General features: G+C 39.6%; 1 protein-coding gene across 1 annotated transcript; it reads right to left on the reverse strand.

The window, feature by feature from the left end:
- Nucleotides 1–20,940: 20,940 nt before the first annotated feature.
- Nucleotides 20,941–32,891, reverse strand: LOC311087457 (uncharacterized protein). Its single transcript, XM_084120779.1, has 8 exons — nucleotides 32,735–32,891; nucleotides 32,040–32,354; nucleotides 31,592–31,942; nucleotides 31,199–31,285; nucleotides 21,691–21,738; nucleotides 21,465–21,545; nucleotides 21,292–21,354; nucleotides 20,941–21,206 (listed from the first exon to the last, which is right to left on the reverse strand). The coding sequence occupies exons 1-7, from the start codon at nucleotides 32,793–32,795 to the stop codon at nucleotides 21,299–21,301; spliced, it is 999 nt and encodes a 332-aa protein (XP_083976905.1). The 5' UTR covers nucleotides 32,796–32,891; the 3' UTR covers nucleotides 20,941–21,206; nucleotides 21,292–21,298.
- Nucleotides 32,892–55,933: the final 23,042 nt, after the last annotated feature.

A 55,933-nucleotide genomic window follows, 5' to 3' on the forward strand; every position in this document is an offset into this window, starting at 1 on the left:
ATATAGGGCACTATATGTCACTTTGAGTGATTTATTGCCCTTAAGCCCCGCCCCCTTTTTGACCGTGGGAATATTCCCACGCTCGCCGCGCCCCCTTCTACCACCCACCCACCCACCTCCGGGCAGACCACGTGACCGTGAGAATTTTCCCACGCTTGCTCCTCCCACTTCTGGACATGTCATGTGACCGTAGGAAAATCGGACTTACGCCACACCTCCTTTTGGGTTGAACATCTGAAGCGTTGGGAAAATTCCCACGCTCAGTAGTTCTAAACAGTGTATATTAAAACTTTTTTTAAAGAAATGTACAATAAACAGTCAGAGATGAGATCAGTGTTTTTATTAAAGAAGACAGATGTAATTTCATTATTACTGTCCATAGTGTCCATCACTTTTAAAACATTAATGAAATAAGTTAAAATTAATTTTTTCTATAAAAAGAGTTATTAAAAAATTAGTTAGTGTCATTTCAAGATGTTAAAACATTATCTTAAAGCTATCAAAATGTGTCAGTATCAAAACATCTAAAACAACATTTTAAAATGTTAAAACATTGAAAAATCAATGTTCAGTCATTTACAGTTAAGAGAGTTTTTTCATTACAAAAAGATCATTTTTAAAAAATGTTGACCCGTAAGCATTTATCTTTTACGCATTATTTGTAAAATTTTACATTTTACATAAAATATCTTTAAAAAAGTGTCTCAAACACATCATAATATTAAAAACAAGTATTAAAAGCCGAAAGCTGTACTTTCACAATAACATTGTGTTTAAAGATGTATAAACGTTGTATAAAGTTAAAATACACGTCTTTAGTGTTCATACATTGTAAAATGTTAAAACATTATCTCAAACCTATCAAAATCTATTAGTATTAAAACATCTAAAACAACATTTTATTTTAAAACATAAACCGTGGGAAATTTTCCCACGATCCACATTAAAACATCTAAAACAACATGTATTAAAATTATACCGAGCAAATAGATCTATTTTCTAATACATTTGAAGAAAAGTTGTACATTCACAATTACATAGTGTTTAAAGTTGTATGAAACATTGTTTAAAGTTTAAATTATATTTTCTTAAAGATATAAAAAATGTGTTAGCATTAAAACATCTAAAACAACATTTTATGTTAAAACATAAATGTTAAAACATTGAAAATCAATGTTCAGTCATTTACAGAAGAGTATAACGAGTTTTTCATTACAAAAAGATAATTTTTAAAACAAGTTTTTTTTCATTACAAAAAGATAATTTTTTAAAAATGTAGATCCATAATCATTTAACTTTCACACATTATTTATAAAATGTTACATTTTACATAAAATACCTTTAAAAGTGTGTATTTTCTTAAAGATATAAAAAATGTGTTAGCATTAAAACATCTAAAACAACATTTTATGTTAAAACATAAATGTTAAAACATTGAAAATCAATGTTCAGTCATTTACAGAAAAATATAACAAGTTAAGAGAGTTTTTCATTACAAAAAGATCATTTTTTTAAAAATGTTGATCCATAATCATTTAACTTTCACACATTATTTATAAAACGTTACATTTTACATAAAGTATCTTTAAAAGTGTATATTTTTGTCCATCACTTTTAAAACATTAATGAAATAAGTTAAAATTGCATTTTTCTCTAAAAGAGTTATTAAAAATGAGTTAGCTATTTTAAGATGTTAAAATCAATAATTTACAGAAAAGTAAATGTATCCATCCACACATTATGTGTAAAATGCTACATTTAATATAAAATATCTTTAAAAGTGTCTCAAACACATATTAAAACCACACCATGTTAAAAATCACAGTATCTAAAAAATAGCCTTACGTTTTTGTAAATCCGTTTGTTGAAAGAGAGCCAAAATGTATATCCAAAGGTATATTCCACATCAAATGTATATCCACTGTGTATCCAAAAGGTATATCCAAAGCACGAAAGATTTATCCAACAAGGATATATCCAAGACCAGAGGTATATCCAGAACGCTTATCCATATCCATAGGTTTAGAGATTTTATTTCCAAAAGTCACAAAGTCTCGTGAGGAGCTCAATGAAACACGTCCACACGGTTACATCCCAAAAGTTAGACTGACCTCTGTGACATCTGCCCAGTAGCCACAGGTAGACCACTCCCACAGACCGTGGGAATATTCCTGCGCTTGTCACGCCCCTTTCTACCCCCTCCCTCCCACCTCCGGACAGGTCATGTGACCGCGGGAATTTTTCCCACGATCCATAATAAAATAACTTTAACTGTAATAAAATGATACAGTCCTTTAAAATACAAAAGCTAGTATTTAAAACGCTAGGCCTATCAGAAAAATGTGAACAAGCTAGAATGTCTTTTTACGAATACAGATTTTAAAACAAGTTCCATTTGATACATCACTCATCGTATAGGTAGACGCATAGATCATGTGTAAACACGTGTCTCAGTCCACCTAACACTAAATAATATTTATAAAAAATAATAGTTGTTTAAAGTTTAAGTTAATTCATGTTTTAGTTAAGTTATATTCACTAACTTACTGATTTATTCACTCTTTGATAAGATAATCCACCTATCCCGGTGGAGTAAAAATAAATAATGATTCTGTTCAAAACTATGTGCTTTTAACTTTAAAACGTAAACGGTAGGCAAACATTTTCCACACATTTAAACAATGTTTCAAACGTGAGCATTTAACATATCGAACAACATCAGTTAAAAAATACGTAAAACGAATAGTTTTTAAGCAAACTTTTTAACAATACGACTTCCTACTAAGTTTTGTTTAGTTTTTAGCTAAAATATATCCTTCACTGTCCACAAAACACCCATGCGCACGGAAAGCATAACATGAATGTGAAATCCGATCTGTGAAGCCAAGTCTACGTTAGTAAAAAATCCAATAATCAAAACAATGTTTTAAATTGTGTGCGTTTTATTTAATTTAGTTATTAATCCAGTATTAGATCTTTCTAGCCTAATATTGTTTGATGTGTTAAGCCTAGATAACAAGACATATTACATACATGACGTGCTCGTGAAAAGTAATATTTATGTAATCTTTGTGAGATCATATCCACGAACACAGAACTCGGTGCTTGGTGATACACTTTACTAAAAGAAAATATTATGGAAGTATACCCTTTTAACTAACATTTCAACATCCTGCACAAATTAAAGAAACATATGAACTAAGATAAACAGATAATGGAATGTTCACAATCTACAGTATATTAGTTATACTTCTACTTAGCGTGTGTGTAAATAGTCGTGCTTAAATCTTTGGATGTATTTTTTACACATCAACATATTTGTCACACCGTAAGTACCATGGTTTTGTAAAGCTATACGGGAATCACACACGTCCATACATCTGTGCAAGATTCAAAAGACCAAATCACTAGAAAAGAGGGCTGAAAAGCATAGTTTACGATAAATACACAAAGCTTGCAAATGGTTACGCTGTTCCACATTTTGTATTCTGAATGTACAGAACTTAAGCAATATAATTTTGTATTGTTTAATATTATTAATTGGAATTGTTATAGAGTTACGGTTAGGATTTGACTTATGGTTAGTTACTTGTAACGTAATTTACTGTTATTACTATAGTAAGTAAATGTAGTAACGTATAAATATGTCACCTTAAAATAAACCGTTACCACTGATTCTTAAAAGAATCAACTTTTCTTTTTGTTATAACTGACAAACCGGAGAATGACCATTCAAAAGACCAAATCATTAGGGGTAACAACAAACAGATCCCATTGTGATAAGTGACCCTTCAGTTCAGCGTCTGAGTCGAAATGACATATACATTAGAAGTCCAAGATGGGGTCCAGACTCCTCCCACTAACACACCTCTCAAAGCTGAGAGGTCAATCTCGATTTAAGGATGTCCTAAAATGACATCACTCATCCGGGATTACCCCTCCCTCAGTGTGACAAAGTTTAAAAGGGAATACAAGCATGTCGAGAGTCTAAAGATACTTCTGATTTTGCAAACCAGACAACCTGCAATGGCTACTGCGGCACCGAAAACACCTGAGAGAAGGATTACTGATGCTCTGGGGGATTTGACTTTAGCTCCACGAAAAAAACGGGAAACCCATGGACCTTGTTTAACGCGATTTCTTCACGAGCCGGCAGATTCTGTGAAATATACTTTTCACTTGTCTGAAGGACGTGCGTGTACATATGATTATGACAAAATCAACAGAGAAGTTCGATTTTTTAACGTGGATAATGACGAACGATTCACCACAAATTCCACGGATGATCCGGCATTAAAATTCACTGAAAGAGATTGGATTTTATTCTATTCAAAAGTATGGCCGGACTTACAGGAAGGCAAGGACACGCCTCTTTTTATCGGCGAGTGGGCTGGATTAATCATGGGTACGAGATACCGAATTTTAGCGGATCAGATAAATAAGCATTCTGACGATTATATCTATATACTTTGCAGCGATTTTGGGAGCTATCCAGAATTCACGTGGCCGATATCTGAAAAAGATCATTTAAAATTATATGATCTGAAATTCATGTTCCAATGGAAGGATCTATCTGTGATGGCTGAGATTTTTTCCAAGATCAATCAGTTTTTCCAGTGGACCAGTGCGTATGAACGTTATACGAGCATTAAAGTGAAGCTCTTCCATCCCGAGTGGGAGGTCCCATGTAGGAGGGGCTCCCAAATAACTCCACCCACGATCTACAAACATTAAGAAACTACTCTCCGGACTATCTGACTCAGGATACTGGTTCTCCTTCTTCAACGTCTCAACCGTTGGGAACTACTGACGGATACGTACCAACTGGATTACTGACTGCAGCAATGGATTACCGGATGCAGCAAATGGATATCTGCAGAAAAACATCGAATGGTTAAATAAATTCTGCAGCTACTGAACTTGGATGTCATAATTTGGCATTCCCCAAAACTATGGAGTTGCAACACCTGGCAACATTTTTTTGTTTTGTTTGTGTGATATAATTCACATTATACATGTTTTTAACTTTCTACTTACATTCTAATAAAAGAAAAAATCATTTTTGTTGTTTGGAAATGTTTTGTAACTTTTATGTAGTGAAAAAAAAAATTTCTTGGTGACTTTTATATTGTGAAATAAAAAATGTTTTGTGACTTTTATATTCTGAAATAAAAAAAATTTGGTGACTTTTATATTCTGAAATAAAAATAATGTACAACTTTGTAACATAATTCTTATTGATTGAAATCTGACTGTATTGACATGTCTGAACTAATAAAGATATTTGACTATCCTTCGAATTCTTGTGTTTTGTGGATGTAAAGATAGATTAAAACAGATAGTGTTACAGGATTATATGACGTAAGATTATCAGATCTGTCTGTATACATGCATTCTCTAAAGAGAATGTCAATATTAAATATATTCAAACTATTATTGATATTTTCTTGAAATGTGGATGGACGAGGTGTTACGAAATAAATCCTTGTCTGAAGTAACTAAGACCTTTTTAATATAACCTACCTGTAAAGTTACAAACAGATAGGGTGCAGAGTTTTTAATAAACGCATATATCCCTAGTGGGCAATACATGTATCTTTTTCAAACATAATTAATGTATTTTCATTGTGTGAATCAGATTTAAGAAGGCACAACGACTACACTTGTATGGTTCTATTTTACCATAGCAAATCGTCACCCTATAAATCCTATAACATTTTGAACAGAATTTTACATTTTACTTTTGTCGGGTGCTTGTGATTTTTTATGTGAATTGTAACAGAAAACATTTATCTGGGACAATCAGAGCATTTTGTTTTGTTCAATGTAAAATAATAATAATAAAAACATATTCAGAGTAGTGATCATCGTCATTTATTAAAGAAGATACTTGTAATTTCATTGCGTTAAAATACATCAGTCTTATAGCATTTCATTCATTATGTAAAATGTTAAAACACCAATGAAATAAGTTAACACTAGAACTGCCGGAATTCCATAACAATTAGAACGACCATAGACCTATTTTTAGTCTGCATCACAGAGACGCCGCGTGACTGTGACGTATGCCAACAAAGTACCGCGAGAGCTGCACTGCTACGGTTTCAGGGATGAACGTCATGTTTCCCGGAAACGGTGTGCACCGGTGATCAGTGCGAGATGCATGGCTGTTAGAAATGGGTCCGAGTGCGGTCAGCCTTGCTCTGATGTCATGCTGACGTATGTCAAAAATCACCCACGAGCGCAAGGCTCACCTGGCGGATTCTGAAGCCGAGCGCAGTTGCTCTCCACCGACTGCGCTGATCAAAAGCATGATGGGAAATCACTTACTGACGACACATCTTGATGTTCATTGGTTTAAACAACCGTGATGTATTGTTCTCTTTTAAAATGTTTGATTTTAATAAAACTCTGATATCATGTTTTATGTGTATACGTTATGCGGTAATATTCCCAAACTATCTCAGTGCGATCTCTATGGTTATGCAATGTAATTTTTATTAAAAAAAAAAAAAAAAAAAAATGTCTGTATTAAAGAAAAAGACTGATAAACATGTTTTTGGAATGGAATTAAATAAGTAGGCTACTTTCGGTGTCTTGCTCATTATATTTATTTTCATATAAAAGCAACAGAACTTAAATACCACCCAATTTATTAGCAACACTGGGGATATTTTGTAGTATATTTATACCGACTTCACCAGTCTCTGAAAATTCTTCATAAGGAAAAGAAAGAATGGTCTTCTCAGTTGCCATAGTTGCAACTCTTGCGTCACCAGAACAGTGTGTTCAACGCATAATTGTGTACATTTTAAGGTTAAATGCATCAATCTGGTGCAGTTTGAGATGACAGATTAAGAGCTTCAACTGGCTTCAATCCATGAACTGTGCACATTGAACAAGGAAAAAGCATCGACTTTTACTTGGACATTGAGGGACCCTGCACATTAAGATGAAATCGTTTTTTCTCCAGTCATTATTAAAAACAAGCCAACAAAGAATGATTGATCCTGATAGGTGCCGGCTCTATCTGTGGGACCGTTTTGCATCAAAATAATATTATTTTCACCACAACCACCACGTAAATAGACAGACATAAAAGTTAGGAAACTTCAAAAGCTTCATGCCGTTTAGGACAGTCCTGTTAGTCTACAATTGAATACGTTGTAAACCTTTCACAACATGCATCACTATACAGTAGACACACACACACACACACACACACACGTCCACTTGGCGACAGAATGTCTACAAAGGTGTTATCGCATCACTAACACACACACACACACACACACATATGCACGCACACATACGCTAACAAAAGATAAGAGGTTGATGATAGATTAAAGGTAGATAGCTAATCGAAAAGTGTGTAAAATAAGATGTACGCTACCAACATTCTTATTTATTTGTACTACTTCAGTTCATTTTACACTATTTCAAATTATATCTGTATCATTTAGATTAGGCCTTTTTAATATGTGCACGGTTGACAACCTAACGCTGATGTTAGTTGTAACACGTTTGTTTTAAATACTTCAGCACATGTTTGGATGACAAAATTTGTGTACTAGTTGCCATATCAACATCATATAGAAAAATACCAGCGTTTTTTTTTTTCGGAAGATGTCCATAGACACTTTATTAAACCATAGCAAAGGTAAATTTCTTACTTAACCTAATTTTCATTTCTATTTTTGTGTTTTATTTAAAATAAGACAAATCTGAACATGTTTTATTCTCCTAGATGTTATTTAACAGTTGAGATAGTTATTTAATGCTTCGGTAACTACCTGAAGACACTAGCAGAGTTTAAAACCCAGTTGCGCAGTCGTTTTTATTAATTTTATTGAGAAAACGTGAGAAGAGGTGAATAAAGACTGAAAGTCAATGTTCAGGAATTAATAAATATTTATTTGTTTTGAACTATGATATATAGATGTGTTTTCAAGTGTTTGTAGTCAAAACTCAAAATGAGTTTATATTTAATTATTAAAAATGTTTTTTAATTGTATTTTATTTAGAAAATATTTAGTTTGTTTTGTATATTTTTTATTAGATCCGATAAGATTTTAGAAAAGAAAGAGAAAAAGTATATACTGTATTAATAAAACAAAACCATATAATCGTACTAGACATGTGGTAAATTAATGTGGGAAAAATAAATACTCTGAGCCGTTTTACACAAACTGGGAAACCCTCCAGCTCATCCCCACAATTATAAATGTTTTAATACCAGTTGTTTTTATTTCTGATTATTTGTGCACCCTTTTTTTATGTAGAGTATCGACTACCCATATGAAATCTACCAAATAAACTTATGTTATGTGATGGCGTCATATTTAAAAGTTTAGAGAAATGAGTTTTTAAGGATTTTTAAACACACACACACACACACACACATGCGCGCAATTGGCGACAATGCGTCTACGTTGGTGTTATTTTCCCTTGTGTTAGCATTCACATATCTTATTTTTTCTCTTTTGCCAGATTTGTGTGAATTAGATTATTACAGATCTTATTAAATGAGATGAGATCAGCTCCGTCATATGTTTTTTTCTAGTTATACAATCAGCTTTCAGAATCTCTACCACCTACAGAGATAGACTCCCTTTGAAAATGTGGCGGGAAAAAAGGTGTTTTAAAATGGTTGTACAGCCTTTAAATGAGGTTGTCTAAATCATTTACGGAACTCTACACTGTAAAAAAGAATACATTGATTTTATTAATATCTAATTAATAAAAATGAGGCAACAGATTACAAGCAATATTATTAATTAAATTTAACAAATTAGAATTGAGTAATAATTAATCAAATGAATTCCTTAAAAGTTAACCATTTAAAATGAGTAAAATTTACAAAATATCTTTTATTGCCAACACTGAAGACACCTGGTGTTAACAAGCAGAATCACTGAAGGAGAAAACCATAATTAAAGTCACCATTGTGGAGATCAGTGTGTGTTTTAGTTGGGCTCTTGACCTTAAATTATTAACTTTAAGTTTTGTTTGGCTGCTGTACCTGAGTTATAACAGCCAGATGAACAAAGAGAAAAGGTGATCTGATGGTGTTGGTTGTGTTTTAACATAATCATTATTTCACAATCATTAGACCTGAATCACTGAATAGAGTCCAATTTATGAGTTAAGTTAACTTTATTAATTACAGCAGTATAATATTTTTAGCCTTTTCAATGAAATCCAAATGATCAAATCAATAATAAAAAATAATTATTTTTTTTTTTTTTTTTTTTTTAGGCACAAACACACATCAAGATTTTGTGTATGAATCTCAGCAATGGTGACGAACAGATCACCTCTGAACATAAGCTCATTATTTATTAATGCAGCAATGCATGATGGGAGCCATGAATGAGTTTTGATTGGTGGAACCCAGAATGCACTGCAACATGCTTTATAAATGTCACCATTGTTGAGAATCACAGGCTGATTATTGATGTCTGTGTGTCTCCTTTTTATGTAAGATAAACTTTTTAGAAATTATTTGCCTTACATTGTAAAAGTTAAAAAAATATTATGCCGTACAAGGCCAGTGCTGCTATAATTAATAAAGTAAACCTAATTCATAAATTGGACTCTATATGAGGTTCAGTGATTCAGGTCAAATGATTGTGAAATAATGATTATGTTAAAACACAACCAACACCATCAGATCACCTTTTCTCTTTGTTCATCTGGCTGTTATAACTCATGTACAGCAGCCAAACAAAACTTAAAGTTAATAATTTAAGGTCAAGAGCCCAACTAAAACACACACTGATCTCCACAATGGTGACTTTAATTATGGTTTTCTCCTTCAGTGATTCTGCTTGTTAACACCAGGTGTCTTCAATGTTGGCAATAAAAGATATTTTGTAAATTTTACTCATTTTAAATGGTTCACTTTTAAGGAATTCATTTGATTAAATATTACTCAATTCTAATTTGTTAAATTTAATTAATAATATTGCTTGTAATCTGTTGCCTCATTTTTATTAATTAGATATCAATAAAATCAATGTATTCTTTTTTACAGTGTATGCGAGGGAAACAGTCGTCGAATCGTAAGTTAGCCTACATCATGTCTGGAAATCAGTGCAATGGAGAAGCTTCACCGGATCAGTCCTTTGATGAAGATTTATCACAAATTCTGGACGAGATTTGTAAGTATTTTCAACAAAAGGTTTATTATTTTTTTATGGAATGAATTTGTCAGTAACCTAGGCCTAATATATCTTTGTTCGGTGATCAGATGACAGTTCATTCCCCGACGGTGTTTTACCCAGCGAATTTTTTCAAGGTGAGGGTTTATTTTTTAGTATCATTTTTCTTAACTTTTTTAAAAAAGAAAAAAACTTACACTCTTTACAATAATTCGACAGATATCTCAGAGGACATAGCTGCTCACAACACTATCAGTGCTACGCTGCCATTGGCTGATGCTCCCGATGTGTTATTAGTGGATTATGGATACGAGGACATCTCACCATGTTCTAGTCCCACACAATATGTCTGTGGACAATCAGATCATTCTCCGCCGGCTGAATGCAGCCCTGATAGGTTATACGAACCTGATCAGGTACCCTCAAGCAGCTACGGACCAATAACTTCTAGCGACGGCACAAATTTCCGTGTACCCGGAAGAGGTGTGAAACGCCTCCGCGATGTCTATGGGGAATACGATGCGAATAATGATAACCAATTACACTATCCTGACGAAGGTACATTATATTTATGGTATTTATTTTTGTCTTATCATAATATTTTATTCATTGAATTTTAAAATAATAAATGTTATCTTCCAGAACAAAACATTCCTGTAGACCAACTGTGCACATCTGATTACCACGAGGCGTTTGGAGATGCTTATAGAAAACGGATCGTGGGTTCACATGTGTTCCAGTCCCAGTGTAAACTCATCGGAATATACCGGTAAGTCACTATACATTTTATTGTATTTTATCTATTAAACATTTCATATAATAAATTATCTTTATGTTTGATCCTAGAACAAAATTACGCCGAAAGAGAATTGGAAATATTCTTGGACTCCCAGGCGGCCGTGTTGTGTCAAGTCGACGATTCTGTGTCGGAATCGCCAAACTCCGATGAGGATAACTCTGTACGGAACGATACCCCGTTATTCGGCGAACGAGATCTTCACAGACAGAGTTATGATACATTACGTAGTATTAATAGAAATGTTTTGGGTATTTTAGGTCACGTAACACAACCATTAACCTACGAGCAGATGGAGGAGATTACATCAGAGTCCCAAAGAGACATCGTAACGATTCTTCATAGAATGTTAGATCGACAAAATCAGCACACAAATGAGTTAAGGAACAGTGTTGAATTTTTTGGGGTCTGCCATGGGCAATTATTGGACGAAAACAGACAAGCACACAATGAATTATTAACCGTTCGTCAGGAGATTGAACAGGTGAGAAGCGATCAACAAGTGTTAACAATTGCATTGTCATTAATTTCTGAACGACTAAACGTTGTTCAACGAGTGTTGAGAGAATTATACAATCCTTTTATGGGAAGATAAAATTTGATTGTTATTTTTAAAACAAACCCAATTTATTGATGTTATTTCCTTATGAATTTTGTACGTTACGTATATACGTGACTGTATTTCTACTACATTTTACTGTGTGTAGACATTATTGGTAGTCTAATATTAGACTACTTGTGACGATGTACATTTTAAATAAAACAACCCGAACATGTATTCTAAAAGACTATACCCATTTAGTGGATAAAGTATCATTAAAATGTTATTTAGGCTACATTCGTTACCATCTGTTCAGTTATATTCAGTTCTAGGATTTTGTTGAGTTTTACGTGTTCCTAATTGTCACCACTTATCTGTCATCATGGGAACATACACCGTCATTACACTACAGCAATGTGTTTAAGACCCAGCATATGTTATGTTTATTGATCGGTATATCATGTGTGCTTAACTGTGTATGTTACATACCGTTTGTCCTTCTGCCAGATTATTGTTAATAAACCTTGTGTTGAAATATATTTGTCTACCATCCAGTTTGTCAGTTATAACAAAAAGAAAATTTGATTCTTTTAAGAATCAGTGGTAACGGTTTATTTTAAGGTGACATATTTATACGTTACTACATTTACTTACTATAGTAATAACAGTAAAATACGTTACAAGTAACTAACCATAAGTCAAATCCTAACCGTAACTCTATAACAATTCCAATTAATATTAAACAATACAAAATTATATTGCTTAAGTTCTGTACATTCAGAATACAAAATGTGGAACAACGTAACCATTTGCAAGCTTTGTGTATTTATCGTAAACTATATATGCTTTTCAGCCCTCTTTTCTAGTGATTTGGTCTTTTGAATCTTACACAAATGTATGGACGTGTGTGATTCCCGTATAGCTTTACAAAACCATGGTACTTATGGTGTGACAAATATGTTGATGTGTAAAAAATACATCCAAAGATTTAAGCACAACTATTTACACACACGCTAAGTAGAAGTATAACTAATATACTGTAGATTGTGAACATTCCATTATCTGTTTATCTTAGTTCATATGTTTCTTTAATTTGTGCAGGATGTTGAAATGTTAGTTAAAAGGGTATACTTCCATAATATTTTCTTTTAGTAAAGTGTATCACCAAGCACCGAGTTCTGTGTTCGTGGATATGATCTCACAAAGATTACATAAATATTACTTTTCACGAGCACGTCATGTATGTAATATGTCTTGTTATCTAGGCTTAACACATCAAACAATATTAGGCTAGAAAGATCTAATACTGGATTAATAACTAAATTAAATAAAACGCACACAATTTAAAACATTGTTTTGATTATTGGATTTTTTACTAACGTAGACTTGGCTTCACAGATCGGATTTCACATTCACGTTATGCTTTCCGTGCGCATGGGTGTTTTGTGGACAGTGAAGGATATATTTTAGCTAAAAACTAAACAAAACTTAGTAGGAAGTCGTATTGTTAAAAAGTTTGCTTAAAAACTATTCGTTTTACGTATTTTTTAACTGATGTTGTTCGATATGTTAAATGCTCACGTTTGAAACATTGTTTAAATGTGTGGAAAATGTTTGCCTACCGTTTACGTTTTAAAGTTAAAAGCACATAGTTTTGAACAGAATCATTTTTTTTTTACTCCACCGGGATAGGTGGATTATCTTATCAAAGAGTGAATAAATCAGTAAGTTAGTGAATATAACTTAACTAAAACATGAATTAACTTAAACTTTAAACAACTATTATTTTTTATAAATATTATTTAGTGTTAGATGGACTGAGACACGTGTTTACACATGATCTATACCCGTTCATGCGTCTACCTATACGATGAGTGATATCAAATGGAACTTGTTTTAAAATATGTATTCGTAAAAAAGACATTCTAGCTTGTTCACATTTTTCTGATAGGCCTAGCGTTTTAAATACTAGCTTTTGTATTTTAAAGGACTGTATCATTTTATTACAGTTAAAGTTATTTTATTATGGATCGTGGGAAAAATTTCCGTGGTCACATGACCTGTCCGGAGGTGGGAGGTAGGGGGGGGGGGGGGGGGGGGGGGGGGGGGGGGGGTAGAAGGGGCGTGACAAGCGCAGGAATATTCCCACGGTCTGTGGGAGTGGTCTACCTGTGGCTACTGGGCAGATGTCACAGAGGTCAGTCTAACTTTTGGGATGTAACCGTGTGGACGTGCTTCATTGAGCTCCTCACGAGACTTTGTGACTTTTGGAAATAAAATCTCTAAACCTATGGATATGGATAAGCGTTCTGGATATACCTCTGGTCTTGGATATATCCTTGTTGGATAAATCTTTCGTGCTTTGGATATACCTTTTGGATACACAGTGGATATACATTTGATGTGGAATATACCTTTGGATATACATTTTGGCTCTCTTTCAACAAACGGATTTACAAAAACGTAAGGCTATTTTTTAGATACTGTGATTTTTAACATGGTGTGGTTTTAATATGTGTTTGAGACACTTTTAAAGATATTTTATATTAAATGTAGCATTTTACACATAATGTGTGGATGGATACATTTACTTTTCTGTAAATTATTGATTTTAACATCTTAAAATAGCTAACTCATTTTTAATAACTCTTTTAGAGAAAAATGCAATTTTAACTTATTTCATTAATGTTTTAAAAGTGATGGACAAAAATATACACTTTTAAAGATACTTTATGTAAAATGTAACGTTTTATAAATAATGTGTGAAAGTTAAATGATTATGGATCAACATTTTTAAAAAAATGATCTTTTTGTAATGAAAAACTCTCTTAACTTGTTATATTTTTCTGTAAATGACTGAACATTGATTTTCAATGTTTTAACATTTATGTTTTAACATAAAATGTTGTTTTAGATGTTTTAATGCTAACACATTTTTTATATCTTTAAGAAAATACACACTTTTAAAGGTATTTTATGTAAAATGTAACATTTTATAAATAATGTGTGAAAGTTAAATGATTATGGATCTACATTTTTAAAAAATTATCTTTTTGTAATGAAAAAAAACTTGTTTTAAAAATTATCTTTTTGTAATGAAAAACTCGTTATACTCTTCTGTAAATGACTGAACATTGATTTTCAATGTTTTAACATTTATGTTTTAACATAAAATGTTGTTTTAGATGTTTTAATGCTAACACATTTTTTATATCTTTAAGAAAATATAATTTAAACTTTAAACAATGTTTCATACAACTTTAAACACTATGTAATTGTGAATGTACAACTTTTCTTCAAATGTATTAGAAAATAGATCTATTTGCTCGGTATAATTTTAATACATGTTGTTTTAGATGTTTTAATGTGGATCGTGGGAAAATTTCCCACGGTTTATGTTTTAAAATAAAATGTTGTTTTAGATGTTTTAATACTAATAGATTTTGATAGGTTTGAGATAATGTTTTAACATTTTACAATGTATGAACACTAAAGACGTGTATTTTAACTTTATACAACGTTTATACATCTTTAAACACAATGTTATTGTGAAAGTACAGCTTTCGGCTTTTAATACTTGTTTTTAATATTATGATGTGTTTGAGACACTTTTTTAAAGATATTTTATGTAAAATGTAAAATTTTACAAATAATGCGTAAAAGATAAATGCTTACGGGTCAACATTTTTTAAAAATGATCTTTTTGTAATGAAAAAACTCTCTTAACTGTAAATGACTGAACATTGATTTTTCAATGTTTTAACATTTTAAAATGTTGTTTTAGATGTTTTGATACTGACACATTTTGATAGCTTTAAGATAATGTTTTAACATCTTGAAATGACACTAACTAATTTTTTAATAACTCTTTTTATAGAAAAAATTAATTTTAACTTATTTCATTAATGTTTTAAAAGTGATGGACACTATGGACAGTAATAATGAAATTACATCTGTCTTCTTTAATAAAAACACTGATCTCATCTCTGACTGTTTATTGTACATTTCTTTAAAAAAAGTTTTAATATACACTGTTTAGAACTACTGAGCGTGGGAATTTTCCCACGCTTCAGATGTTCAACCCATAAGGAGGTGTGGCGTAAGTCCGATTTTCCTACGGTCACATGACATGTCCAGAAGTGGGAGGAGCAAACGTGGGAAAATTCTCACGGTCACGTGACTTGTCCGGAGGTGGGTGGGTGGGTGGTAGAAGGGGGCGGGGCAAGCGTGGGAATATTCCCACGGTCAAAAAGGGGGCGTGGCTTAAGGGCAATAAATCACTCAAAGTGACATATAGTGCCCTATATTCTCTCTCTTCCACTCCACTGGTTCCTGAAACACAATATATCTCAGTGATCATTATGATAATGAAACATAAAACATACCAGCATAAAAAGCAGAAATATTCAATCATAGTATTTTTCCTCACTTAAAGCAAACAACACACTCTCCAGAATAAACTATTAGTCTTTATCAGAGAGCTGTTCAAATCACTGACACACTCTTAATATGAAGATAATTCTTCATCATCAGATGTTTGAGTGACACTATGTCCAGTATCAGGAATAATACAGTATGATCTGTGTGTATCAATACACAACTCTGAGATCACAACGTGAATGTGTGCAAGAATAAACTGAGCATGTTCAAATTAACTCTTTCCAGACTAATTCCACTAAATGTCTTTAGAGAAAATACAGATTTCTTTACCTGTGAGAAGTGAAGAGAGAATGATCAGTCCCAGCAGACACAGATCACACTTATCAGACATTTTGTGTTTCTGTCAGTCTTTCTCTTCATTATATACAGTTACAGCTCTTTCTCTTCATTATATATAGTTACAGCTCTTCCTTTAAACATCATCATCTCCTCCTCCTGTGGTTTTTATCTTCCTCTGATCTGATCAAATGAGTGTTTAAATTCTGCTAGAGTTGCTGTTTAGTGACACAACGCCACAGTGAAGTGTTGCTTTAAGTGCGTGTGAAACGTGTGAGAAGTGCATATACTGTGAACACACTGTCTCACACATCTGCTCTGAACAGTTTATTGGCTACTTTTGCACACGAGAGAATTACTGTTAGTCTCACTTCTTTCTTTTAGCAGTTTCCCACATGCTTTAAATATAAAATCTAGAAATAAAATCATGACATTATTAGTAATAAAATTAGTTTGCTACTGAAAAGGTTTCCACTATCCATGACTAACTTGTAGAAAATGTTACCAGTTTTTAAGGTATTTTGAAATGATTAACATCAGCTCCAGTTTGGTGAAACAGAAAGTATTTGCACACACTTCATGAGCGTCTGTAAAGCAGATATTAAATGTCTTCAGGAAGAGTTTCTACACATGGATTATAATGTTCTGCTTCACTCTTATGACTCGTCTTTCACAGGATTCAAACCCAAGGTCTTCCAGCTGAGCTACTGAGCAAGCTTAATAAGTTATTATTAATGTGTGTGAAAACGATTAAAAGTGCTTGCTGTTTTACTGCCTCTAGTCTTCATTTCGTTTAGAAACTGCAGTAATACATATTGGTACGTATTTTGCGTTTTGCGACGTTTTTTCCAACGAGTCATTGTTGGCTATATTTTATGAATACATTGGTGTGTCATTAGTCAGTACGTGTCATCGGCACCATGCTCTGAAGATAATCAAGATATTTATTCCTTGTAAAAATATAATGAAATTTAAAAAATAAATGATAATCTTTTATTTTTTCCTTTTGTAATGAAACGGGTCTTGACAGATTTCTTGAGTCACACCGAGAACAATGACACCAATCATGCCGTAGTCGGACTGAACTTGCTGTCCACGGTAATGGTTGTCTTTTGTGTCGGTCACAGTCAGGTTTGTTTGGACTCATTGTGTTTCATCATCGTCTGCCTTAATCACTCTTTTGATGTCATGGACACTAATGATTTTCAGCTTTACACTCATCAATCACCATCATCATCACCTGTATTTGTGTTCAGTTCTGGTTCATCAGTGTCTGTGTCGTCTTTAGTGGGTGTGTTGCATGTTACTCTGTTCATGTTTGGATTACCTGTTGGTTTAACTTCGTGTGTGTTTCTACACCTGCGTGACAGTCTATTTGTGTTGTGGCTTTGAGCTCTAGTGTTTTCAGAAGCATGTCTCCGCTGGCGTTGAGAGCTCAGTTAGTTTGGCCACACTGGTTTAACCCACACACAACTGTGATCATCTCTGAACCCAGTTTAGGCGGACCGGTGTGAATTCTCACACATTCAGAAAACAGTTCCTCTTCTTTCTTAAAGAAAAGAGAAACACAAGAACTACAACTGACTTCAGACACAGCCATAGATGAAATCAACAAGAAGACACTCTCAGTTCCCGCCAAAGATGAAGCCCACCAGTTGGAGGATTGCCTGGATGAAGATCCTAAGATATTTAGGCAAAGAAAATAGATTATTTTATTGAAAAATACAGACATTGACATGGGTGTAATAATCTTTAACCGTTAGGCCGTTGCCTAGAGTGTTGTAAGTAATGCCAAGTAAGCTGTGAAAAACTGGCACATTAGGCCGTGGTGAGGAGAACACAGCTTGAGTTAGTGAGTTATTAGTGAGTTAGCCTCGATAGGCCGAATGGAGAAAGCTGGGTTGGCTAGGAAATAAATAAAAAAGGGAAACTGCCACCACAACCAGAAGTTTGTATAGATAGTATGCTTACCTCAGGAGATTTAATATGCAAGGATATGCTGTAGCTTTCCTGATGCTTGTTAGTAACAAAACTTTGTTACTTTAGTGTTAGCAAAAAAGGATGTGAGTAATGTGTAATGTGGTTAGTAAAGTTTTGGCTATTGAATTGAATCCCCTCAAACTCCATGTTTCTCAGTGACAGCCCAGAAACCTGACTGATCTAGAGAAGATCTGTGTGGAGGAGTGGGCCAAAATCCCTCCTGCAGTGTGTGCAAACCTGGTGAAAAACTACAGGAAACGTTTGACCTCTGTAATTGCAAACAAAGGCTACTGTACCAAATATTAACATTGATTTTCTCAGGTGTTCAAATACTTATTTGCAGCTGTATCACACAAATAAATAGTTAAAAAATCATACATTGTGATTTCTGGATTTTTTTTTTAGATTATGTCTCTCACAGTGGACATGCACCTACGATGACAATTTCAGACCCCTCCATGATTTCCAAGTGGGAGAACTTGCAAAATATATATATATATATATATATATATATATATATATATATATATATATATATATATATATATATATATATATTATTTATTTATTTATTTTATTTTTTGCGAATACACGGTATAACTGTTGAGCTAATCGAACCTGAAGGTAGTGATGGTGAGATGAAGCTTCAGCCTGATGTGTGTAAAAGTGGTTGATTTCTCAAGGTTTCGAATGCATACAGCGACACCTGCTGGTCAATGCAAATATTGTGCAGAACAAAAATCCTCAGGAGTCTTGACAGCACCAAGATGTGTTACATGGTTCATGATATATTAACATATACACGCATAAACAAATTAGTTCTTTGAGATTTGTTGTTTCATAATTGTGTAACTGGGCAGTGCTTTTGTTGAACAGAGGGAATGATGGAGTTCTTTAGACAGGATAAAAGAGGGTGAAAGTGATTAATATGGACTGGACAGAGAGAAGTGGAAGAGGAAGTTTAAAAACAATATTTCATCCACTGTCTTCAGGCCGAGTCCAAACCCTTCTCAAGGCACTGCAATCAAACAAGGCTTCAAATGTCCCTTCACTAGAACAACACAAGCCTGGATACGTGCCTGAAGCTATTTGTTTATGTAATAAATATGAGTGGGTTTTTTACCCTCTTTTCTTTTAGTATTTAAATGTATTGTGTTGTCTATGTATGAGAACCATCAGCCGAACCTAGTTGCCCCAAGGGAATTAATAAAACTTTAAACGTGAAGTTAATGGAGAGTCAGATGCAGAAACTCACAGAAGGGACTATGAGCAGAAATGGACAGAGATCACAACACCTGATCTTGAGTGATGAAACATCCTCATATACCTGTGCGCACATGTAATATACATATATTACATTTCCATGCATGAGAAATAGGAACAATTTCATTTAGTAAATATTTCACATAATGTGAGGGGGAAAAATATGCAGAAAACCCTTTCGCGCCCAACAGAAATCTGCCAGTGAGATATTTAAGCCTTTAAAACTATTGTCTGTATCTTTCCACATGTGCAATTCTTCTTCTGTAATTCTTAGAGCAAATATGTAATTCTCTCCATAGGATGACAAGGACTCTTGTGCTCCTGAAAATTATGAAAGAAGAGGAAACATGTGAAACTAATGTCATTCACATGAATTCTGCAGGAATCAGATACATTCAAAAGTGTTTTCTTACTGATAAATGAGTATTCATGATTACATTATTTACAAAAGGATGTTTGTGCAAAAGTAACCATTCAAAATACACCACATATAAAGTATAACTATACAGGCTTCTGTCTAATACTGTTTACACTGCTCAGTTCACAAACAGGACAGAATGTAATTGATACATTTATGGTATATTATGTGGGTATATTATCAGTAATAAAATAATCATTAAAAAATGTGTAATCATTTAAAAAAAAAAAAAAAAATCAGCCATTTAAATCAATGTGATTCAGAGATGAATACTAATGTTGTCCAATAGAGGGAGACACAGGATAACAAATCCTTTAAGATCTTAGTTTAAAGACTGTGAAAATTGATCAATAAATTGACTTGTTGTATAAAATGGCATATAAGTTCATTATCGTTTCATAAAGTTTAATAAAGCCCAATATAATAAGTTTGCAAAAACTGTGATCTCCAAAATACTTGTAGACCATTAATTTATCTTAATTTTAATGATATCAACAACATATTTGTCAAGTTGTCATGACTGAATGAATGTCCAATTGATGAAGAGACACTATATTATTTGTCTATTTTAATATAGTATCCTACATATAATACAACTGACACTTAAGGACTCGTATTTTATTTGAAAAGAGACATGTCCATTGTATAACTATATTATCTACACAAGCCATTGTTTGGATCTCGATGATCGGAACTGTGTTTTTGCAAACAGCTGTTAAACATGAAGAATGCCTATTTTCCACATTCCCGACTGGAGGACTCGGGATGACAGACAAAGACTTTGCTGTGAAAAGTGTATCAGGTCAAGATGACACTGGATTCAGTCTTCTAGTGTCCGACTGTTGAAGATATATTCATTTCAGGAGTAGCATTTCAGTAACAAACCTATTTTCTCAAACTGCAGAGACTTAAGCCACTTTCAAGAAACGACTGAAACGCTTCTTTTACATCAACACTTGACCCATTAATACTCACACTTACTATTCTATATTATAATACATTACGAGCTCATGAGGGGAAATCACCATATTTGTAACAAACATCTCAGGAAAGGAGACATATTAAACACAATTGCAGAGGTTTTATTAAGAAAATTAGCATTAATCATTCAAAATTAAAAAAGATGCTAAAAACAGGAATGAACAGACAAGATACAAAAATTACTAAATCAGCTCCATCACACAGAACAGAGAGGATATACAGTCTGAATCTGTCCATTACTGTATTTAATATTATATTTAAAGCAGTTTACATATGAAGCAAAAGAACATTTCATCTAAACTCTGTGTCACTATTTCTTCATTGTGATCAGAGTTTTTTCTCTGTTTTCTGAGAAGAAGAAAATAAAACAATGAACAATCCTCTGTAAGTTTTTGCTATTGTAAATATTGCTGCAGATTCACTCAAAACTCACCAGTATTTTATTCTAATATTGTCGGCATCTCTATTTCCTCGGGGTGCTTCAGGTCCTTCTTCCCTGCAAAATAAAAGCATTGACTGACCTCTCGTATGTGTTTTTATCATGATTGCAGATGTTCCAGATCAGATGAGTGTGAATGATCAGATCGTGTGCGGCTCAAAACTCACCAGCTCTTCTTGCACAGATGATCTGAAGAAGAATCACAGTAGGAGCAGCAAACACTGCGATCTCAACAATAGTCACAATCACTGCAGGAAACATGAGAGGAAGAAGAGAAACTGTACACGACTGAAGTCAAGGGTATTCAACTATCAACAGTTATTGATGAAGCTTTTACAGACTGACTGATAGTTTAATGTTATAAAGCTGTCAGTATAAATGAACGTGTCGTACCTCTGTATAATGATCGAGCAGTCACACAGACTTCAGTTTCTCCTGGATCTGTGGATCACGTCTGTTAGTTCAGTTCAACACATAATGCCACATATACACAACATCATCATCACATAATGCTCGAGCTTCACACAGATGGTGAGATGTGTTGAATTTGCAGGACAAGCCTAAATTACTTAAAGCCTAATTTGAGCTTGACCTGTGAACTTAAAGGTTATTGTTAGAGGTGTTAGAGGTGTTCTGCAAGCGTATGTTAATGATACGTGTGTTGTAGTGAAGTGTGTTGTGTGTATTTACACAGGGCGTGTGTGATGCGTTAGTGCAGTAATACTGGGATAGTAGTGCCTGTAGTTTAGTAGATTAGTAGATATTGCATGCTGCATGCTACGTCTGCTTGCTACATTCTGCTTACAGCTACTGCCACCGACTAGCCCTTGTGCAAGGGCGAAAAGAGGAGCCGAGTGCGTAAGTCTCCTCCTGTCGGTACACAGCCTCTCCACCGTCAAGACTCCTACAGTGCCTCCTTGTGGCCACACACGGTAACTGGGCCCTAGCGGACCCAGGCTGAACTGTAGGGGATCTCGGAGCAGCAGTGGGCCCCAGAGGCGCGGTGTGCAGGCCCACCAAGCAGTGGACATGCTCTGGCACCCGCCAACCACAGCCCCAGCTATGGGTAAATAGTCCCACTGCCTTGTGGGGTAGCCCATAGAGGCAAAGGCTAAGGGAGCACACCCTGAAAATAAAGACAAAAGACCTCAACGGCAGAACAGGCGGAGGATGATGGCTGACTTAAGTGGAGCATCACAACGGCTGGGAAGGCGGATGAAGGCTGCAGCAGTGATGGGTCCCCAGTTGTCTTGGACTCCGTGCCACTGGATCCTGACCCAGACCTGCCAAGGACTGTGTGGTGGCTGTCTGTGCACCAGCCTCCACACGTTAAACAACGCCACGCACAGGCGTCCTCCACAAAGGGAATCCACCCTACCACCCCGGATAAAGTCCTATGGCGACCAGCAAGTGGCGACGGGGGCAGGTTTGTGTAGTCTGGAAGCCCCTAGTCATGAGCTGGCACATCAGGCGATGGGTGTCAGAATCAGTTGCTGGGCTTTTGGAACGAGGCAGAAAAGCTCTTCGGCAGCTACACCCATGACTAAGCAGTCCTATTTAGGATCCGCTCTGCTTACCCCACATGGGGAAGGGGCTAGAAAAAGTGCCCTAAAAATAGCCTGCCTCATACCTCCCGACTGGATTACCGCGTCCAGAGGGAACACCCTATTTGCGGTCAGAAACAAAAGAAATTTAATTTTAATTTTGGAGCCTGGAATGTGCGCACTCTGATGGACAGCACCTCCAGTGATAGACCTGAGAGACGAACCGCCATCATAGCCAGAGAACTTCAGAGATGCCGGATTGATATAGCTGTTCTCTCCGAAACCCGACGGGCAGGTGAAGGGCAGCTGAAGGAGGAGAAAGGTGGCTACACTTTCTTCTGGAAAGGAAAGCCAGCCAATGAGGCTAGAAACCATGGAGTTGGACTTGCCATCAAAAACCAGCATGTCAACCACCTCACCGAACTTCCTGTGGGGATCAGCGAGCGCCTCATGACAATCCGCCTGGTGTTGGCCAACAACCAGACAGCGACAGTAGTGAGCGCCTACGCCCCTACCCTAGACTCCGACGTGGAAGAAAAAGAAGCCTTCTACGCCTGCCTGGAAGAAATCCTGTCAAAAATCCCCAGGGAGGACAAGATCATCCTCCTTGGAGACTTTAATGCTAGGGTAGGTCGGGACCAACACCTCTGGAAGGGCACTATTGGCAAGGAGGGCATCGGTAACATCAACTCCAATGGAGTGCTGCTTCTGAGTAAGTGCGCTCAGCACAACCTTGTCATCACCAACACTCTCTATCGACAGAAAAACAAATTTAAGGCATCTTGGAGACACCCTCGTTCCAAGCAATGGCACCTCATTGATTATGTCATTGTAAGGGCCAGGGACCGCTGTGATGTGAACATCACAAGGGCCATGATAGACTCTGACAACTGCTGGACAGACCACCGCCTCATCCGATCCACAATGTCCATCAAACTTAAAAAAAGGAGGAGGATTCAGAAGAAGCAGACCCAGCGAAGACTGAACCTTGACAGCCTGAATGAAACTGCCATCCAGCAGCTACTTCAGGACTCTCTCGAGAAAAGTCTTCAGCAAGAATATCCTGATAACATCGAAGAGCACTGGGGCCTTCTCAAATCCACCATCCATGACTCATGCAAATTCACCCTTGGGTATCATTCCAGGAAACATCAGGACTGGTTTGATGAAATCGACACAGAGATAGAACAACTTATCTCCAGAAAACGAAAAGCCTTCCGTGTGTGGCAAAATGACATAACATGTGAGGCCAAAAGGGCAGCACACTCCAGAGCCAAGGCTGACGTTCAGAGATTGATGAGGGAGCTCAAGAACAACTGGTGGACAGAAAAGTCTCTAGAACTCCAGAGAATGGCAGATTCAGGTAACACCAGAGGCTTTTTTAGTGCCACTAAGGCTGTCTATGGCCCTAGCCACCACGGCTTAAATCCCCTGCGCTCAAAAGATGGACAGACTCTTTTAAAAGACAATGACTCCATCAACGCACGTTGGAAGGAGCACTTTCAGGAACTTCTGAACCGTGACAGCTCAGCCGAACCAGATATCGCCGACCATATCCCGCAGAGTCCCATCAGAGAAGACATGGGGGAACCTCCTACTCTAACTGAGGTTCACAATGCCATCAGGAGTCTCAGGAACAACAAGGCCACTGGTCCTGATGGGATCCCTGCGGAGATCTTAAAGGAAGGAGGACCAAGGCTCTGGCACCACATCCACCATCTACTCGTCAAGGTCTGGGAAAGGGAAGAGCTCCCCTCAGAGCTCCGGGATGCCCAAATTGTTACCATATTCAAGAAAGGGGACAAGGCTGAATGTGGAAACTACAGGGGCATCTCGCTCTTATCAACAACAGGCAAAGTACTTGCTCGTGTCCTCGCCAACCGCCTGCTACCACTATCTGAGGAGATACTCCCTGAATCACAGTGCGGTTTCCGTCCATCCAGGGGAACAACTGACATGATATTTTCTGCTCGCCAACTACAAGAAAAGTGTCGGGAACAAGGACTGCCTCTGTACATGGCCTTTATAGACTTGACAAAGGCCTTTGACTCCGTGGATAGGCAGGCACTGTGGACCATACTATCAAAGTATGGATGTCATCCCAAATACATCCGTGTACTGAGGCTACTGCATGACGGCATGTCAGCCACAGTGCTCAACAGTGGCTCAGAATCTGAGCCATTTACTGTAGAAACTGGGGTCAAACAGGGATGTATCATTGCACCCACCCTATTTGCCATCTTCATTGCAGCCATACTCCACTTTATTGGCCAAGATTTGCCACAGGGAATCCCAATCCTTTACAGGACTGACGGCAGGCTCTTCAACCTTAACAGGCTCAAAGCCAAGAGCAAAGTCAGGAATACCACCATCATGGAGCTGCAATACGCCGATGATAACGCCATTGCAGCACATTCCCCTGAAGACCTCCAGGGCATCCTAAATGCCTTTGCCAAGGCATACAGAGCCCTGGGTTTGGCCTTGAACACCAGGAAAACTCAGGTTCTGTATCAACCACCACCCAACCAGCCATCACTTCAACCCATCATCAAAGTGGATAACACTACTTTGGAAAGCGTGGACCATTTCCCCTACCTTGGCAGCATTCTCTCTTCCAAAGCTGATATAGACTCTGAAATTAACCATCGCCTGAGCTGTGCCAGCAGAGCCTATGCCAAACTCAGGACAAGAGTCTTTGATGACCGAGACCTGAGGGCTCAAACCAAGGTCCTGGTTTACAGAGCTGTGATTCTCCCAACTCTGCTGTATGGAGCGGAATCCTGGACCACCTACAGCAGACACCTGAGAGCACTGGAACGATTCCATCAAATTGCCTTAAGAAAAATCTTGAGGATCAACTGGGAAGACAGACGTACAAACTCCAGTATTCTGGAGGAAATTAATATGCCCAGCATTACTACCACCATAATGCAGCACCAACTCCGATGGACAGGACATGTCATCCGCATGCCCAACAACCGTCTCCCTAAGCAGATCCTGTACTCCCAGCTAAAAGAAGGACAGCGAGCCCCTGGTGGGCCAAAGAAACGCTTTAAGGACAATATCAAGACCAGCCTGAAAAAGTTTAACATCACGTCCGGCTACTGGGAGAATCTCACGTTTAACAGGGACTACTGGAGAAAAGCAGTGCAGGAAGGTGCAGCACACCACGAAACAGAACTCCGCCGTGCCACAGATGCAAAGCGGCAACGCCGCAAGGACAAACAGAGAAAGGCTCCACCACCACACATCACCTCAACCTTCCAATGCCCACATTGCAGCAGAATCTGTGGATCACACATTGGCCTTTACAGCCACCTGAGGATCCACAAATAAGGCGACCCTACGGAGAGGACAGTCATACTCATTTCGAGTGACCGCCGATGATGATGTTAATGAAGGACTAGGATAAGTCCAAAGCTTGACCTTATAAGGGAATTGTCTGTACTATAATGACAGCCCATAGTTAGAGGCGGCCCAGAACAGGGTTGGTTTAAAAAGCCTTGAGTGTTTTTTTGGACTTTTACGTGTTTATGTTATTTTTGCCTTTGGAATTTTTTGTCTTTGTATTATTCTGAATCTTTTTAAATAAATGAAATCATGTTGTGGTGATTCGTAAAATGTTTTAAGCAAGTCTAAGAGTAATTTTTCCCTATCAATAATTCATGATTTTTGTAATTAAATATTAATATTGGCAAACGCCCAGTGCATCTGAATTCAAGACTGAGCTGTTAGAGGCTCCGCCGAGGATCTTTAATCTACAGGTAAGGGCAATGTTTGATTGCAGCAGATTATGGGAATGTTCTAGAAGGAAAACAGCTGTCACATATGAAATGTTTATGTTTAAACTTCGCGCTCTGCAGCGTCTGTGAACATAAAGGCCTGGTTTCACAGACAGGGCTTAGACTAAGCCAGGATTAGACCATAGATCAATTAGGACATTTAAGTAATTTTTATAAACATGCTTAGAAAAAAACATTACCGATGTGCATCTTAAAACTAAAAAGGCACTGATATATTTTTAAGATCAGTCAGTGCAAGTTTATTTCAGTGGAAACAGCTCAGACTTACATTTTAGTCTAGGACTAGTCTTAAGCCCTGTCTGTGAAACCAGGGGATAATCTACTGAGATCCCAGATACTTTGATTTGATTGGTCATCTCGACTCAAATATTCTGACATTGACGGGCAGTGACAGACCAATGAGGCTCAGATGAACACACACACACACACACACACACACACACACACACACACACACACACACACACACACACACACAGTCCTCTGTTCCTGACATGCGCTCGGTGTGAAGCCGAAGCCTGCTGACGGTTTCATTGTTTTAAAGGGGACTGAAGTGATCATGAATTAGTGTACAGTTAATCACACATATTTTAGGGGGGCTAGGCAGAAGTACAAGTCTAATAAAAAAAAAGCTTGACTTGTTTGAAGAGATTTCACAACAGAAAAATTAGATTTCACTAGCTAAAAAAAAAAAAAAAAAAAAAACTTAGCAATTGTGGAAACCAATTTAAAGTAAATTTGGAGATTCACTAGAATAAAATGTCACAAAAAACAAGTTTAGACCGTGGATAAATGCCAAATCCACAAAAAATACAAGTCAACAGAATCAAATGTGTAACTCAATTCACACTAAATACAGTGGAATGCACCGCAATATGTCAGATTTAATCTGTTAGCTTACTCCATAACAAACCAAAATATGGTACAACTAATTGGAATACCTTTACCAATCACCACAAGGTTCACTCGTCACATGTGTGATCCAAATACATCAAGAAAGACGATAGTATAAAGCAGTGAATCAGATCGATGCACGCACAACAACGTGGAGCTCTTCTGTACAGTGAAAATTCTTCTCTGGTCGCGCGCACGCATCCAAAACCAGAGAAGACGAGAGAGATTTCTTAAAGGGGCCACGAACATTTTTAATACAAAATAGAAACAATGTATATTTATACTACTTGGCCACATTTTGTTCCCTTTCAGTCGGGTAACATTCGACTTAGTCGATCGTACCGACTGATGGGGATCTCGCCAGGGAGCCAGATGTCTTCGATATAGTTTACAAATCAAGCCAAATGAGCTTTGGCAGGTGCGCAATCCACGACCCGCCCTGCAGCGCGGGTATAACAGGGAAGTGGATGCACCCACCATTCATTCTTTTCGCTTTGAAGCCAATCGGTTGTTATGTCGATATCTCTGAAAGTGTACTTTAATAACAAGCCTGTGTGTGTCGGCACTTCTTTTGGAAGCTCTCCCAGTGCTGACGTTACAGTGTGTGGCAGCGGTGATCGCGAGCTTCTGAATCTCTTAGCTGCTGTTCTCACAGCAACCTTTGTGTTTGTTGGCTGACAGTCGGTTTAAGGGCGAGGTAGCACTGGTGAAGGGTGTTATTCCAAGGAAGTAAACACGGGTGAGTTTTTCATCTTTCTTCTCCGGAAGAAGGATGTCTTTCAACCTGTGTGCTGCTGGATGTGGTCATTCCCTAGTCCTCTGTGATGGTCACAATTTCTGTGTTGCGTGTTTGGGCATACAACACGCTGAGGCAGCTTTTGTGGATGGTGCATGTTTTCTGTGTGAAAATATGCCTATCTCGGTGTTGAGATCTAGACTCTCGTTCGCGAATGTAGAGTCCCTGATTTGCGCCACTCCCTCGCGGGTGGTGTGAGTCAGGTGATCGCAGAGTTGTGTTTGAGGCTCCGCCCGGAGATTATTCCCCGTGGACTCATCACAACTCCTTCACATTGATACCTTTGGATTTTTTTTTATTTCTCTGATGTGCAATATATGTCAATACCTGCTCTCTCTTCTTATCCATCGCTCTTTCTTTTTCTGTCTCTTCCCTTCCTAAAGCTGGGCTTTTTAAATTTACTGAAGGCTACAAATGTACTAATATTATACTAATTATTAATATGTACACATTCATATTAACCTTGTGCCTAATTAGTGTAATGGCAGATTTTCTGTTTCTCTTACTTACAAAAGAGTGTGTGTTTTTAAACTCTGGGAAACAGGTGTGACGTCAGGAGGAGGCAGACTGAAAAGGGGCTCTAACCCCTAGGGTCAGAGGCCGTCCGATTTAGAACTTGTGAGTTTGTAAGAATAAACTCAGCAGGATTAGATCACTAGCAGAGAAACCTTCCCTTTTCTTAGATAAGAGTCTGTGAGCAGGAAACCTTGAAAGAGAGTATAAAGGCTGCTCTGCCCTCCCTTCCTGGTCGCACTTGTTTCACAGACTGTAGGCTACTGGTGACTTCTGTGTGGCAACTGGGCCTTCTTGCAAGAATAAACTACTTTTTAATGATCATTTGAATTTCAGAGTGTCTCTTACGCAGTTGATGATTGTTTAATGAATATTTTTGCCACAACATTAGACAAAAGATTATTAGTTGATTACCTGATTATTTCTGTAATTGGTCTAACAATTATGACCTAAAACAGCTGTCACATATGAAATGTTTAGTTACTTGCATCTTATTTCGCACTTGAGCACAAACTACTGAGTGAAGCGTCGCGCTGCTAAACTTCGCGCTCTGCAGCGTCTGTGAACATAAAGCTACTAGTGACAGACCAATGAGGCTCAGACACACACACGCACGCACGCACGCACGCACACACACACACAATCCTCTGTTCCTGACGTGCGCTCGGTGTGAAGCCGAAGCCTGCTGCCGGTTTCATGTTTTAAAGGGGACTAAAGCGATCATAAATTAGTGTACAGTTAATCACACATATTTTAGGGGGGCTAGGCAGAAGTTTACCCATACAGAAATGTAATATATTCACATATATGTGGTACACTGTTACATTTATTGTAATATATTTTGAAAATATATTTTAAAAATGCTTATAACATAAAGCTTCAATTGTTCTTCGTGTAAATATGTGTACATGTGAAAATATATTCGTGCCTTATATCATGTGAAGTTTTTAATCAGTGTGTTTTTGCAATTTGTTGCCTACTTTTTGTAACCCGGTGTAATGGAGGAAATACACACCTGAAGCAAACTAATTGGGGTTTTATTCTGACTGCTGTTTTAAATAAGTGGGCCAACAGCGGTCGATGGGAGCACAATTAGACAGATACAAGTCTAATCAAAGAAAAGCTTTATTTCTTATTTTTTTAATTATTTTTTTTAATAAAAAAAATTAAGAGCCGTCATTCCAGACGGACATAACACAAGAGATGAGTGCCGGTGCAAAATTTGCAAAATTCAATAAAAATGCTGTCTGTTGCAGTTAAACCTGTGGATGTGTGTGTGTGAGAATGTGATGCAAAAACTCTGTCTCACTGTTGTTTTCACGGCTTTCAAGCAAGTTCATTCCCTAAAGTTACACAAATAATACACACAACTGTTGCTGACACTTTCTTAACGCTTTTGTTGAATATTTCGTTTACAGAAGTGGTTTAGTATCTATGTTTAGTTCCATGCTGCATGAGGGCCAGATCATCTTTCCACATGTGCCAGATGTGGGCCAGATCTGGGCCAAAACAATGTTGCTATCTGGGATATGACGTGATAGTTTGTCCCAAAGCTTGTCTACTCTTCTGCTACACACTCAAAAGTATCTACTTTTTCTTTACAAAAAGAGTACATACTTTTAGGGCATAGAATAAGAAGGTGAATTGAGCCTTAGAGTAAAAAAGAAGTGAAGTCGGCCATTTACTCTTCAGTTTCATCTGAGCTGTTGAGGTGAATGGCAGGACAAACTTTCTCCGGTCAGACGAAACAAAATGTAGGCAGAAATAACTATTTTTCTTTAAGGTCAAAAATATATAATTTTTAAAATATATTTAAATCAGTTTATTTCATATTGGGGTCATAAGACACCCACAGTTGATGAATAACTGAAGTTTTATTATGTTAAACTTGTTGCCGAGCATTACGAGTGTACGTCTTATTTTGTGTTTCTCTCTTTTTTTGTATATTTGTTTTGTTTACTTTTACATGTGTGTTTTTTGATAATTTTGTGAGTGTATGAGCAGTATTTTATGTCTGTTTGGTGTTTTCATGGATCTACAGTGAATGCGCTGCATGGATGAGCTCAACATATCGTCTTCATGTGATGCTTTCTGGGAGAATCGAGTGAAAGAACCGGAGTGTTATATGAACACACTACTCTCACTGTTTATACTAAACATGTCATAGAATATGCATAAATATGCTAATTGGGACACACCATAAAAGTCCATGAAATGAAACTAAAACAACAACTCAATGTGACAATCATACTGTAGAATATGACAGTCATATGTTGATGAGTGAACACTGAAGATAACTCTAGAATTATGCTATGAAAAGCACTGATGTGAGAAAGACAGTGATGATGTACCTTTAGAAACGTGTGTGTTTATAGTTGAGGGATCCTGAGAGTGTGTGATGTGGACTGGATTCACTGCTGTCGTTGAATCAGCTTGAGCTGTGAAGATGAATGTTAGTTCAGATGATTAATACTGTACAATATGACATTCATATTTTAACTTTGATCATCACATTACATAAAAAGTTAATATTTTTGCTGTCAAGTTTCAATTCCTTTATTATTTCCAGCATCACGTTTTGGACTGTTACTTCACTGCAGTTCATTAGTTTGAAGCAATGCTTTGAGTTACTCTTCTGTGAGAGTCAAAGAAGCTTTTGTTCCCTCAGTTTGTTCTGGTTCAGTGATACTGATAGACCTTAGTGTTACTGACATTATGAGGGTCTTCTTACACTGTTTTCTCACCTGAATACTTGACAGTGTATCTGACTGAGGTCTCGAGTTGATTTCTGAGAGTAAGCCGACATCTCCACTCTCTGTTGTCATCTTCATTCAGGAGTGTTGTAGTCAGAGTGATGATGAAACAGCGATATTGATCTGATGATGATGATATCTGATATCTGGAGTCTGTCTTCAGATCAACACTAGTCTGATTCACCCACAACAGCTCAAATCCCCCAGAACTGACCCAATAATCACAGGAGTATCCAGCATCTGTATATGAATACAACTGACAGGAGAGAGTCACAGAGCGGCCTGGACTGATCTCAGTCTGTGAGGATGAAGATGATGATGATGATGATGGAGACACTGAAACTGAACACAAGACACAAATCACAAACTCTTCAATCATCATCTGAGTTCAAAGGGAGAATCTGCCCTTTTTAAATTGACCACATAATCATAAACTTACCATGAAGAACATGCAGATAAACATGTGCATCAGGTCCTTGTATGTCATTCTGTCCGTTTTTCACATATTGTCGGCAGGTGTAAGATCCATAATCTTCTACTGTGACGTTCTTGATGTTCAGAGAGCAGTCAGACTCTAGACTCAGTCTCTCATGTCTCTCTGTTTCTTTATTCTTTATCCCTAATTTAATCAGTGCAACTGAATGTCTGTTATAGGTCCATGTAATTGATTTGCAGTCAGAAAGAGTTTTATTACAGGGCAGACGCACATTTCCACCAGAACTGATGAACACATGATCATCCACTCCACTGGTTCCTGAAACACAGTATATATCTCAGTGATCATTATGATAATGAAACATAAAACATACCAGCATAAAAAGCAGAAATATTCAATCATAGTATTTTTCCTCACTTAAAGCAAACAACACACTCTCCAGAATAAACTATTAGTCTTTATCAGAGAGCTGTTCAAATCACTGACACACTCTTAATATGAAGATAATTCTTCATCATCAGATGTTTGAGTGACACTATGTCCAGTATCAGGAATAATACAGTATGATCTGTGTGTATCAATACACAACTCTGAGATCACAACGTGAATGTGTGCAAGAATAAACTGAGCATGTTCAAATGAACTCTTTCCAGACTAATTCCACTAAATGTCTTTAGAGAAAATACAGATTTCTTTACCTGTGAGAAGTGAAGAGAGAATGATCAGTCCCAGCAGACACAGATCACACTTATCAGCCATTTTCTGTTTCTGTCAGTCTTTCTCTTCATTATATATAACAGCTCTTCCTTTAAACATCATCATCTCCTCCTGTGGTTTTTAACTTCCTCTCATCTGATCAAATGAGTGTTTAAATCCTGCTAGAGTTGCTGTTTAGTGACACGACGCCACAGAGAAGTGTTGCTTTAAGTGTGTGTGAAACGTGTGAGAAGTGCATATACTGTGAACACACTGTCTCACACATCTGCTCTGAACAGTTTATTGGCTACTTTTGCACATGAGAGAATTAGTCTCACTTCTTTCTTTTAGCAGTTTCCCACATGCAGTTAAAATCTAGAAATAAAATAATGACATTATTAGTAATAAAATGAGTTTGCTACTGAAAAGGTTTCCACTATCCATGACTAAATTGTAGAAAATTAATTCTAAAACAGTTTTTAAGGTATTTTGAAATGATTAACGTCAGCTCCAGTTTGGTGAAACAAAGTATTTGCACACACTTCATGAGCGTCTGTAAAGCAGATATTAAATGTCTTCAGGAAGAGTTTCTACACATGGATTATAATGTTCTGCTTCACTCTTATGACTCGTCTTTCACAGGATTCAAACCCAAGGTCTTCCAGCTGAGCTACTGAGCAAGCTCAATAAGTTATCATAAATATGTGTGAAATCGATTAAAAGTGCTTGCTGTTTACTGCCTCTAGTCTTCATTTCTTTTAGAAACTGCAGTAATATGTACATATTGGTACATATTTTGTGTTTTGCAACGTTTTTCCAGTCAGTGTTGGCTATATTTTATGAATACCTTGGTGTGTCATTTTGAGAGTCAGTATGTGTCATTGGCACCATGCTCTGAAGATACTCAAGATATTTCTTCCTTGTAAAAATATAATGAATTAAAAAAAAAAGATAATCTTTTATTTTTTCCTTTTGTAATGAAACGGGTCTTGACAGATTTCTTGAGTCACACCGAGAACAATGACACCAATCATGCCGTAGTCGGACCGAACTTGCTGTCCACAGTAATGGTTGTCTTTTGTGTCGGTCACAGTCAGGTTTGTTTGGACTCGTTGTGTTTCATCATCGTCTGCCTTAATCACTCTTTTGTTGTCATGGGCACTAATGATTTTCAGCTTTACACTCATCAATCACCATCATCATCATCACCTGTATTTGTGTTCAGTTCTGGTTCAGTCAGTGTCCGGTGTCGTCTTTAGTGGATGTGTTGTATCCCACTAAGCAAAATGATGTCCAAAAGACGTCTTTTCAACGTCTTTGTCACAAAAGTCGGACGTTGAAAAGACGTCCACTGAGGAGCCAGAATGAAAGTTTTTATGACGTCTTTTTTTGACGTGTTCTGGACGTCCGATATAGACGTTCATCGAACCTTCGTACAAGTTTAAATACTAGTTCATATGTGGCCATTGTGGACATATTTCAACATCATTTATGGTCTCATTTAGACATAATTACTTTGACTATTGCTGTCAGATGATCTTAGTGAGAATTAAAAGAGGTTTAGATGTTGATATTTGTTTAATTTGAAGTGTCACCATTGTGGTGATCAGTGTTTGCTTTAGTTGGGCTCTTGGTCCCCAGTCCTTTTACTTTAATTTTACTGCTTTAACTGTGTGTTTGTAAAGCACATTTGTTGTGGCAGAGAAAGCCAATAATAAGTAAGATCAGCTGTTTTCAGCTTATTGATGATGATGAAATCATCACAAACAAGCATCTAATGTTGTCAGATGCTTTGGCATTCATAACCACCAACCTTGGGGAACTGCATTATTTGTGCCAAAAGCAACTATACCTTGCAGACAATTTTGTTCTTCATGGAGAGTGAAAAATAAGAAAAGGACAAAATGATTACCAACATCACATAAACACCGTAATTAATGTTTCCTGCATTTGCCAGACATTGAAGGAATGTTTTTTTTTTAATGCTATGTTGCTTCATTTTACCTTGTGTTTCTTTAAGTCAGGAAAACATGGCAAACTAACTATAGCAAATGATTTGTAAAATATGCTCAGTGTGTCACAATTAAAGGGCTCACGACATGGATTATGTTTATTTTGTATGTTCCTTGAGCTAGTGCTTTTGCGCCTGATACCGAGGCCTTGAAGCTTGAGTCGAGAACACCAGGATCTTCCAGTCGGATCTCCGTATCCAGGCTTATGTTGTTTTCGGGAAGGGACATTCGAAGCCTTGTTTGATTGCAGTGCCTCGAGAAGGGTTTGGACTCGGCCTGAAGACAGTGGAAGAAATATTGTTTTTAAACTTCCTCTTCCTATTTTCTCTGTCCAGTCCATATTAATCACTTTCACCCTCTTTTAACAAAACTCAAAGAACTCATTTGTTAATTTATTTATTTATACATGTGTTTATGTGTGTTTATGTTAATATATCATGAACCATGTAACACATCTTGATGCTGTCAAGACTCCTGAGGATTTTTGTTCTGCACAATATTTGCATTGACCAGCAGGTGTCGCTGTATGCATTCGAAACCTTGAGAAATCATCTTTTACACACATCAGGCTGAAGCTTCATCTCACCGTCACTACCTTCAGGTTCACTTAGCTCAACAGTTATACGGTATATTCGCAAATATATGAAGAGTTCAGATGCAAAAGCCTCTAAGTGCCATCGGAAATTTTCTTCTAGAATGATGATTGTTATCAACCTCGTTTATTTAAGTTCAGTAATTTCTCTTAAATGACAATTATTAGGTAATCTTCATTGCCATTTAAGTGAAATTACTGAGGCTGATAACAATTATCATTCTGGAAGAAAATTTCAGATGGCACTTAGAGGCTTTTGCATCTAAACTCTTCATATATGTATTTACTGTAGTAAATCACTTGAATAATGTCCAAAACTGTAAAAAAAAATATGAGTTTTGGTTTCTTGCCACTGTCACATTCGGCTTGCTCAGTTAATTAATATTCTGAAAATACTATAATAACTGTACTTGACCCTTTTATATGAGAACACAGAATAACTGAATTGATTTGAGCTGGATAATGACACTATTGTCTTCAATAGAGGTGAAGTTTACAGAGCATCTTCAGTTTGCTGTATACAGTGACACTTCACATGAGAGCATCCGCTGAAGAATGAGTTTCCTTTCAGACTGTAAAGTTCGACGTCACATCAGAACGTACCGATGAATTGGGATCTGGCCTGAGAGATTCTGCTGTTTATTCAGCTTGAAAGAGTGAGTGCTGCTGCCATTTCCCCTGTGCGCTTCAGCACTATAAAGAGAGATTCAGTTCCCTGAAAGAGCGTTATACACGTGTGACACTGCGTCTTTTTCAAGATGTCGTTCCACCCGTGTGTTTCTGGATGCGGTCGTTTCCTGGCGCCGGCTGATGGTCACGATCGTTGCCTGGCGTGTTTGGGCATTAAGCACACTGAGGTAGAGTTTGTGGTTCAGTGATGTTCTCACTGCGGGAAGATGATCATCTCTGTGTTACGGTCGAGACTCCAATAACTCAGGAGTGTTTAGAAAAGGAAATAATTGTTTAAGCTCTGGTGTTACCCGGACACATTTAAATGGTGAACAGACATGAAGTAAAGCTTGTTATATGTTAATCGCTGTCTCCTTCTCATGCTTTCCGCTCACATAACATGGTGTCAGAAGTTTAGGAAAAAACAGTTAACTGTTAGTTGCGATGCCACCATAAATACTCGGGAGAGAGTGTGTGTGCGGACAGAAACGAAGATTAAAGCGGAGATCGGAGAAGCCGCGAGTGAGCGAGACGGAGAAAAGAGGACAGGTGAGCTGGTGAGATACAGCAGGAAAAATAAAAGGAGGTGACAATGGATGATGAAGCAGCAAGTATGTGGCATCTGATGCCGTCGCTGATGCCCCCATCAGGCAAGTTTGATTTCAGCCATATTAGTGAATGGCTCAAATGGATGCGGCGCTTTGAGTGTTATAGAATTGCGTCAGGCCTAGACAAGCAGTCACGAGAATATCAGGTTAATACGTTTATGTATACCATCGGTGACGAAGCTGAAGATATCCTGAATGTTCTACCCCTGTCTGAGAAGGAGAAAAAGTCATATGAGACAGTGGAAACGGCGTTCACACGGCATTGTGTAAGCAAACATCATGTGATTTTTTAACGTTTTAACAGACGTAATCAAGAGGCAGGAGAGCGTATCGAAGCTTTCATCACTGCTGTACATGCTCTCACACAACATTGTGAGTTTGTAGCTTTGAGACGAACTGATAAGGGACAAACTTGTAAGTATTCAAGATGCAAGACTGTCTGAAAGTTTGCAACTTGATCCTGAGCTCACACTGGAAAAAGCCGTGATTAAAGTGAGGCAAAGTGAGGCCGTGAAGAGACAGCAGCCTATCCTGGGTGGAGTTCATGTGAGGTCCAAATAGCAGGGGACGTTCATGCTTTAAAGCTGCAGTTGGCAAGTCTGGCAAAACTTAGCCAAAATTTGTAATGGTTACAACTCTCATGCCCAGGGCCTGAAGTTAACTTTTTTGACCACCCGCCACTGTTACTTTTTACCAGACTTTTTTTTTTTTTTTTGCCTCATAAAAGGTGAAAAAAAAGAATTGCACAAACATTTGTTCTTCAACTTGTACGAATACACATTTAAGTGCTGTCAAGTTATTAACGAGATCCATACAAGTAATAATAACTCTTAGAATAAAGATATAGACCTAGTGCAGCTCGTATGTAAACAAATCACACGCGGCTGTGTTGATGGCTGGGCAGCTGTTAGTTACAGCGTCCAGGAACCGTTAAGCAGAACTAAATTAATATTGTTATTACTGGTAAAGTTACCAGGTAGGCTACCAGATATTTGGACACAACATCTGTGTAACTGTCATTGTACTGTAGCCTATGTCAGCGTTGCATTATCTCATCTCATCTCACCAACAGTTTAATACAACTCACACATTCAAACGTAGTCAGAGAAGACGCATCTTTCTCTCCGATCACATACCTTCCGAAACACTCAAACTGCGCTGCTTTCTCAGATGCTTTCTTTACTCCAGTAATGTGCCGCCACATTTTTAGCTAAAATCCAACGAAACATACAACTTCGTTTGAATGTCAAAGAACAACAGTTGCAAAAAAAAAAACACACAAAAAAAAAAACCTTCGCCCCTTTAGTTACTGTTGCTATGTTTAGTTACACGCAATGAAAAACACATCGCGCAGCAGAGAGCACACTGACAACATGCTGACAGACAAGACAGTCTCAACGTTATAATTTGGTCATTTTTAAAGAAATTTAGACAACACCGTTTTGTGGCTCTGTAATGTGTCTTGACAGATCGCTGTGGTGCCTCAAGTTAAAGCTGCTCGTGAACCGATCATCTCTTCCTTCTAGTGAATTTATAGCATCAAATAAACATGAATGAACATAAGAAGGAATGTAGTTTTAACTGCGGAAAGATGTCAGTAGGCTTACTCAGTACACTTTTTCAAGTTCAAATCCTCCAACGTTGAACTCTCCTGACTGCTTTGTCGGACAAAAAAAAGGCGTATTCGGCGTATTATGATTGGCCAGATCGCCTGTCAATCAAACTCCCAGCGAAGGGTCGATTCTCATTGGCTGCCTGCCAATGTGGCAGGTAGATTGACAGTGTTACCCGCCAAATGCAGAATTCACCCGCATTTGGCGTGTGGTCGGGTGTTTTCAGGCCCTGCTCATGCCCCTCCTCCACTACCACAGAGCACCCTCCCATCGAGTTTGTGCTTGTCAGTGTGTGTGCACCAGATTTTCTGTGAACGTATCCGTCTCTTCAGCATCGAAGCATCATTTTCTTTTCCTTGGTTGTTTTGGACCTCCTAGCTCTGGTTGTTAACCAAGGAATTGGAAGCTTGTTAGTAGATTTTCTCTCCCCCATCATGCTTCGTACAATCCAACACACCTGCGAACTTCAGGCGTGTGCATGTGATATTGTAATGTGCGCAAAGGGGGAGGGGGGGATCTGTGGCATGTGCACGAACTGTGATTGACAGTCAGATCTCACACAGCCCTGCGCTGATTGGACCAGAAGAACTGGGAGCGGTTGAACAAATAACAGGCTCCAGGTGGAGGTAGAAGGCGAGTTTTTTTCTAAAACCGTCTGATTTATGTTTTTCTGTCGGAGCATAGTGTCGGTTTCAGTGAATATGATCAAAAAATCTTGCAGACGGCAGCTTTAAGTTCAAAACCAAAACAGTCAAAAAAGAAAGTGAACTGGCCAAAACAAAAGAGGCCTAGTAAAGTGGATAAAGACAGTAGATCGGCTGGGTGTGGGAATATAATGCGGAAATATAAAGAGACACAATTGGAGAGAGTGTCCTGCACGTGAAGGGGAATGCCGTAAATGCCAGAAAAAGGGACATTTTGCAAAGCAGTGTTGGTCAGCTGGAACGGTTAATGGCATCATTCAGGATCGAGAAGAGCGGAGCATGAAAGACTTTGCTTTCCTGGGAGAGGTGAGTTCAAAGAGTGAGTGGATTGAACTAGTCAGATATAATGGTCAAAATACTGAGTTCAAGCTGGACACTGGCGCATCAGTTACTGCAATCCCAGAAAGCTTTTCAGCAGCCATTCATGGCAAACTCCAGCCACCCTGCAAAGTCCTGTATGGGCCCGGTAACCAGGCCCTCGATGTTCAGGGACTATTCACACACAACTTAATGAAGAACGCGGTTGCCCAGCCCTGTTTGTTTGAACCGCGAGAGGCGTCAATTGCCATCATTATGTTGTGCGTCAAGTTAAAGTGTTACTCTTTTGTACACTTAGAACTCGGAAACTAGTTATTTTAGTCAATAAGGTTTTAAATATTGATATTTTTCTTACACAAACGCATCGCTTCACTTCAGAAGGCCTTTATTAACCCCCGGAGACGCGTTGAGCACTTTAATGATGGATAGATGCAAACAAACGGCCATTCACTGCCATTATCAAGCTTGGAAGAGCAAGGACATTTTTTAATATAACTCTGATTGTGTTTGTCTGAAAGAAGAATGTCATATACACCTAGGATGGCTTCAGGGTGAGTAAATCATGGGATAATTTTCATTTTTGGGTGAACTATCCCTTTCAGTTTAGTTTTGCATATCATATTTCTCCATTCCCATCTAGCAAACCGTCAGGAATGCTAAACAAGCTTTCATCAAGTAACTTCAAAAGTACGTTCTTAATTCAAAGGGGGGGTGAATTACTGTTTCATGCATACTGAGTTTTTTACACTGTTAAAGAGTTGGATTCCCATGCTAAACATGGTCAAAGTTTCAAAAGTTAAGTTGTACGTTTGAAGGAGTATTTTTGTTCCAAAAATTGTCCTTCCGGTTTGTCACAAGTTTCGGAAAGTTTTTTTCGAGTATGGCTCTGTCTTACGTAAGAGAGGGCGGAATTTCCTTATATGGGTCCTAAGGGCACTTCTCCGGTAAGATCGCGGGCGCGCGCGCACTCGTAAAACAGAGCAAGAGAGTGAAAGCAGTTCGCCATCAAAGCGCCCTGCCCGGCTTTTGGGAAGTCAGTGTCACCAAAGAAGTGTGTTTTTGGTTGCCAGGGCAAGACAACCCTGCACAGATTCCCAAAGAACCCGGCGTTAAGGCACCCGTGGATGGAGTTTGTTTTCCTGAGCATAAACGGAGTTGTGTAAGACAATTGTTCCCTGCATTTCGACGATGATTGTTTTATAAACAAAGCCCAGATCGTCTAATGCTTAAGGATCGAGCAGTCACAATGATAAAGGTTCGCGGTCGTGCGTTGGAACGGTGAGTAAAACTGTTGAACAAATGTCTCTGTGTGTTGTTAGCTCGGCGCGTTAGCACAGCTAAGCTTCGCCCACACGGCCCGCCCCCAGCCGCTCGTTTTTTTCCGGAAAGACTCGGTACAGCCAATCTTTCAATTAAAAATATAATAAAACAAAAGACTTTTTGGAGATATGAAGGATGCAATATTACTCTATAGGTACTCAAGATTAACAGGAGATTGAGTGAAAATGAGCATTTCACCCCCCCTTTCAAACTACTGGTGGTGTTTTACGACATGAAAGTGTTTACGCTTGTAAAAATCAATCACTTTAATTCCCAATTCTACCCCATTCTGTACCCAAGCAAGCCTTCTAACTCCATGAGTTAAGGGTCATCACGTACGGTATTAATGCATTTCAGACTGTGGTTCATGCGCAACGCATATTGATTATTCACTGCACGTTATTCGCTATTCTATTTATAACAAAACGAAATTTAAAACAACTCTAACGTTACCTCTTTTCGTTTAAATAAAAAAAAATAATTAAACATATTTCAGGCAATATATGCATTTGTACAAATGTTGCAATAAACATCAGTGATAATCTTGTAATAAAAAAATGACAAGAAACCATATTTCTTTTTGTAAAATTTCAGTTTTATCAATAATAGCCAATATAAAAGTTTAAGTAAAAGGTACAAGAAGCTATACAATAAGACATAAAGCAAACAATTCAGTCAAATATCCAAATGCAGCGCTCTAGTCTAACATTACAACAGTAAAGTTAAATACAAATAGCCTATAACGTTAATATGAAACTAAACTTAGCCCTCAGCCAAAACGATTGACAGGGAATGAATTATATATTCACGAGACCAAAGATCGCCCGTTAGGTCTACACAAGACGAATTATATCTCATGTTTAACCACTACCGTTAGCAGCGAACGTCAGAAGAACTAACGTTAGCCGAGGAAAGGCTCATCCAGCCGGGAAACATGAGCGCCGAGCGCCCGCTGAACGCATGGATCTCACAACCGGGGAAAAAAAAATCATCTTTATAAATAAACCACAGATTTGAGCTTTAAACAACTACATTCTCGCCTGAAAAACTCTTAAAATTACATTTCGTGATACAGTAACGGTAGTATTATATTAAACTGTATATTAAAAAATGGCGCTTCTTATGTTGTCATTCCCCTTGTAGCACGCGCAAGTGACGATTCCCTGTCAACCAATCAACGTCCTGCAGTGAGTCTAGCTCCACCTTTTAGTACCGTACCACTGTGCTAGGTACCCCAATGGAAGGGTACCTAAAAAGTGGTACGGTACGGTTCGGCATTTTGGTACCATTCACAACTTTTGATAGTGGAAACGCAAATAAATGCATACCGTTCCGTACCGTACCGTACCGTACCGCTCAGTGGAAACGAGCCAAAAGAGAGAGAGCCCCAAGAAAGGGACCCAGACAATAAAAGAGACAGAACAACAGTTACAATCTTCTTGTATCCTTTCCCTGACCATGTGACTAAAACCCCCTAAAAAGGCCAGGTTAGAGGATGCTGGACCAGAGAAGGTGGCGAAAAGGGTAGGCCCATTAGAGGAGGAGACAGAGGAAGAGACAGTGCAGATGGAAGGCAACAAGTCCAAAAAGGCAACAAACACTTACAATAAACAACACCTCTCTCTCTCTCTCCCCCAAAACATCTTGGCCTACAGCAGTGGTTCTCAATTCCAGTCCTCGTGACCCCACTGCTCTGCACATTTTGTATGTCTCCCTTATTTAACACACCTGAACCAGATCATCAGCTCATTAGGAGAGACTCCATGAACTGAACTGAGTGTGTCAGATAAGAGAGACATACAAAATGTGCAGAGCAGTGGGTCACGAGGACTGGAATTGAGAACCACTGGCCTACAGTGATCACTATCAGCCCCTCTGTGCCTTTAGGAACTACAAATGGTCATTGTGGTAGAAAGAGGGGATGGAAAACAGTAAAGCAAACGTCTTTGTTCATTTCAAATATCTTGGATTATTTTCAATCCTACAATGTGTTTAGAGAAAATACAGATTTCTTTACCTGTGAGAAGTGAAGAGAGAATGATCAGTCCCAGCAGACACAGATCACACTTATCAGACATTTTCTGTTTCTGTCAGTCTTTCTCTTCATTATATATAGTTACAGCTCTTTCTCTTCATTATATATAGTTACAGCTCTTCCTTTAAACATCAGCATCTCCTCTGGTTGGTAACTTCCTGTCATCTGATCAAATGAGTGTTTAAATTCTGCTAGAGTTGCTATAGTGACACTAAAGTGTTGCTTTACGTGTGTGTGAAACGTGTGAGAAGTGCATATACTGTGAATCACACTGTCTCACACATCTGATCTGAACAGTTTATTGGCTACTTTTGCACACGAGAGAATTACTGTTAGTCTCACTTCTTTATTTTAGCAGTTTCCAGCATGACGTTAAAATCTATCTATCCATCCATCCATCCATCCATCCATCCAATTATTTTTTATCTGTCTATTCCAAAATTCATAAATATGCTGTTGTCTCTTTCCATTCATACATATATATATTTTTTTTAATCCTAGTTTCCACAGATCATTTTCAACTCAGGTGGAGAGTACACCTTCTCACAGAGTCAACTGCACCTTTTCAGGACATTCTGATGTTGTTTTCCAAAATAAGAGCCCTCCAAAACTCATGAATACCCTGTCACAGACAGCACCAGCTTCACTCTGTCCCGGTATAGAGAGGAGCAGACAGGGGAGTAGTTCAGAAACAGAGTTCTCTTACGAGAGTTCTCTCGTACTGCGTTTTTACTAAAACGCTACGGGAAAAGTCTCTTTTCACGAAACACTGAAGCAAAAAATTATCCTTTAATTTTCATATATGTAAAACGCGTTGCAGCAGCAGTCAGCTATGGCGAGACGGCTTGCTCGCTCATTGGCTGCTCTGCGGCAACTGCATAAGCCTATCGAGCGAGGCCTGGGGTGACGTCAGGCCAATGAGGGCGCTTCGCGCCCTCCTCGCCACTTCCCGCCGAGATGGGCGTGGCTTACCTCTATAAAAGGAGCTCGAGAAGGCTGATTCACTTGATTTTAATCTCTTCAGCGAAGCGCACGCATCGCTGGATCACGAGGAAGCACGCGTCGTCTGATGCAAGCACTTCAGCGGGACGAGCCCTTGAAGCCGCTGGCCAACGCCGCCTTCTACCGCCGTACCTGCTGCGCTTTCCGACGCCATATCCTTTACATTCTTTGTTCTTGTGTATGTGTGTGTGTGTGTGTTCGCTTTGCAACACGCACCCCTAAAAGAGCTGCGTCTTTTTCAAGATGCCTTCTCATGCAGCGCTCGCGCTCGCTGACGGCGAAACGCCTTCACTCCGAGCCAATTGCCTACGGTGACTCTGAGGACTCGCCGGGCACCCTTTCCGAGGCTGCCCTTCCTGGAAGCGGATGGCGGGATTAGTTTTTCTTTACGTTACAAGAAAAGCTACCCTGCCTCTGCACGCGTCATTCACCGGCGAAGGAGAAAAGAGTGTTCTTAGTCCCACCGTTGGTCGGTCTGACCTCTTTTCTCTCACATTTCTCAGTTCCCTGTTCGGCAACTGGAAATATTATTGCAGCAAGTGAGTCTGTTACACGCTTGCCTGCCAGCAAACGCCGAAGAATACATGTTGACGCCGCTTTCAAAAGCCTGTATCCCCCTGTGGCTCAGTGGTGGAATTATACGTTTTCCACACGGGGGACCGGGGTTCGTATCCCGGTCTAGCGGCATATATATTTATGCCGCCAATGCTTTGCTCTGTCAGTCCCCTGAAGGCGACTGCAGAGATGCATTTTGCAGCCAGCGAGCGCGTAGTACCCGCTTGCCTGCAACCGAACACCGTTTCTACGGTTCCCGTGCGTCACTGGCGAAAGGAGAATGGAGTGTTTTCAGCCCCGCTGAAACTGGGCGATATCCACTCTTCTCACATTCTGGCATTTTGCAGGCGTCTGAAAATGCAAATCACTCTGTCTGTTCCCCGAGAGGCAACTGCAGACGTGTTTTTTGCTGCCCACGAGCACGTGGTACATGCCTGCAAGCAAACGCCAGTGTGGATAATACTCGCGCTGACTATAACTTTGTATCTTCACTGTGGTCCAGTGGTAGATTCTTAGACTTGCGCGCGGGGGATCCGAGGTTCGAACCCCAGGCCTGCCGACAGAAAATATTATGCCGCCGAATGCAATCACTCTGTTTGTTTCCCGAGAGGCAACTGCAGACGTGTTTTTTGCAGCCCACGAGCACGTGGTACATGGCCGGACTTCTACCGAAGCCCACACTTACTCACGGTATTTTCTGGTGTCCCGGCCACGGCTGATGGTGCTATAAGTGTAGTGTCGATGCCCACTCCTCAGTGCCCATCTCTACACACAAGCACAGCCCTACACTTAGGGCTCGCGCACATAAAATCGACTCTGGTCGATTGCGCTTCCAACATAGTGAAAGTGCCCGCACAAACACTATGTCTCACAGACCACAGGCTCTCTGTAAAAACGAGACCTGTGCGCGCTCGCTCTGCTCAGTCAGACAGCGCGCCCAAAGCAGTGAATGTGCCCGCTTCCCGCCCACATTTACTCGCAGACATGAGTCCCGCGGGACCCGCTCAGCCCTCCCTCACTCAGTCAAGCGCTGTAGTAAGGTCGAGGACGAGCGCTTTGCCTGCTGTAATAAGCGCGCCCCCCGCCTCGAATGCCACAGGCATAACGCCTACGTTATTGCGCCCCGAAGCGCCTCTGTCGCACGGCGAACAGAGCGCGCTTCGCATCCAGCCCTTAGCCAACCATGCAGAAGCATGGGCAGCGCTTCCAGGGGTTTCGGACTGGGTGCTAGGCATTATAAAGAGAGGCTTCTCGCTACAGTTTTGTCGACGCCCTCCCCGCTTCACAGCGCGCGTCCAACTACGGTGGTTTCAGAAGTAGCACACCTACTTCGCGCCGAAATATCAAAACTGATAAGCAAAGGGGCGATAGAGCGTGTGCCCCAAGCTCAAAGCGAAGGGGGGCTATACAACAGATACTTTCTAGTCCCCAAAAAGGACGATGGTATCAGACCCATACTGGATCTAAGACGGCTGAACAAAGCATTAGTGAAACGCAGTTTCAAAATGCTCACGACCAGGAAAATCCTCGCGCATGTTTGCCGAGGAGACTGGTTTATGTCAATAGATCTGAAGGACGCGTATTTTCAAATACAGATAGCGTCACATCACAGGCGATACTTGAGATTCGCCTTCGAGGGTCAGACATACCAGTATACAGTCCTGCCGTTCGGTTTGTCCCTGGCACCTCGTACATTTACGAAATGCATGGACGCAGCGCTCGCTCCTCTCAGACTCAGAGGCATGCGAGTGCTGAACTATTTGGATGACTGGTTGATCCTAGCCCAATCACGATCTCAGCTCGTGGAGCACAGAACCATTTTACTCGATCACCTCGAGAATCTTGGTATCACGGTCAATTGGGCGAAGAGTTCACTGAACCCCAGTCAAACGATTTCGTTTCTGGGTATCGTTCTGGACTCGCAGTCTATGACAGCGCGGCTGTTGCCACAGCGCGTGCTGCACATTCAGCGCGCGGCGAAGTCTTTCCGCCGCGGCGCTTTCACCCCGCTCAGGAAGTTTCAAAGGATGCTGGGTCTTATGGCCTCAGCATCGTCAGTTCTCCGGCTGGGCTTGCTCCGCATGCGCCCGCTGCAGTTCTGGTTGAAAGCGCGGGTGTCCGGTCGATTATGCCTCAAGGTCGATCAGAACTGTGTTACAGCCCTGGTGCCTTGGATGGCGGACGACTGGTACCGATCAGGTGTAAGCCTGGGGACTTCCTCGGGAGTGAGGATGGTGTCGACAGACGCATCCACCTCGGGATGGGGAGCGCTGCTCGCGGGCAGACCGTTCTTCGGCCTGTGGTCGGAACGAGAAAAGCTCCAACACAAAAACTTAGAAATGCTGACAGTGCACAACGCGCTGACGCGTTTTTGTCCCCACATCAAGGACCAACACGTCATAGTCCGTTCGGACATCATGGCTGTGGTGTCCTACATAAATCGCCAGGGCGGTCTGAAATCCACATCCCTGTACAGGTTGGCGAAACGCCTCCTAATATGGGCTCAGCACAACTTACGCTCGCTGAGAGCAGTGCATGTACCTGGGCTTCAGAATGTGGGCCCAGACAGACTGTCCAGGAACAACGTTCCCCCGGGCGAGTGGTCTCTACACCCACAAACAGTCCGGCTGTTGTGGGAGAGATTCGGCAGAGCGGAGGTGGACCTATTCGCGTCCCACGAAAACGCCTACTGCCCTGCGTTCTTTTCAAAGAGCGATAGCGCGCTGTCCCGAAGGTGGCCGCGCTGCCCGCTATACGTTTTTCCCCCCGTCTCCCTCCTGCCACAGGTGTTGGAACGGGTCAGGGAAACAAAATGCCCAGTGCTGCTTGTAGCACCGTTCTGGAAGAACCAAGCATGGTTCCCAGTCCTGATGCAGTTAGCAGACATCGCTCCATGGCCAGTGCCGTTGAGGAGAGATCTCCTCTCGCAGGCCGGGGGCTCGATTTGGCACCCACACCCGGAGCTGTGGTCCCTTCATGTGTGGGCGCTCAACGGATATCCGTTGGTCTCGCAGAGGGAGTCATGAATACCATCACTCAGGCTAGAGCACCGTCGACTCGGCGGCTTTATGCTTCGAAGTGGTCGGTTTTCTCCGGCTGGTGTACAGCTCGGAGCCTATCACCCCTCGAATGTGAGGTAACGGAGGTTCTCTCCTTCCTACAAGAGCTGTTGGATAAGGGCAGATCCCCTTCCACGCTCAAAGTATATGTGGCGGCTATTTCAGCGTTCTCCGGTTCAACGCTGGGTCAGTCACTGGGAAGGAACGATTTAGTCATCCGCTTCCTCAGGGGAGCTAGGAGACTGAATCCACCCAGACCTCCTTCAGTCCCTATGTGGGACCTTTCTACGGTCTTGGCGGCCATGAAAGGTGCCCCTTTCGAGCCTATCCAGTCTATTAGCCTCAAACATTTGTCTTTCAAAACAGTGTTTTTGATGGCTCTCGCTTCAGTGAAGCGCATAGGCGATCTGCACGCGCTCTCCGTGAGCCCGGCATGCTTGGAGTTTGGTCCTAATGACTCTAAAGTCATACTCAAACCTAAGCACGGCTATGTGCCGAAATCCCTCAACACGCCTTTTCGGGCTCAGGTTATTTCCCTGTCTGCCCTGCCGGCATCGAGTGAGGAGGGGGACTCGAGTTTTCTTTGCCCTGTTAGGGCTTTAAGAGCTTATATGTCCCGCTCTGCTGTCTTCAGACAGACAGAGCAGCTCTTTGTCTCGTTCAGCGGACGTTCCAAAGGAATGGCTGTTTCGAAACAAAGTCTATCCAGATGGATAGTTGACGCCATAGCGCTGGCTTATACTATCAAGGGCATTCAATGCCCGTTGGGAGTTAGAGCGCACTCTACGAGAGGCGTTGCCTCCTCGTGGGCTTGGTCTAGCGGGATTTCCCTACAGGATATATGTACGGCGGCAGGCTGGGCCTCTCCGTCTACATTTATCAGGTTTTATAACCTAGAGGTTCCCGCCTTACAGGCTAAGCTTTTGTCGGTGTAGTCGATTCAGCTGTCTAGCTAGACCTCTGAAATCGCAGGCGCAATGCGCTACCGACTATCTTGGGCAGAACTGTGTAAGACCCACATTTCCCACATTAGTTCAGGCTCCCTACCCTGTCTATGTGATGTCATATTCGCGTCTGTGGACATGTCTATATAAGGACGGAGGGAATCCCCTCTTGTCTTTAGACTCTCCCTGTGAGGTCGCGTTAAGCCTGCGGACGCTACAGTATAGGGAATTAAGGCTCCCCTCCCTTATTCCCTGACTCTGTGTGAGTCTATCTGGTGATTATGCACTGTATGCCTGAAATAGCTTCCGGTGATCGGTGTTTTTATCCCAGCACGCACAGCGTTTTACAAGGGGTTCCCGTAGCGTTTTAGTAAAAACGCAGTACGAGAGAACTCTCGTAAGAGAACGTACTCGGTTACTAACGTAACCTCGGTTCTCTCTAGAAGAGGGAACGAGTACTGCGTTCTCTGCTGTGCGTATGGTTCACTCTGGTTCGCTTCGGCGATCAAAATCAAGTGAATCAGCCTTCTCGAGCTCCTTTTGTAGAGGTAAGCCACGCCCGTCTCGGCGGGAAGTGGCGAGGAGGGCGCGAAGCGCCCTCATTGGCCTGACGTCACCCCAGGCCTCGCTCGATAGGCTTATGCAGTTGCCGCAGAGCAGCCAATGAGCGAGCAAGCCGTCTCGCCATAGCTGACTGCTGCTGCAACGCGTTTTACATATATGAAAATTAAAGGATAATTTTTTGCTTCAGTGTTTCGTGAAAAGAGACTTTTCCCGTAGCGTTTTAGTAAAAACGCAGTACTCGTTCCCTCTTCTAGAGAGAACCGAGGTTACGTTAGTAACCGAGTACGTTTTATTGAACAGAGGCACTGAGTGGATCAGCAGAGATGACTGGTGAGTATATATTGAAGAATCTGAACTGGATGATAATCTTGATCTCTTGTTTGTAGATGAATGTGGATACAGCAGGCAGATGCTGGAGACAGAAGACGGATGACGGAGGACAGGAAGCGGATGATCGGAGATAAAGCACTGACAAGGAATCTTCCAGGTAGGCAGCAACAGGTAAGTGTTAGGTAGGAGTCTGTGAGGTCACATATGGAGGAGACCAGACAAGGAAGGGGAAGTGTAGTGGTGTGACATTTGAATCGAGGCGTCGGAGCTTGTGTCGAGAAAAAATGAATCACTTATCCCAGATGAAGCCGCGATTCAAGGCTTGTGTTGTTAATGTGGAAATCACGTGACTAATAACAAACGAGGCCTCGCTTTGTGGGTGTTGCAGGAGTAGTAGAAGCAGTTGTAGAGTCAGAGAGTCAGAGTTAGAGAGTTGTGTCATCGTCGTTATTGTGTCATATATGTGTTAGGACTGTATATTATTACATTATATCAGGTTAGATTACTTATAGTATTATATTAATTAGATGAGATTATTTGGATTGCTTTGGATTTTTGGATCTGGACTGGACTGCTTTTTGATTTGGATTGCCCTTCTGGATTTGTTTGCTTATTGTGACTTTTTCCTTGTAATGGAGCCAGCAAGAAAGAGGAGATCCTCCCCTGTCTGGGAGTATTTTTAAATGGTTGCTCACAATAAGATATGTGTATTATTAATATTATTTATTTTTTTCTGTCTTGATATTAAAATAATCCTCACTATATGGTTGTATTATATTTCATGTCTATTAATTTATGTTTCAAGGTGAAATGTTGCTGTGCCTAAAGGAGCTGACATACAGCAATAACACCTCCTCCATGCTCAGGCATTATCGAGCACTGCATGAGCACGCACAAACTACTAACAATCCACACAGTAGTCAAAGTAATTGATGATAATAATTAAAAATATATATATTTAAATCATATTTTAGGCTCCTACAATACACCTGCATTTTATTTTATTATAGATTTCCAAAAAAGAAATGGTGAATGAGGCCCTGGTTAACATGGTCATCACAGACTCCCAACCCTTTTCCATTGTGGATGATGATGGGTTTAGGGAGCTCCTGCATGTGTTGGATCCCACTTATGTTATCCCAACTCGAAAGGTATGTGATTAATAAAGTGGTTCATCATTATTTAAAGGTGCATTGCGCAAGTCTCTGAGTTTTTGCAGAACTATGCCCCCTCTGGCGACAAGCGAAACTGCAACACTGCAACTGATTGCGCATGACGTCACGCCCAGTCTCAAATTCCATCCCGAATCCCTCTTATTTATTTTACTGTACAGGATTATAGAGGCAATCGCAGTGATCAGAGAAGAGTTCATTCAGCCCATCAGGCAATTGTTTAAGCATGTATGGGTTAGAAAAACAGGTATTTTTAACATGAAATGTTGCGCAATGCACCTTTAACAAGTTAAAAGTAAGAGTAGCTGCATTTATTTTTATCCACAGGCTTTGAAGGTCATGGTTGATCATAAACACAAGGAGGCTAAGGAGAAGGCCAGAGAGCACTTGCAGAAAGTTGCGGCTATAAGCCTTACCTCGGACATGTGGACATCCCTAAACATGGATGCCTACCTAGCAGTAACTTGCCCTTTTATAGATGACAATGACAAGCTCTGCACTATTTAATAGATGTAGAGCATTTCCCTAAGAGCCATTCTGCTGAGAACTTGGCTACTGGACATATCAAGCTCATGGAGGAGTGGGGCATAAAGGATGAAGTGAAGTGCCTGGTAACTGATGCTGCAGCCAACATGATAGCATGTGTAAGATCACTGAATGTTAGGCATGCGATATGCACTAAACCTTATTGTGATTGTGAGGAAATCTTTTGATGACATCAGTAGCTTCAACGACATTCGAAATGTACGGAGGGTCAGGGAACGTGCGGTACATTTAGAATCAATAAGTGTGATGACCATACCCACGATATTGGATCCCAGATTCAAAAAACTGGGATTCTTAAGTCAAGGGAAACTGCAAGAAGCGGTATCAAGATAAAAATCTGAATGCGCTTCTGTAATCAGAAGTTCTGGTCTCCATTCTGCTTCCACCAACACAACCCCAGCTCAGCTGCCAGCCTCTTCAGGAGCAGGTCAATCTTCAAACAACAGTAAGTAGTATATGTCTTTGTTGTGTGAATGTTCACATTAGTGATTAGTACTGTGAACCATTGTTAATGGGTTTTTTTTTTACTTTGTACCTTTATTATTAGGTGACCTTTGGCATCTGCTGGATAGCTTGATGGTGTTTTATGCCCCCAATGGCTCCTTAGAGGCAGCTAACCCTACCCTCAACCTTAAACCTACCCATCCCCTCGCTGCCTGGAAGGCGCCGTTGGGGGCATAAAACACCAAAGACCTGCTGGATAGCACGGTTGATCACAGTAGAAGGAGCTCAAGTGCAACAGCAGATGCTACTGTAGAAGTGGACCGATATTTATCAGAAGTGAATCTCACAAGATCTGAGGATCCACTAGTATATTGGGCTCAACATAAGCATCAGTATCTTCATTTATATCAGCTGGCACTGGCGTTTTTATGTTCCCCTGCATCCTCTGTTCCTTGCGAAAGGATCTTTTCCAAGGATGTGGAGGTTTTGTCCGAGAAGAGGAATTGTCTAAACCCCAACACACTTGAAACAATTCTGTTCCTCAATAAAAATCATTAGTAATCCTTCCTTCACCCACCCCAACCTGCAGTGTTGCAGTTTGCTCCTCTATATCCCCAGTCCCATAAGCACAACACTGCACTAAAACTAGTAACAGTTCAATGCACTAAACAACCCAGAAACAATTCTTAACCTTTCCCACCCCACACTTTTCTGTTTGCTTTATTACATTGCCCCCACCATAAGCACTGCACTCAACACAGTCTCACTTTTGTTTTTCATACTGTCACTATCCAAACAATTTATGAATAATTAATGAACTGTGTGTGACAGTTGTCTCTGCACAAGTAAATTCAGACATATTTTATTTTATACCCAGGCAATGGACAGATGTCTGCACAGGTCATTGGTCCAGTATTGATTTATTTGTCTGCTATTTCTTTCCACAGTCGCTAGGTGTCACTAGTGAGCAATGCCGAATGAAGCCTCGAGTAATGACCCTTTGAGTGAAGCAATGGGCTGTGAGGTCTCAGTGGTTCAGGAAGCCTCATTTCGCCATCACTAGGGAAGTGTCTCTTTATAGTGTGAGTCGGTGATGATGTGCAGGAACGGTGAATCAGACTTCCGGGGAGAGGGAACGAGTGAGCGGAGCGTGCTGATCTGGTGACTCCGTGACACACTTATTACTAACCAGATTTACTTTATTTCTGGACTCATTTAAACACTAAGCAGTGTCCATTTAACACTGGTACATTTGCTGTGTAGAGTTTTATTGCACCTATAATGACAATAAAGACTATTCTATTATATCCTACTTTATTCTGCTCTATTCTACTCTATTCTTTATGGGTGTATGAAACATTCACAATAAGATAAATATCATTCATTTAGAAACATGAATTTTAATTTAATGCTAACTTTAAGCATCATTAGTAGAGATATCTGCAGTATGATATATAAAAATAATACTGCAAATATCCTCTTATTTTAATGTTCATAAACTGTTAATAGTTTCACTTTACAGCATATTTTAATATTTTCCCCTGTCTAATCAAACCCAAACAGACATATATTACTGATGTTTTAAACTTCATGTTATTAAGTTACAATGTAATCACTTATATTATTTTACCATGGCTTTGAAGATAAACATTTTTTTTCCTTGTTTTAAGCTTACAAGGCATTGAATGCGATACCGTTTTTATTAAAGTCATGCTTAAAACAAAAATGAAAGTATGAATATTGATATGGTAATCATGCAATACTATAGTAAGGCACCTGATAGCCTGGCTGTACTATGGTAAAGTGTACCTGGCCCGGGTGGCGTTGAAGTGTCCTGTGCTTCTGCTGCTGATGATGAGCTGCTGGACTGAGATCAGAACCAGAACCCACATCAGACTCAGGAACCCGAGCAGCAGAACCACAGCGCAACTCTCGCGCAGAAACTCTCTCTTTACTGCCGGCTTGTGTTCACGGCTCCGGGGGCCGTTCAGCGCGACATCCTCATCGCCACCGTCCTTCTGCTGGTTCTGGTTCTGCTGGTTCTGCTGGTTCTGGTTCTGCTGGTTCTGGTTCTCCTGGTTCTGCTGGTTCTGGTTCTGCTGGTTCTCCTAGTTCTGATGGTTCTGGTTCTGCTGGTTCTGCTGGTTCTGGTTCTGCTGGTTCTGCTGGTTCTTGTTCTCCTGGTTCTGCTGGTTCTGGTTCTGCTGACTGTAGAGTCTCTGAGAGACTGAAGTGCCTTGAAACGCACAGCATTATTCAATGTGTTGATGTAATTTCCACTGAAACAGGAAGAAGGGGCGGGGCATAGCAAACAGCTCCTCCCCTTTTTAAAATAGCCAATAGAGTTTCGCTTATATTACAGCTCACTCAGAACCATTGAGCAAAGAAGCATTTTACAACTTATGACTTAAGCCACAGTCGGTTCTCGTGACACTAATGACAAACCATTTTACATTTATGTCTTTTATGCAAAGCGACTTACATTGCATTTCAAGGTACACATTTATATTCTTATCAGTTCCCTGGGTGACCAGACTTCATTCTCCTAAATGGAAAGCATTTACAGTGTCTGAATCGTTCCCTGTCCCCTATATAGTGCACTATGTGCCATTCACCATGTAGAAAATAGTAAATGTGTGAACAAGTGATTGATTTCAGCCGCAGCGTCAGCGTCTATTTATAATGTAGGGGGTGGAGCTTCAGATTCTAGAGAGCATTTGATTGGACAGAAAATCTTATCTGGTCCTGAGGTATTAACTAGTGTGCTTCAAAACAGTGATCAAAGAGAGAGCAATAAATGAGAAAGAGAGAGCAATAGAGGAGAAAGAGAGAGCAATAAATGAGAAAGAGAGAGCAATAGAGGAGAAAGAGAGAGCAATAAATGAGAAAGAGAGAGCAATAGAGGAGAAAGAGAGAGCAATAAATGAGAAAGAGAGAGCAATAGAGGAGAAAGAGAGAGTAATAAAGAGAGAATCAGTCGTATGAAGGCAGATCTTGTAATCAGAGCTACAGGGAAACTAGCAGAACAGACCATGTGTAGAGTTCAGTGAGAGATTAATCAATCATCAAACATGACTAAACTTATTCTTATTGCTAATGATTTTTCTTATTGTCAATAAACTGAAATCATCTATGAAATAGAATCTTACATAATTAAATGTATATGAGCAGAGTCCAAAAGTATAGCCGGAAATGTGTCTTTTTAAAAGAGTGCCTGATCCTCAATGTTTTCCTCTAGGATTGGGTCAGGAATTGACTGAATAATCTCATCAACCCTCTGCTGGTAGATGCTGGAACAACACCATCATGGCAGTAACATCATTTATTCATTGACAGATAAAGCCAATGCTTTATGTTAAATGTTAGTGTTTATGTGTGTTTAAAATCTGCAGAATAAAGAGAAATAGGACTATCACATATGCAAAACCTCAAATGATCTCTTATAGATCATTTAACTGAGAGAGTTACTCAGGAGAATAGAGAAAGCTCAGATATGCAAGACTCTGAAATGGACTTCAAGTGCAGCATTCAGTGTGATTTCCAGATGATGGAGATTTTGCAGGATGATTTGAACACGTTCAGAGAATAGCTCTGCTCTCAGAATAGGTTAAAGCGCTGATAAAGCTGTGAAGCAGATTTGAGGAAGTGTCTAGAGACTGTGACACATGGTGTCCAAATGTTCAGCGTTTCCTTGTAGCTCAGAGGGTGGTAATGGACTCTCTTGTCTAGTGTTTAGTGCTGTTATCATCCTAGCCCCCCCCCCCCCCCCCCCCCCCCCCCCTATTTTTTTATTTTATTTTATTTTTAAAAAATTGAAAATCAGTGATATTGTTTTCCTCAAATAGCTTTGCAGTTCCTGCCAAACGTACTTCTGTTTTCCAGTGGCGGCTGGTGGGTTTTAAAATAGAGGGTTTTTAAAAGGAGCAAGTTTAGTTACGTCTGTTTTTACAGGAATAGAGGAGACAGAAACTGTTATTTTAACTCATGATATTTCATGCTCTTTATTGTGTGAAAAAAAGAAAGAAATAACGGACATTTAATAGTGTGACATATACACACTGCAAAGTCAAATTTTAGAATATTTTATGAAGATATAATGTGAGCAGACACTGATGTAATTCTCAGACGGACGTCTCTCTGTAGAAGAAACAGCGGATCTACAAGCTGAAGCAAGAGGATCATTTCAGCATGAGCTTCTGCATGAAGATGAAGGTTTTCAGACAGAAATCCAGCGGATAAACAGACTCCAGTCATGGAAGAGGCTTGTGAGACACTGGGCCCTATTTTAATGATCCAAGCGCATGGCGTAAGTTCAGTTTGGGCGAGTCCAAATCCACTTTTACTAGTTTAACGACAGGAAAAAATGGTCTTAATGAGTAATGAGTGTGTTTAGTCTCTATTCTCTTAATGAGGAATGAGTGTGTTTTGTCCTTTTATTTTTAATATTTGGCATGTTTGTGTGCTGTTGTGCGTCCCTGTGTGTGTAATAAGCAGATTGTGCACGCGTTGTGGACCCGCCAATAAGCGCACATTACTGACACGCTCTTTAAATAACAAAAAAAATATTGGCTCAGTCTATTTCAGTTTCCTCAAAATAGCAACGCTCCAACAATGCGCCTGAACACACATCTCATTCTCAGATCAACACAACCATCGGCGAACAAATAAAACTAGCAAAAAACACTTGCAATGAATGAATGAATGAATGCAAACA

Source organism: Abramis brama, assembly GCF_963993115.1.
Source record: "Abramis brama genome assembly, chromosome: 1".
NCBI classification, from domain to species: Eukaryota; Metazoa; Chordata; class Actinopteri; order Cypriniformes; family Leuciscidae; genus Abramis; species Abramis brama.

Excerpts from the sequence above, each read along its gene's own strand:
- LOC311087457 (XM_084120779.1), bottom strand. The coding sequence starts at position 32,795 with ATGGCTGATAAGTGTGATCTGTGTCTGCTGGGACTGATCATTCTCTCT. Across the intron at positions 31,286-31,591 it reads ATACACTGTCAAGTATTCAG|CTCAAGCTGATTCAACGACA; the intron begins GTGAGAAAACAG and ends TCATCTTCACAG. Across the intron at positions 21,546-21,690 it reads TGCTCGATCATTATACAGAG|TGATTGTGACTATTGTTGAG; the intron begins GTACGACACGTT and ends TGTTTCCTGCAG.